The sequence below is a fragment of the Pinus tabuliformis genome, chromosome J (assembly GCF_031772625.1).
Source record: "Pinus tabuliformis cultivar Carrire ecotype Pingquan chromosome J, CPIR1, whole genome shotgun sequence".
Lineage (NCBI taxonomy): Eukaryota > Viridiplantae > Streptophyta > Pinopsida > Pinales > Pinaceae > Pinus > Pinus tabuliformis.
In genome coordinates this window covers 1,087,980,316-1,088,049,104 of record NC_142295.1, presented here as the reverse complement: position 1 = coordinate 1,088,049,104, position 68,789 = coordinate 1,087,980,316, and the positions used below count along the sequence as shown (strand labels likewise).

The following is a 68,789-nucleotide window of genomic DNA, read 5'->3' as shown; positions in this document are numbered from 1 at the left end:
TCTTGTCCTACAAGGCCAGTCTAAGTTGCGGTGGAACATGTTCCATCATCAACCCAACTCAATCGTACTAGCACTCATCCTCCTGGATCAAACACCACTTGTGCACACCCTCCACTCTCAGGTATGCAACATCGCGATCTAATGAAGAAACTAGTCTACCAATCTCCATTCCATCACATGAAGCAATCTCAATCAAACCAATATCATCCATGTCAAATAAATCCTTGAGCTTTCCCAAAAATCCATGGAAAGTCAGAGGAAGTTCATGATCAACCACCTACCCTACAAAAAATTGTTTTTCACCAGGTTCTCCACTAATCCACCAAAACTCCCAGTCAATCTCACTTCCATGCTATTCAAGACCACATCTCCATGACTTCATTTGAACCCTTTACTCCATGCTTTAGATAATCTAGCTCCCTTTGAGCTGCTTCACAATGCACACTCTAATTCATTGGCCCTTCAAAGTCGCTCTGATACTATGTTGTTTTTACGTGATACTCGAGTCTAGGATAGAATCTTAAATCATTGATGTTACCAATCCAAGTATCACAACAAGGCTACTTTGCATAGTATAATAATATACAATAGTAAATCAACACATGGACAAATATACACAACTTTTTACAAATTTTTACAATCCAACTTTGTTATATTAACAAACTAATAATTCAATAGTCTATGGTTCATGTGCTAGTGATAATTGCCCTCATACATCCACTGATATAAGAAAACAACAACTAGGGCTTGGTGTTAGTCCTTTGACAACCAATCTACCCTTACAAAGTACTCTGACTGTCTAGCTGATGTACAACTCCTCACAACTCCCTTAGCCATACCTTGTACACATCTACTTAGTCCTTTCAATCTCGATCTACAACAACTCTAATCTGCCTCTATCAATGAACCGACTCCATTAGGTCAATGAACTCAACTCCAAATGCTCTCTACTTGATTTTTAATCCTTCAATGCATCAACACATTGATACTCCTCTCGAGTTGTTCACAACTCCATTTTTGAACAACTCTCAACCTCTCACTACTGCTCCTAAGTTATTTTGGGAATTTCTTCCCACTAGTGCCTTTTTGTGTTGCCCAATGAAGACACACATAGGGTTGGGGGACTTCCCTCTATCACTATCGAATGTCCTTCCCTAGAAATGTACTTAGGGCATGGAGATCTGACTAACTTTTGTTGTATATGTCCTTCTCCACAAGACAAATCTAGGGCTACAAACTGCGCCTAGATGATCAAATTTGTGATCTCTTCTTCTGCCACTTCTAATAATATCTTAGTCCTTCAAGAGACTTGTTCTTTAGGGATTGAAGCAACCCTCTACAACCCTCCATAAGTTGATTTTTATGCTACTCCAGTTCTGCTTCTTCTAGTAGCCACCTTAGTCGATCAAGGTGCTACTCTAGGCCACACTTGGTCCACTCTCACACTGCCTTCCAATAATCTATGAGCATCCAATACAAATGTCCAATCTAGACTCTGTCCTCTAGTAACAAATCATCCTTAAACACATCATCGATACATACCTTAGGATTGGTGTCTCTCTGCTATAGCCTCTGCTCCTATTTAGGGCTTCCAACAACCTATTATCCCTCTCCAAAATGCTCTAACAACCTCATAAATACTGTGAACTTTCTCCCTTGTGCTATTGTTGCCATATTTTTCTATCTAAGGTCTTTTCATCCATTGTTTAGGCCTTTCGACCACCTTCTAACTGACGTACAAGGCTATGACCCTCCTATCTAACTATTGTACAAGATTGCGACTCCTTTTAGAGATATGCCCACACACAAATATCATACCAATCTGCCAATAATTACCTTGGATTGCACATAGAGTATCTCAACCCCTCAAAATAGGAAATGCCACCAAATCTATACACAAATAGATCCAAACTTGTCCCTCAAGTCTGTGCCTCCTCCACAGATCAAACACAACCCTCAACAGTCACCAGAGATCACCCACAGATCCTTTAATATTCACTAAAGTCTGCTTCTTAGATTTGTGGCCTAAAACAAATTTTCTTCTTATGATAAGGTGTATATGGAGTAGTCTTATGTGTTGTTATATCACACTTCTTTTTTAACTCCTCAAATTCATTCCCAAATAATTCTCCATTGTTATCCATCCTCATTGCCTTTAGTTTCCTCTTTGTCTAATTATCCACAAGAGCCTTAAAGTTTTAAATTTGTCAAACACTTCAGATTTATTCTTGACAAATAAATTTACGTATTTCTTGAGAATTCATCTATAAATGAGACATAATGCATATAGTTTCCTAGTGATTGAACCAACACATTTCCGAACACATCATTATGCATCCACTACAGTGTTTATTTTTTCACCATACTACTAGAGGATAATATTACCTAATTATGATTCTTGTATAGGAAATGCTCATATAAATCAAAATATTGAGAGTAATTATACATACATTCTACCATACCTTTACCATGTAGTGCTTGAAGGCCCTTCTTTCTGGTATGTCCTAGTTTTTTATTCCATAGCATAGTCTTATTTCTAAATACTATAGGGTGTTTTTCCTTCTTCAGTTCCATTATGAGGAACAAAGGGATTGTTGCACCCATCACTAATAGTCCTTCTCAATATCTTATATAGAGTTCAAAGCTTAATTCCTCTTGGTAATACCATTGCTCCTTTAACTATTCTATACATTTTATTTTCAAACATTGTTTTTACACCTGCATCACTCATCTTGATTATTGAAATCAAATATATGGTCAATACTGTGATGTGTAGAACACCAAAGAGTGTTTTAATCCTTCCATCCATGAGATTCAATGTGAATTTTCCTCGTCTTATGGTTTTGGTTGTCGATAAATCTCCTAGGAAAATGTCATTTCCATTGTACCTTTCATACGCACAAACCACTCCTTGTGACGAGTCATATGAGAAAATTCAATTGAGTTAACCAACCATGCCTCAAGATCTACATGTGTGCATGAAAAGGGCAAGTACACATCCCCTACTTCATCTAAAGTTTTTTTCTTCTATAGAAGCAGTATCATAAGATCCTTTTCTTTATGTCTTCTTCTTTGCATCTCCAACATACCTTTACAAATTTCCCTGGAGATTATATCCTCCTCTAGATTTAGATCTCTTACTTGAGGAAATATTTTTGTTTCTATACTAATAAATCCCTACCAAATACTTAAGAAAAATTGATTAGAAAATATACCAAAAAAATAAAAAATAAAATAATGATTATTATTATTATTATTATTTGTTGGCTTAATCCACAGGGACTTTGAGCCTTTAATCTAGTAATTTATATAATACTTTTGAATAGAATGATCACTAATTAAGCTACACTGTGTGAGCTACACTATAAAATAGTTAAATTACGTCAATATTTTATATTTAAATATAATTAGATATATTATTCATAAATATTAAATGATCACATCTATATGATAATTAGGTTGTTTAATATATACCCTTCATTATAATAAATTGATTTTTTTTAAATAATATTTTAACATAGTTTTAATAAAGTTAAGAACATTTTTAACTAAAAATTATTAATAATTAGATTTTGTATTATTTATATTGTATGATAATTTAAGAAACATTTGATAAAATTTTATTAAAAATTAAAAATTAATTTAAAAATAAACAAAAAAAATGTCGACGGGTTTTGGATAGATGGTGATGACTGTGTTGTTAAGGTACTCCTAGATGTTTAAGACAATGATTCAATTCCCCACTCTATTCAAATGTTATTCTTGGATATGACCACGATATAGACTCACCACTACCAAACTTTCAACAAAAAAAAAATTAAACAATATAATACATTTTTTTTTAATAATACAAGCCTTCAAGAAGAAATTTCCCATGTTGAATGTGACATTTCACATGAGAAAAAATGCATTACTAACTCTAAGGTGCTTGCCAAAGTAGCAAGACAAGTTCCAAACATAGGCCACTCTTGGGGTCACCTCAATCATTATAGTTATTCTTTACTAACACCTCAAGTTGTTGTTCGGCTATGTGTTGGTGGATAGGAACACTTCCAAGAAAGAGATGCTTCTTTAATTGAATGAATTATAGGTGTTAGTGCACACGATGGTCCAAAGACTAGAGAAAATTGAAGGTTGCCTTGACTTGCCCCGTGCTCTAGATTGTTCTCCAAGAGATTATGGGGATCCTATCCATGTGGAAGCCTCAAGCTCTAGAAAATATTGAATGTTAACTACGTTCTCTGGTTATTTACTATCAAGTCCTAGTTACTTTGTTTTTTTGCTTCAGTATAACCCTAGAGGCCACTTATTTCAAACAAAGTTTTTGGTTTTTTGGTACACTATTACTAAAAATTTTGTGTGGCTCTTAAAGAAAATGAAATTTTATGCCTCGCCTAGTTTCCCTACTAGAAGACCAAGACATATTTCAATTTATTATAGTTATTAGAAATAATGAAAAAACTTGTACTTAGCAAAAAAAATAATTACAAATAAGAAATAACTTACAATTAATTTTATTATGAGCTACATGTGTAATTCTTTGGGTGTTCAACCTTTAGTTGACATGTATCCATTTTATTGCACTGAGACACACATTCAATAGGCTAGTATGAGGAAAATGTATAATTTCTTTTGTGCTCAACCTTGAGATACTTCAGTACCTCAACCATAAATATTTCTAGATTCTGAACTCCTCTCCACATTTTTTTCTCCTTTAGAGTAATTCTAGTTTATCTCACTAGCATTGGATTTTAGTTAAACTCGAGTTTGTATGTATATAGGGTTCAAATTTGAATTCATCATTACCCTCTAAGAACCCTTTAGCCTCTGATAGAGGGGTATACAGCGGTATACAATTTTTCCCATATAAATCAAATTAAAATAAAAAGTTGCTTATCAAATTTGCAAAGAAAACCATTTCTAATTTTTCCACTTGAAGGATTAAATTTAGTTTATAATATGTTTTACCAGTTATTATTTTTGTACATATATATAAACAATTAGAAAAATGAATTCTAACAATTTCTCTCCATATCTTGATAATTTATTACAGTTGTGTCTTAGTATTGGGAAATGAAGATCAAAACTTTGGTTGTGGTGAAATTTTTTGTTATTAGATAAAAACAATTTCAATTCGAATCAACACCTTAGCCTCTTAGTGTTTGGATTTAAAAATGCAAATTGTCTTACATCCTACTCTTTGATTGCATTTACTACTTTCTTAGCTTTCTTGCATTTATGAATATCACCAGCATGTTTTGTTTATGCCTATTTATTTTGAAGATATGACAACAAACACTTGAGATTAAAATTGATTAAATCGAGCTATGATTCCTTATTATCCCATTTTCAGTGTTCATTCATTTTTTGTTGATTAAAAATAATGTCAGTTCTATGTTCTTTTACAAATGGTGTCATGCATAGGAATGCACATGTGCACTAATCATTGACTCCATAATTCTTATGAAAAAATATTCTTGTAAGTTATATTTATTTTATGGAAAATTTTGTTGTTGTTGGTTTGGTTTTAAATAGTTGGTTTTTTTCTTTATTGGAAATTACAATGATATCTATAAAATAATACTCTATCTTTATTTTTATTTTTTTAAACTCATTGCAATTATGTGAATAATTGAGTCTTGTAAGAAAGAAAAACAATTTCATTGTATTGAGGAATGATATCCATATTAGATGAAAAGGTAAATGATTCTACTGAATTTCCTCCATATGGTTCCTATATATATTATAAGTAAATGATCTAATGAAATTCTCCCCATTTGATTCATGTGTAGAGCTTAAGTAAATATATATGATTTCTATATGAATTGTAATACATGTGAACCAATGTCATCTATATACACTCCTTAAAATGTACTTAAATTTTATGTTTTAAAGATCCTTGAAATGTACTTAAGGTTCATATTTCAAGGAAGATTTGTAGATCTTCACAACTTAATACAATAAAAATTGTGATGTGTGAGATATACATAAAATTTTAAAATATTTTCTCTTTTATATAAAAATAATAATTTATTTTAATTTGTGAATATTAAAAATCCAAAATATAATTAATCTTTTAAATTGAAATGTGAACTTTCTCTTCAAATTTCATGCTATACAATTCCTTCACTTTAAAAACCCAATCTAACCAGTGTTAAGGGATTAAGGCAATGGTGTCCTTTGCATTGGGCAAATTGAAGTAACCTTATCCTCCAAAAATATCTTTATAATATTCAACAACATAAAGTATGTATGGTGTTGAAATATTTATCTACGTCCCTATTTTGTGCATAGAAAAGCAATGAGGAATCTCATGTGAAATTGTTTTAAATAAAAATAAAAATAAATATTATCAAAAGAAAATATAGTAAGTATTGCATGATTGTGCAGAGGCACATAACATTGATATGCAGAAATTACAAGCCTCCATCAATCGTCAATGGATTTGATAGTTAAACTTTATAAATTCAGAATTAAGCTAGTATACCGAGAGATTTAGTCCACATCGTATTAAAATATATGAGACAGATTGTACAGTGATATACAGAGATTATAAGCGTGCATCCATCATCAATGGATTTCATCGTTCAATCCTTTTATAAATTCAGAATTAAGATATTCTCTCGTCGTTATGCAGATATTGTATGTCGATGGATTTCATCGTTCAATCCTTTTATAAATTCAAAATTAAGATATTCTCCTGTCGTTATGCAGAGATTGTATGTCATCCATTTGGAATTTTTGCATAATATTAAAAAATACGAGCCCTATCATGAATCTCTCGGTATTCCTATAACTTCCATAATAGGCAATGTTTTGCAAAGACAAAACCATTGTGGCCGGCTGATTTAGATCAATACCAATAGCAGGTGTTCACAAAACATATGGATGATGTATATACGTGTTTGTATACCAGCGTTACACATGCAATAATTTGGTCACAAACTCCATAGCAAATGTGATTAGAGGCATTGATACTCGAAGGACTAGAAAGAGGAGAAGCAACAAAAATACAGGGAGGCTCAATATCAAAGCCAAAGCAACGATGGCAAAGACGGGTCTGGTGTTAATCAACATGTTCTCCAACCATAACAGAAATTTACAAACGTCTGAAGCATAAGTAATGGACCACTCCTCCCACTTCATCTAGTGTTGTGGAGGCAAATAATTTGTTTCTTACAGTGTCAACTCCTGAATCTGTTTTCTCCGCATCCACTCTACTTCGACCACCTGCAATGGAAGTGTTTTTGAAAATAAACATTAAACTATAATCTGGATTTCATACCCACAGACGGCTAGACATAGAAGTAATGCTTAGTTAGATATTTATTTATGAAAAGTTGAAAGTTCCAGATGATCTGATCAAAGTACCTGAGCCAAATTGGTTGTCACTAGATCTTGCAGCTTTAACAACAGTTCTTTTCAAGATGACCCTGTACTGAATTTGTGAATTAGCTTGTGACATCTCACGATCTGATCTTCCGAAGTTTGTTTGCAGAGGCAATAACCCACATAGACCTTCTGCTCCGTGGACAGCCCCGCTAACTTTGGCCGTGGCAGTAGCAGTCCTGACATCCATTGCGTTTATGAAGAATCAATCTTGCTTGATCTCTCTAACAAGGAACTCAACAGAGTAATTTCAACTCAAATTCAATTGTTATCCGACCTCAGGACTTTGAATTTGAGCACCAATCTTTTTTCCGGCCAGTTTCAGCCCGCCATTTTCAATCTCAGCAAACTTCAATCGCTGGACATCAGCCGGAACGAATTCCTCGAACATTTTCCCATCGGCGTCTCGCGGCTCGACCTGATGTGGAAAGGAAACAAATAACTAGCAGCTGCAAGAAAATATTGGTTGAGCGGTAAATATAATTTCAAATTTCTGATGCGGAACGGCAACAAATAACTAGCAGCTGCAAGAAAACATTGGTTGAGTGGTAAATATAAATTCAAATTCGTCTGTCGTTCGTATTACAGGTTCTGCCTACTCCGAACCATCGGAAAACATGGAGTGACATGCATGCTCAGCTCGTCGCATCTCGGATGCGTCTCCTAATGCATAGCATGGTTTTATGTATGGGAAATGGTCAGCATGGCATCCAGTACTGTCAGATACTATCTTAAAGACATTAAATACCCAATAGCATAGGATTTATTGGTTGTCATCAGGTCTGCCCATGCCATGTACGAGGCAGCAGCTGGGGCTGGTCAGGTCTACCCACGCCATGTACGAGGCGGCAGCTGGGGCTGGTCAGGTCTGCCCACGCCACGTACAGTGGAAGGTGCAGGCAATTAATGTAACATCAGAGTTATCCAAAATCAAATGCAGCTAACCGAACGACTAAAGGACAATGAAATCCACAAGCCTCAATGCCCATATGATTACCATATAATCCAACGGTTTAGGTTGAATTGCTTCAAACAGTGGAGTCATGTCATATATGCGCAGCGGTACAACCTCATAAACCAGTGGAGTCAAGTCATAAAAACACAGCTGTATAAACTATTAAATGCATTGAATTAATGAATTTGTAATGGTAAATATTCGTAGGTCCATGACCATATAATATGTTCTATTTATGTTTATAATTTTACCAAGAAAATAAAAGAAAAATTAACTAGGTTCATGCCATGACTAATTATTATGGCATATCCAATAAAGGTGAATAGAGTCGATTTTGTCCTAAATTGACTATGTTAACCATGTATCTAATGTACTTGATATGTCTCAAACTTTAACAAAAATAAAATCTATTAATACATGAAATGTAAGAAATGCCACTATTAATACATGAAATGTATAAGTAGAAATGTAAGAAATGGCAATTGATCATTTTATTGGTAAATAGATAAAATGTTATAAAAATGGAAAAAATGTACTGATTGGTAGATTAGTGTATTTATGAAGCTTATAAGTACATGTATTATATTATTTTTAGTGTAGCATTTACTAATCAATCTATAAGAAAGAAGAGTTGCTAATAGAGGTTAATGGAGTTTGATAGTATTGTATTTACATTAGGGCCAAGAATTGTATTCACTTTTTTTCAGCAAGACTTATTAATAAGTCAAGAATGTTGGTAATATGATAAATATTTTGAAAATTAGAATGGATATGGAAGTTCATAAGTCTAAGAAAAATTTCTTTTCATCTTCACCCGTCTTAGTATGGCACAAGCATAGACTCTTTCTTCCCATGTTGTTTTGAGAAAGTGATTTTCATCTTCAACCCTCTTTATATGGCACAAGTTACACTCTTTCTTCCCATGGTGTTTTGTCAGTTGGGAAACAAATGGTTTCACTACGAAGCTCATTAGAATTAACTCTTATATTAGAAATGTTTGTTTTCTTCCTAACATAAGCCAAGGCACATAAATTTTTTATTGTTTTCAATATTTAACTTATGAGCTCCTTATAATAACTTAGTTTCATTTTTCCCTCCATAAAATAAAGTATTAAGTGAAATAATAATAAAAAATAATCATAAAACATAATATTCATTGAATTAAAATATATTAATAATAAATAATATATGGATTCAATTCATATTGTTATATTGTAATCTCATTTTTATTAATAAAATTACAATCATATCACATTAAAAGAAGCAAAAAATAAATAAAAATTCATATTGATAACCATATATTTATATAAAAGGTATAATTAATAAATATTAAAAATTTAATTAATTTAATTAATAAATATACAATTTAAAATCAAAATATTTATAAATATAAAATAATGATGTAGGAGCATTATATAAGTTTCATAGTTGGACTTATAGAAAGTCAATTTCAATTTACAAATGGGACTTGGATTCCCGAATTTAGGATTTATGGAGCGATAAAGAGATAAGGGGAAAAGGGAAACTAAGATATTATATGGAGTTGATCAACTCTAATCTTGAAAACTATAATTATTTATCTATCTTTACTAGTGTTAAGAAGAAAATGAACATTTCTAAGATAAGAAATAATTCTCTTGAGCTTCATAATGAAACTGGGCATTAGCTTATTCCCAAAACAACATGGGAAGATTCAGTTTGTCAAAATAGATGTCAAGCTACCAACCTACTTGACCCATTAAGCTAGAAAAACTATGGTGGTCTGGAAATGCTTCTCTAACTAATTTTCAAAAATAGAAATAATATGTTAAAGAATTTTGATTATTCTTTTTTCCTTCTTAAGGATTCATGATTTCTAAGGCTAAGGAAGCATGTATTGCAGTGAGATTTCATTATAGCATGGTCTTTGCCTTTTCTTGATCTTTTTTTTCTCTTTCAACACTTGTCAAAGAACCATTATTTTGTTTTCATTATGGCATGGTCCTTGCCTTTTCTTGATCTTTGTTTTTTGTCTTTCAATAGGTGACAAAGAAGCATTAAATTAGTGTTATATGACATAAGACTCGTGATTTATAAGGGTAAGCAAGCATGTATTGCAGTAAGATTTCATTATAGCACGGTCTTTGCCCTTTCTTGATCTTTTTTTTCTCTTTCAACACTTGTCAAAGAAGCATTAATTTGTTTTCATTATAGCATGGTCCTTTGCCTTTTCTTGATCTTTTTTTGTCTCTTTCAACACTTGTCAAAGAAGCATTAATTTGTTTTCATTATAGCATGGTCCTTTCCTTTTCTTGATCTTTTTTTTTATCTTTCAACATTTGTCAAAGAAGCATTAATTAGTGTGATATGCTAGAAGCATTAATTAGTGTGATATCACATATGACTCGTGATTTGTAAGGCTAAGTAGCATGACTAGTGGGATGGCTTTAGCAAAATTCTGGCCTTCTCCTAGGACTATTCCTTTGTAAGGAGGGAATGTGGTTGGAGTTTCAACCTTGTCACCATTTAGTGCTGACTAGAAGTGTTTAGATGATGTAATTGCTTCGGAATCAGTCATCATGATTATTTCTGACTATTTCTTCTGCATCCATGAATCGAATGAAATCCAGGTATGGGTGTCTTCCATGAACTGTTTCCATTCTTGTGATAGTCTGATCTTATCTTCAACTAAACGGCTTAGACCAAACTCTTCAGCCTTTGGATGAGTAAAAATATCCCAATTTAGCATAGCCTTCATCCATTGAGCACTAATTTTGTGCTTTGGACATCAATCCATTAAAGTAAAAAAAATTGCATTTCCATGACTGCAGGCTTTTTACAGTCATCAGGTATTTTTCCAAATCTTCTATCTGGGATTAAACCATTTGCCTGCTCTAAGTATCCAAGCCCATATCTAGGCTTTACTGGCCTCATGGTGCTAAATATAGTTGTTAACCTCGGATCTTCATTTTCTAAAGTGGTTATTTCATGCATCATCAGGATATGCTCAAACTCATGGGTAAATGCTATGTTTGAACATTTAGGGTTTGGACAAGGGTTTACAAAAGTAGAAGGTGGAGCTTCTCCTGTCCTAGGATGATGATTCTCATGCATGACTAATTCAGCAAGCTGGCTAAGATTTATAGAGCAATGGCATTCTGGACATTTTACTTCAAGTGAAGAGAAATTTACTATCTGTGCAAATTCAAATAATGAAATGTGTTTACAAGAATTTGAACTGGAGCTAGAGCAAGCTGTATCTTCAAGCTTAGGATTTCTGTACAATGGTGAACTTCTGCACATTTGATCTATTCTTTGTCTATCAATAGTTGATCTTTGAGGAAAGGAAAGAATAGCAAAAGAGGGTTCTTCTCTAATGTCAGCAGAAATAATTTTCTTTATGGCAAGAGGCCTTAGATTAGATACCACCCAGTGTTCTGGGAAATTAAGATCTTCCCACCTTATAGTTTGGTGTTCAATCTTTTGATTTCGAGAATCTGTCAACACCACTACACTTGCTTTTGACTCTTTGCTGGGGGCATGTAAGACTGCAGGATAAAGGGTGTTTGTATGACGGAAGCAGCCTCTGGTTTGTATGGCAATATTGTGTCTCTTTTTGGCCATATCAAATCCAGTTGTCTGAATTTGTAACTGAAGAATATTTTCAATTGTTTCATCGAAAACATATACAGAGAAATTAGGATAACAATCGAAATAGACAGGGCCATTGGACAAAGGAGCTACAATCCCACCTATCAATGAGTCAGTGTATTTGTTATGGGTCAAATCTCGAATAGTGGCTAAGACAAATGTGTTTAGACCCTGATGCGTTAAAGCATGTATACCAATGCAGATGCATCCCAGATGAAGATACTGAGTTTTTAATCTTTTTGCCTCGACCTGAAGTTGTTTGGAATTTAAAAGAGGAATGGATTGTACACAATCTGAATTATCTTAAATTTGACTTATAGATTCCTTAATAGAAATTCTAGTTGCGACTTTCAAATGAAAAGCAAACAGGTCTGAGTAAACTTTAGATGTATTTATTCTAGGTAACTGCCATCTAGCAGAGGGCTGTGTTTCTTCATATTCTAATTCAGCAGAATTTAAAACACGGCTAGATGCTGATGAGAACATATCCCTAAGGGGATTATCATGAACAAATGATTCTTTCTCTTCTATTTCGCGGAAAGAAATAGACTTTCTGTAAGGCTCCATTTAGATTTTGAGTGTTTCTGAGTACTAACCTGAACCAAACGCTTTGGCTCTGATACCAATTTTACGCAGGGGCTTCAACGAAGCTTGCAACAACAACACAACTGCTAGGCCTTGTTGAGTCTCTTCTCTGCTTTTGCCACTTATTCTGATTTACATGAACCCATACATGAACCTACTAGCACATTTCTCACTCTATCGACCTCTTCAATGGCATCCTCACCTTACACGGTCTGGCGTCCCTTCTGTGTGTTGGCGAACCTTTGGCGAACCTCAATACATAATAACTTAAGTAGATACTACCTCGACAGCTCATTTAAAATGCACAAGTACTCAGATGCAGAATAAATAACACTCTCTTATATTAATTCAGCAAATGGATTACAAAAGATTACAATCTGTTCATTCCTGAGATAGATTGTGTTGGCATTCACCAGACTTTTGCTACTCAACTAGGAGATAGCTTACTAGAGGCTACCTGGTGAAATCACAGACTCAGTCTTTGAACACTAAAAACCAACACTCTCATAGACAAACTCCCTAAATATTTGGCCACATTAGGTTCTTACATGTGCCGAACACACAGATGCGCAGGCTTCTCAGATCACCTAAGAATTTTGAGATCTCTTCGTGATGCAAGCAGATCAGACAATAGTCCGTAGTTGCAGAGCAGGAAAATCTCTCAACTCTTAAACACAACAAACTCTCCAAATACCCAACTCCGAATGCCCTGAATGAGCCTTTCCCCTTGCTTATATAGGAAAAGGAGGGGACAAACATCCGACACTCGGGCATACAAATTTAGTACTAATTATTCTGTCAGTCCGTGAGATGTGGCTCAAAGCGCACCAAAAGTCGGAGAAGTGCTCCGAGTCTCGTGACTGAAGAATCTTTGTACTATATTACATAGTGGAGATTACCGAGAATCCCACGGAAAGCTTAAATCTTTACAAAGTGGATACTTTTTTAAACAGTGAAGCCCACGAGAACACTGGTCACATTCAGTCCGTGACTGGACATCATAATTACATTGTGGATGCTTTATGGGAAAAGCCCACAAGAACCAATTATGTAATGGGAATACCAAGAGGGGTAATCCCTGGAAAGCGGATTCTAGGATATATCATCCCATCCCATGCTTTAGTATAGATTCGTCTGGCGATCATGGGTTTATTGAGTACATATTGGTGTTTTATTTTAGTCATAACTAGCCATTCATCATGTCTAGCCATGAATTGTTGTAAAGTTGCATGGTCAGGATATTGAAATAAATCTTTGACCTTTTTACAGGGTATATGGAAAAATTCTACAATATTTCTTTCTCGACATTTGTCACACTGCATTTAGAAGTAACTTTCATAGAAAACTAGATCAATTGCAGTTCTATTTACTCCATAATCTTTCCACCAGTCTCTTAGCCATTCTGCTTGTTGATTTCTTTGCATGCTTCCTGTGGATCCAAATTTAAGCTTTGTGAAATGAATTTCATCTTTTCCATCGACATTTAAAATATCCCACCATAATTTCTTGTAACTGGAAAAATTATAAATGGTATTTGGAAAAATGAGATTTGGATCATTTTTTGGCCAGAGTGCAGCATTATTTCTCATGATTGGCCAATTTGTATTTTTAGTTCTGTTAATCGAGAAAAATCGATGAAAGATTTTTCTTCTGTCTCCTCCTTCTGACCATACCATTGCAATGTCATGGAAGGCATACTGTAATGCTTCTTCAGCCTAGTGGGCTGCGGCCATACTATTGTTGTACACCATATCATGTATCCACTGATTTCCTTTCGGAAATACTCTTCTTTCATCTAAGACATTTGTATTTCTACAAGTCTGCAAGTCTGCATCTAAGACATTTGTATTTCTGAGCTGTCATGTAAGTTTCCAATTATTTTTGTATTCATCCCAACTCTGATCTTCATTGATTGTTCTCAATACTTCTTGTTGTTGAGCTGGGTCCCATTCTGTCACAATGATCATTACATGTTCTCGACACTGGTTCTAGATATGTTCTCTGCTGAGAAACTCTGGCAGACAATTTTCTTCCCCTTTTATATGCTCAACTTCAAAATCGAAGTTAGCAAAGAGAGCTTGCCATCTTGTGAATTTTGCTTCTCCTGGCTTTTTGATGTCTTTGGTTAAGACTTTTTTGAGGGCTGATGCATCTGTTCTGAGGAGAAAAGGCTTATTGACAAGATGTATTTCAAACTTATCTATACAGTTCTATGCTGCCTTAACTTCTTTCTCTATAGTAGAATAATTTCTCTCAGCAAAATTCCACGTACCTGAAACAATTTGGACAATTTGTTCTTCATTATTTTTCTTTTGCTTCAGAATTCCTCCCCATCCAATGTCACTGGCATCGGATTCAACAATCTTATATGCGTCATCATCGGAGATCTGCAAAATAGGAAGGGATTTAACCTTGGCTTTTATATTTTTAACTGCTCTGGTGTGTGCTTCAGTCCAAGGTTCTGGATTCTTTCTAAGACGTTGATTTAACAAACTTCTATCTTTAGCGTAGTCTTTATAGAAGTTGCTAACATAGTTTAAGCATCCAAGGAATCTTTGGAGTTGCGTCTTATCTGTTATAACATTTGGAAATTTACTGGAAAATTCCAGAGCATGTTTTTGGAGAGAGATTTGGCCATTAAAAATTGTATGGCCAAGAAACTTAATTGAAGTTTGAAAGACTTCAATTTTCTTTTTGCTGAGAACAAGACCATTTCTTTTAATGGTTTTTACAAAAATCTGTGTGTGTTGAAAATGGTGCTGGACATTCTTGGAAAAAATAAGAATATCATCAATATATACAATTAACCAATCAAAGAAAGGTTTAAAAATGGAATCCATCACCTTTTGAAATTTGGATGGTGTGTGCTTGAGAACAAAAGGCATCACGTTCCACTCATAGTGTCCTGCTGGCACACTGAAGGCAGTCTTAAATTTATCTTCTTCTGCAATTGCAACTTGCCAAAAACCTGACTTTAAATCAAACTTGGAGAATACCTTAGCACCTGCAATCCTACTGATAAGATCCCCTTTATGAGGAATTGGGTAGGTATTGTCAGCTAAAACAGAGTTCAGAGGTTTATAATTGATTACCAATCTGGGAATTCCTCTGATTTGTTCAGCCCTTTTGTTTACATAGAATCCATAGCAATTCCAGGGGCTATCAGATTCTCTGATTAGCTTTTTGTCCAAAAGCCTTTGTATTTCTTTTTCACAAAGATCTCGGTACTCTTTATTCATTGGTATGGCTTTGCTTTTACAAGGCCCTCCTGTATATTCTGCCTTGTATGGCAGTTCCACTAAAAATTGCTTTCGATGCCAGAAAGCATTTGGCTCTTCAACACAACATTCTTCTTCAATCTGCTTTTTAATTGCAGCAATCTTCTTCTGGTTGTCTGGATGTTTTAGCTGTTGTGAAACTTGAATAGTGGATTTTAGATCTAGCAATTTTGACTCAGCTTTATCCAACTCCTTCATGGTTTGTACCATTGTTGAGACTCTGGGATTTGAGATGTAAGGCATCTCAATCCTTTTAGGAATGCCATTAGAAGTTGGAAGTGTAATGAAATATCCACCTCTGTTTTTCTTCAACCTGATTGACCCATGAGGCTCTACTGCTGCTAGAAAGATATTACCTAAAATGCAGTCTATTGGGATGTCACCGACTGCAAAGTTCAACTTTATACAATGATTTTCAAAACAAATTTAAGCCTTGGGGACTTCATAGTTAAGTGTTTTGCTTCCCAAACCAATCACTTTTCTTTGTGCAGACATCCAATACTTAGCTGGTATTACTTTGGTGCTTAGTATATTGACATCTGCTCCTGAATCAATGAGAGCAGTTAGACAAAATATTTCTCCTTAAATGCATATGTTTACTTGCACATGGTGTTGTTGATACTCTATTGCAAGTATCCTCATTTCTTGAAAACCCGCAGGGGCTTCAATGAAGGTATCAAAGCCAAAGCATTTGGTTCAGGTTAGTACTCAGAAACACTCAAAATCTAAATGGAGCCTTACAGAAAGTCTATTTCTTTTCACGAAATAGAAGAGAAAGAATCATTTGTTCATGATAATCCCCTTAGGGATATGTTCTCATCAGCATCTAGCCGTGTTTTAAATTCTGCTGAATTAGAATATGAAGAAACACAACCCTCTGCTAGATGGCAGCTACCTAGAATAAATGCATCTGAAGTTTACTCAGACCTGTCTGCTTTTCATTTGAAAGCCGCAACTAGAATTTCTATTAAGGAATCTATAAGTCAAATTCAAGAGAATTCTGACTGTGTACAATCCATTCCTCTTTTAAATTCCAAACAACTCCAGGCCGAGGCAAAAAGATTAAAAACTCAGTATCTTCATCTGGGATGCATCCGCATTGGTATACATGCTTTAACGCATCAGGGTCTAAACACATTTGTCTTAGCCACTGTTCGAGATCTGACCCATAAAAAATACACTGACTCATTGATAGGTGGGATTGTAGCTCCTCTATCCAATGGCCCTGTCTATTTCGATTGTTATCCTAATTTATCTGTATATGTTTTCGATGAAACAATTGAAAATATTCTTCAGTTACAAATTCAGACAACTGGATTTGATATGGCCAAAATGAGACACAATATTGCCATACAAACCAGAGGCTGCTTCCCTCATACAAACACTCTTTATGCTGCAGTCTTACATGCCCCCAGCAAAGAGTCAAAAGCAAGTGTAGTGGTGTTGGCAGATTCTCGAAATCAAAAGATTGAACACCAAACTATAAGTTGGGAAGATCTTAATTTCCCAGAACATTGGGTGGTATCTAATCCCAAGCCTCCTGCCATAAAGAAAATTACTTCTACTGACATTAGAGAAGAACCCTCTTCTGATATTCTTTCCTTTCCTCGAAGATCAACTATTGATAGACAAAGAATAGATCAAATGTGCAGAAGTTCACCATTGTACAGAAATCCTGAGCTTGAAGATACAGCTTGCTCGAGCTCCAGTTCAAATTCTTGTAAACATATTTCATTATTTGAATTTGCACAGATAGTAAATTTCTCTTCACTTGAAGTAAAATGTCTAGAATGCCATTGCTCTGTCAATCTTAGCCAACTTGCTGCAATGGTCATGCATGAGAATCATCATCCTAGGACAGGAGAAGCTCCACCTTCTACTTTTGTAAACCCTTGTCGAAACCCTAAATGTTCAGACATACCATTTCCCCATGAGTCTGAGCATATCTTGGTGATGCATGAAATAACCACTTTAGAAAATGAAGATCCGAGGTTAACAGCTATCTTTAGCACCATGAGGCCAGCAAAGCCTAGATATGGGCTTGGATACTTAGAGCAGGCAAATGGTTTAATCCCATATACAAGATTTGGCAAAATACCTGATGACTGTAAAAAGCCTGCAGTCATGGAAATGCAATTTTTTTTTACTTTAATGGATTGATGTCCAAATCACAAAATTAGTGCTCAATGGATGAAGGCTATGCTAAATTGGGATATTTTTACTCATCCAAAGGCTGAAGAGTTTGGTCTAAGCCATTTAGTTGAAGATAAGATCAGACTATCACAAGAAAGGAAACAGTTCATGGAAGACACTAATACCTGGATTTAATTCTATTCATGGATGCAGAAGAAACAGTCAGAAATAATCATGATGACTGATTCTGAAGCAATTACATCATCTAAACACTTTGGTCAGCACTAAATGGTGACAAGATTGAAACACCAACCACATTCCCTCCTTACAAAGGAATAGTCCTAGGAGAAGGCCAGAATTCTGCTAAAGCCATCCCACTAGTATTAAAAGATGACAATGCTCTAGGCATTGATGGCAAAATACAAAAAGCCAGTGAACAACTAAACTGGACTAACACAGCTATCACAGGGCTAGAGATGAATGTAGCCAAATCTGCAGAAGTAAAAGAACAGTTCAATATTGTTCAAGTTTCTATTAATGATATAAATAAATCTTTGAATGATGTACAGTATTCCACAACAGTGGTCAGAGGTTATTTCAGAGAATCTCTGATGAAGCTAGAAAATGTGGAAGAAAAATTTGTAGAACATATTGATTCCACTTCAGGAAAAATAAATGAACTGGTAGGAAAAGTTGATAAAATGTCTTTATCAAAAGAAGATAAACCAGTTCCATCCTCCTTTTTGTACAAAAGAAGTGTAAAAATACAAGATCCTGTCAAACCTGTTGACAGGTTTCCCCATCTTTTTCCCAAAGAAGTTGCACCTACACAGAAAGAGAAAATTGAAGCCTCTACTTCAGAAGAACCTATTTCCTTGGCATCTCTATTCAAAGAAGAAGAAAAGGAAGTAGAAGTACTTCCAATATATGAGCCCTTGGAAAGCCAATACAACAGATACTCTGCTCCAGATCTAAGAGGCAAAGGCAAACTCCCAGATTCCCACACATTCTTTGCAGATTCTCATAAAGAGTGGAACATTGACAACCTTAGTGTTGGTCAAATCAGGCAGATGGTGGACATGATGTTCACTGAGTATAAGCTCATGTTCTTAAGAGGGAAAAATGAAATAGAAGCTTGTAAAACAATAATCCAATGTTTCATAGGAACACTATTAAGGTGGTGGGAAACTGAATCTTCTCCAAACTTAGTAGCCAAGATGGAAGAACAATTGCTTAAAGATGAGCAAGGAAATACTATACACAATACTAATGGGACTGTTCAGAATGACATGATTGGAGCATTGACCTCCATGATCATAGAGCATTGGTGTGGCTCAGAAGCAGAGATGGTTGATAAACATGAAGTCATCTTAATGAACTTAAAATGCAATAAGATGTCCCAGTTTGAAGATTTCCATCGAGATTGGATGCAACGCATATATGAGGTAAAAGATTCAAAGAATCTTCTCTGGAAGCAGGTATATCTAGCAGCCTTACCTTCAAGGTTTGTTGATTACATTCGCCTGCAAGAAGTTTTTCAAATGCCATTTGAATCTTACACATGGGGACAGATTTATTCTAATATAACAAAAGCTTTGGTTGGCTTATGTACTAGCTCAAAAGTTAACAAATCTCTTGAAAAACTGTCTAAGTTGCCAGACAGTAAGTCTATTTGCAATAAATATGGACTATCTATTGATGATCCACTGGTAAGACGAAGAAAGATCATGAGAAGAGCCAAAAAGGAAAGAAAGACATCCAAATTTCATTAAAATAAACGAGGCCAATCTTCTCGGCCTAAGAAGCAACAAAGAAACGGATATTACAGGTATGTCCCTAAGACCCACTACTACAAGCCTTCAGATATTCACTTGCACAGTGCTAAGCAAGAAAAATGGAACAAACTAACATGTTGGCTTTGTGGTAAAACTCGACACACTGCAAATAGATGTCTAGTAGGAGAAGAATACAAGAAAAATAGAGGTACAAAGTCTCAACCTCTATCACAGAAAAAGCCTGTAAAAAAAAAAAAAAACAAAACAAAACAAAACAAAAAACAAAAAACAAAACAAAACAAAACAAAAAAAACAAAAACAAAAACAAAAACAAAACAAAACAAAAAAAAAAAACAAAAAAAAAACAAAAAAAAAAACCAAAACAAAAAACAAAACAAAAACAAAACAAAAAACAAAACAAAAACAAAGACCCCAATGTTTTGTATGAAATGTGGGTCTAGATCACATAAAATAGACCACTGTCAAAATGTAGTCATCAGAGACCATCCTCAAATTCAACAAAAACAATTACTCTATTCTTATGCTGAATATTCCAGTTCTAGTTCTGTTTATACATTAGAAGAAGAATATGAAGAATTGAATCTTCACACCCAGGCTTGTAATTGCTCAGATTCTGAAGAATGTCAATGTAATATTTTAAATACAGATTCTGACTCTTTTGATGATTCTTCTGATGATGAACCAGAAGACAAGCCACAAAAATAAAAAGTATTAATGGTCGCGACAGAAGAGGATGAAATGAAAATCCTGTCACAAATAAGAGCAATGGAAGATGGCGAGATGAAAACTCATCTTACTGAAGCATTCATGGACCAACTTAAATCTTCCAACCACAGTAAAGGAGCTTCAAAGAAGCCCCTCTTCATTGACGCCTCATTTGAACACAATGCAAATCCTTTCAAAGGAAAAAGAAACAAGACAAGGTTCGTGCACTTACCTTGGGGGAGGTAAGTAAAGAAATTCATAACCTTAAATCTAAAATTTCTTCATTCAAAATTCAGGTTGAAAGGTTAGAAAAGGGAAAACAAAATATTGCAATAGATCCATTTGAAGAATATGATCCACCAGAATTCCATGGATCAAATATTCAGATATTTGAAGGCAAAAAGGATCCTTCTGCAGGTTTGCAAGAAATGAGGATACTTGTAATAGAGTATCAACAACACCATGTGCAGGTAAACATATGCATTCAAGGAGCAATGTTTTGTCTAACTGCTCTCATTGATTCAAGAGCAGATGTCCATATCCTAAGCACCAAAGTAATACCAGCTAAGTATTAGATGTCTACACAAAGAAAAGTGATTGGTTTGGGAAGCAAAACACTTAACTATGAAGTCCCCAAGGCTTCAATTTGTTTTGAAAATCATTGTATAAAGTTGAAATTTGCAGTCGGTGACATCCCAATAGACTACAATTTAGGTAATATCTTTCTAGCAGCAGTAGAGCCTCATGGGTCAATCAGGTTGAAGAAAAACAGAGGCAGATATTTCATTACACTTCCAACTTCTAGTGGCATTCCTAATAGGATCGAGATGCCTTACATCTCAAATCCCAGAGTCTCAACGATGGTACAAACCATGAAGGAGTTGGATAAAGCTGATTCAAAATTGCTAGATCTTAAAGATCTAAAATCCACTATTCAAGTTTCACAATAGCTAAAACATCCAAACAACGAGAAGAAGATTGCTGCAATTAAAAAGCAGATTGAAGAAGAATGTTGTGTTGAAGAGCCAAATGCTTTTTGGCATCGAAAGCAATTTTCAGTGGAACTACCATACAAGGCAGAATGTACAGGAAGGCCTTGCAAAAGCAAAGCCATACCAATGAATAAAGAGTACCGAGATATTTGTGAAAAAGAAATATAGAGGCTTTTGGAGAAAAAGCTAATCAGAGAATCTGATAGCCTCTGGAATTGCTATGGATTCTATGTAAACAAAAGGGCTAAACAAATTAGAGGAATTCCCAGATTGGTAATCAATTATAAACCTCTGAACTCTGTTTTAGCTGACAAGACCTACCCAATTCCTCATAAAGGGGATCTTATCAGTAGGATTGCAGGTGCTAAGGTATTCTCTAAGTTTGATTTAAAGTCGGGTTTTTGGCAAGTTGCAATTGTAGAAGAAGATAAATTTAAGACTACCTTCAGTGTGCTAGCAGGACACTGTGAGTGGAACGTGATGCCTTTTGGTCTCAAGCACACACCATCCAAATTTCAAAAGTTGATGGATTCCATTTTTAAACCTTTCTTTGATTGGTTAATTGTATATATTGATGATATTCTTATTTTTTCCAAGAATGTCCAGGACCATTTTCGACACATACAGATTTTTGTAAAAACCATTAAAAGAAATGGTCTTGTTCTCAGCAAAAAGAAAATTGAAGTCTTTCAAACTTCAATTAAGTTTCTTGGCCATACAATTTTTAATGGCCAAATCTCTCTCCAAAAACATGCTCTGGAATTTTCCAGTAAATTTCCAGATGTTATAACAGATAAGATGCAGCTCCAAAGATTCCTTGGATGCTTAAACTATGTTAGCAACTTCTATAAAGACTGTGCTAAAGACATAAGTTTGTTAAACCAACGTCTTAGAAAGAATCCAGAACCTTGGACTGAAGCACACACCAGAGCAGTTAAAAATATAAAAGCCAAGGTTAAATCCCTTCCTATTTTGCACATCTCCGATGATGACGCATATAAGATTGTTGAATCCGATGCCAGTGACATTGGATGGGGAGGAATTCTGAAGCAAAAGAAAAATAATGAAGAACAAATTGTCCAATTTGTTTAAGGTATGTGGAATTCTGCTGAGAGAAATTATTCTACTATAGAGAAAGAAGTTAAGGCAGCATGGAACTGTATAGATAAGTTTGAAATACATCTTGTCAATAAGCCTTTTCTCCTCAGAACAGATACATCAGCCCTAAAAAAAGTTTTAACCAAAGACATCAAAAAGCCAGGAGAAGCAAAATCCGCAAGATGGCAAGCTGTCTTTGCTAACTTCGATTTTGAAGTTGAGCATATAAAAGAGGAAGAAAATTGTCTGCCAGACTTTCTCAGTAGAGAACGTATCCAGAACCAACATCAAGAACATGTAATGATCATTGTGACAGAGTGGGACCCATCTCAACATCAAGAAGTATTGAGAACAATCAATAAAGATTAGAGTTGGGATGAATACAAAAATAATTGGAAACCTACATGGCATCTCAGAAATATAAAGGTCTTAGATGCAGACTTGCAGCCATATAGTGTTAGACAAGATTCATAATTGTAATTATTATTTCATCTGTTTATTATGAGTTTAGTAGAGACTTGTCAACAATGGTTAATTTGAAACCCTCATTCCATAATAATGATAAGAAGCCTTGGTTATGTTATATTGGGTAATTATGGAAGCTAGATAACTATGGGGCACTATCTTTCTAACTATATAATATATAAACAAAAAAATAGAGAAAATACATTAGAAAATAATGCTCCAGAGAAATTTTGACAAATGTGTTTATCTAGCAAAGGGTGACTAATATAGATCTCCTCTCCACTTTACTGTAGGAAAATGTGTTTATCTAGCAAAAGGTGACTAATATAGATCTCCTCTCCACTTTATTGTAGTAATTTGGAAGAATTAACCGTAAACCATAAGGGACTCGAGAAGTTTATTTTCATCATTGAAATTTTCAAACTAAATAACAATCTGAATTCCAATCATACCGTAAACAAGTGCAAATTTACTACTACAATCGCGTTTAAGGATATTTAACCTTAGTTTAAAAGTTGAATCATATATAGAAGAACTAAAACTAGACTCCAATACCAATGTTAGTTGGTACTTGTTCTAGGTTAATAATGTGAAGTTAAATTGCAATAATGATATAGTAATTCTATCTTAGTATGTTTCGACCATGTTTCGACAAAGCAAATTAATAAAGGTTGATATACACATAAATCAGTTGAGTATCCAAACAAAGGTATGAAATAAAAGGGTTATTCAATCCATATATGTGTTTAACAACCATTGTTGTGGAATATTGTGTTTGGAAGATTCTATTCAATGAATTATTTTTTATTGGAATCTGTAACTACAAACCCAAAATAAGTAAATTAGCAATTACACCAGATGTTACAAAGGAAACATCGTAAGGAAATAGCATATAGAAATAATTAATGTTTATTTGACAACTGTTGAAAGAAAAAAAATATCAAGAAAAGGCAAGGACCATGCTACAATGAAATCTTACTACAATATTGTTTCCTTGAGACTTACAAATCATGAGGCCTATGTTGAATTTAAAGACCTTGTCTAATTATGCCAACATGAATGCCTCGTAAATAAAGAAATGGATTGTGATTTGATACCTTCAAAATTAGAGGTCATTTTGGTACAATTCCTCCATATTTCTTCTTGATCACTTTCTCCTGCTATAGACAACCTTAATCAGTACAAAGAATTTTTTTTATAGTTTGAAACATGTGTCTACAAAGGACTATAACAATTTTGTAAATAAAATTTGAATTTCTATGTGAATTAAGATCTACCCTTGAATAAAAATGGACATATCTCCAATCTAGAAATTAAACCCAAGAATAACATCAACTACACCTCTTCTTGAGAAAATTGCATGTGTTTCTCTTTTGAATGTTGACACACCTTTGTATTGTTTCCTTTATGATCCTTGAAACTATTCAAAAGATCACATTTCTCTTTACCACTAACCTCCTTAGAGTTTGTCATGTTCTTGTTTCATCCAAAAGATTTTGCTTAAGTAAATCTAACTCATGTCATGTAGTTGAAAATAATGTAGAGATCATTCAACAAAATTTAAACCATTTTATCTTGAAAATCAAGCAAGTGTGGTCCATAAGCACCACAATGAAAATAATTCTTTTTTACATCAAAATACCACACCTCACCTTGGTTTTAAAATACTCACCGCAAAATTTATATAACCTACTCATCTATCTGACTAGTAAAAACATGAAAGAGATTGTGAATTTTGCATTTTAGACAAGAAACATAGGGATAAATTTGACAAAAAAAATTGGATGAAGAAAAAACATGCATGTGGAAATTGTACATAGTGACCTTTGTGGTCCCATGAGAATTTAGTCATTGGCAAGTCCAAATGATTTTATGACATCCACCGACCATGCTACAATGAAATCTCACTGCAATACTGCTTCTTTGAGCCTTACAAATCATGAGGACTATGTTGAAGTTAAATACCTTGTCTGATTATGCCAACATGAATGCCTCGTGAATAAATAAATAGATCATGATTTTCTACCTTCGAAATCAGAGGTTGTTTTGGTACAATTCCTCCATATTTCTTCTTGATCACTTCCTCTTGCTATAGACAACCTTAATCAGTAAAAATAATTTTGTGTATACTTTGAAACATGTGTCTACAAAGGATTATAACAATTTTGTAAATAAATTTTGAATTTTATGTGAATTAAGATCTACCCTTGAATAAAATTGCACATATCTTCAATATGGAAATTGAACCCAAGAATAGCATCAACTACACCTCTTCTTGAGAAAATTGCATGTCTTTCTCTTCTGACTGTTGAGTCACCTCTGTATTATTTCCTTCATGATCCTTGAAACTATTCAAAAGATCACATTGTTCTTTACCACTAATATCGTTGTTGTCTACCATGTTGTTGTTTTTTCAGTAGCTGATATGAAGTTGGCTTCTTTTGTTCTTTGTGCAGACAGTAAAAAATATATGGACCAGTGGCTTTCATCACTTCAAGAATAGTAAAAACAAGGATATTGTGAAAATAACTCCAGCACCGAGAGAGATTTGGTAGCAGCTGTGGAATTGGCAAACATGTCTTTCTTTGTGGTGTTGGCTATTGGGTATAGCTTTCTTCAAGAGCAGTAAAAACAAGGCTATTGAGAAAATAACTCCAACACCGAGAGAGATTTGGTAGCAGTTGTTGAATTGGCGAACATGTCTTGCTCTGTGGTGTTGGCTACTAGGCATAGCTTTCTTGATCTATTAATGAAAAAAGTAAATTTGCAGTTTAGTTGTGATCTCTTCCTTGTCCCTCTTACAACTTTGGGTATTCTTTTTTATTTCTTGATATCATAAAACAAAGCTACTAGCCTCTAGGTTTTAATGAGAAGGAGTTGATATATCATCACATGTCAGGCCTACCTATGCAGAACAATTAGTTGGTCTTTAGATGGCTCACCACACATCATTATCATTGTCCTCCTCTTGTTGCAGTGGATCAAAGGATGAGTTGGGAACACTCGAAACCTAATATTATAATTCACTTATACTTACTATATTTGAATGCAACTCTTGATATTAAGCATTATGAAATTATGTATTGAGTATTGAATAATTTGGCTCCCAATTATAGTGACAATCCTTGTATTTAAGTGCATTGAAAATGTTTATATGCACGGGACTAATCATGTCCACTGGAAAAGTTATAATGAATGTAAATAAATTTCAAGCATAATCACGATGAAGACACCTAATTTCTCAATATAGACTTGATTAAGATATAAATTTAGCAAGAAGTCATGTTCATAATTGAATATTGACTAAAAATAATTGTCGCTACCGACACGAAATGTTCATAGATTGTGCGGAGTGCGGAGGTGTGGAGGAAGAAAGCTTCCTTCGCACCTCCGCACACTTCATAATGCATCAACGTTGTGGAGATTTGTTTAGCCCCCACCCACCACCTCGTTTCTTCCTCCGCACTTCGCACAATGTATCAATATTATGGATATTTGTTTAGCCACCTCCCCCTAGCCTCCCCAACCCCCACCCTCTCTCTTACATAAGGGACCTGGACCCCATCAGTTCTGGAATCATTGGGAAAAGTAGTCGCAATGCCAAGCATAATGTGTTAGTGTTAGAGCACTCACCAACGGAATGACAACTTTTAAAATTAGTTTTTTTTTTCTTTAAATTAATCTTTGTTAGGAATTGACAAATACCAAAAATAAGTCACCCTCCACGAAGGGAATTATGTCACATCAAGACTCACTCAACCAATGGAAAATAAGAAATAAGATTTCTAAAACTTAGAAAAAATATTTTTTAATTTAAGAAAAATAGTAAATCTTTGGTTAAAGTTACAAAAACTTGGCAAAATAGTTTTATCCATTAACTACCAAATACCCAAAAACCAAATATCATGTAACCACTACACAGGTTATATTCACATGTTCAACGCACTATCAACCATCATATGCTATAATAATAATAATAATAATAATAATAATAATTTATTTAATTATAAATTGGATATTTTAGCTTATTACAATGTGACCACTCAATTTTAATTCTAATAGCTTATAACATTGATTTTTATATTTCTTTTGGATATGTTGTCAAAATTTTCAAGTTGTATTCGATAGTTTGACATTTATAATTTTCATTGATGTGGTGTAAAAAATAGTATGTAAATGTTATATTCGGTAAAGAAAATTTATAATAAATTTTATTTTATATTTTAATGTTTAGTAAGTTATATTATATATAATTCTTTAAATTGTTTAATATATATTTTAATTTCGAAATATTTTTGAAATTATTAATTTTTAATTTAATTATTATCATTATTATCCAATTTTAAGGTCATGGATAAGTCTACGAAGGCATACATACTCTACCCCCTCTTGTTTTGAACCTGTGACCTCTTAGGAGGAAACACGTGATCTTAACCATTAGGCCCACTCAAGTTGCTTTTAACAAAATTTTCAACATTAAATATAAGATTATAATGACTTTCAAATAATCATCTTTTTATACATTGAAATAAATCAACATCATGTTGCAAAGGAAACGCCATAAGGCATAAATTGAAGAACAATTGCGACATGGGAATGGGCAAATCTAAATAAGATGCAGAAATGTAGCAGAAATGAAATTCTAAAGCTGTATAAAGTTGATTTAGGGTGCCTAAGACTATATTTTTTTATTAATTATTGAATTAATATTGCATATAAATCTCATAAAATTCTGTGTTATTATAACTTGTAGCAATGTTCCAACCAATAAAACTATCTGCACATTTTGGAAGATCAAATGGCAACAAGTTTTATTTGGATTCCATTTGGTGAACTAATGTTGATGCTTCTACATGGTTCCTATTCATATTCATATAAGTGGGATTCTGGTCATGCTTTTACCTTCCCTTACAGTGGAACGATGTTCAAGGTAGACATGATATTATTCTTAGATTTTTTTATTTTTTTTAAATTGCTTTTTGGGGCAGGGCTTTGGTTCTAAATCAATCATTTTTATATTTTATATTGTCTAAACCATAAACCCAAATACACCCATGAGAAATTCTTCCATTTATAATAAGAAGATTATAATTCTAAATCAATCATTTTTATATTTTATATTGTCTAAACCATAAATAGAAAATTGTCCAAGGCCTACTGGAAAATCTCTTATATGGTAGAACTGAACTATGAGATGGCTATTCTATCAATAGCATTGCAGAAATAAAGACAATGATGAGGCTTGGGAATTCATACAGTAAAACTTTATCGAATGCCTACTGAAAAAATCTCTTATATGGTATGTACTTAATAATGAGATAAGTATCCTGTCAGTAGTATTGCAACAAAATTAGCGAAGTTAATCATGTCTCCCAATTCCCAATTTCTCTCATTGCACTGCATGACTCTTTGTTTTAAAATAAAACCTCAATAGTGATCAATGTCACATCTATTAACATAGTGATTTATCCAAGAGATAAGACCCTAGTCATTTCTATGTCAATTAATTTAAGATTCAGAATTTCATGTTAAAGTAGGTAGTTCAGTAAGTTACACTCCTATTTACCCATGCAGAACGATGTTTCCTTTCATGGGCTTTTCTATTATTGTTCCATACTCATTTCATGGGATCTATGTTGTTTTTTTCATTCTGCTTACACTCACTAAGTAGAGCATATCTTGATTGTAGTAGTACGAATTTTAAGATCTATTCGGTGAGATAACCATTGCAATATCCATGGTTGTTAACAGATAATCCAACTCAACAAATTCTTATTCTGACATGTTCAGGTATCATAGCATTTACATTGCAACAATTATTTGTTTTTTAACATTAGATTTGAAGACTTTATTGAATAATATTAATATTTCTCTCACTTAAATTGTAACATATCGCATGTTTCCTTTCATGGGCTTTTCTATTATTGTTCCATACTCATTTCATGGGCTCTATGTTGTTTTTTTTCATTCTGCTTACACTCACTAAGTAGAGCATATCTTGATTGTAGTAGTACGAATTTTAAGATCTATTCAGTGAGATAACCATTGCAATATCCATGGTTGTTAATAGATAATCCAACTCAGCAAATTCTTATTCTGACATGTTCATGTATCATAGCATTTACATTGCAACAAGTATTTGTTTTTTAACATTAGATTTGAAGACCTTATTGAATAATATTAATATTTCTCTCACTCAAATTGTAACATATCACATATGTCTTCACTTACGTTCTTTCTCCATATGCTATTGACTTACTGACATGTTCAGGTATCATAGCATTTACATTACAACAATTATTTGTTTTTTAACATTAGATTTGAAGACCTTATTGAATAATATTAATATTTCTCTCACTCAAATTGTAACATATCACATATGTATTCATTTACACTCTTTCTCCATATGCTATTGACTTACTGACATGTTCAAGTATCATAGCATTTACATTGCAACAATTATTTGTTTTTTAACATTAGATTTGAAGACCTTATTGAATAATATTAATATTTCTCTCACTCAAATTGTAACATATCACATATGTCTTCATTTACACTCTTTCTCCATATGCTATTGACTTACGGCGTTTTCTTTGCAACATCTGGAGCAATTGTTAGTTATAAACCCTTGTATTCAATCTTTTTAATCTCTAAAAGGCCTCCAAAGAGTAAATAGTGGTACTAAAATTTAAAAGCCAGACTCAGCAACTATAGCCTAATTAATACCTTAGAAGAACAATATCGGCATTGCAAGGGCTCTCCATACCTTTTTATATGGAAATGCAATTCAGGTTTACAGTCCTCTAAGGAGATTTTATTATCCAATATGAATGAATATTGTGAGAGTTTTCACTCACTCTTCACAAATATTAAAACGTTGGCGATATGATAATGGTGATAACCTGCATGCCTGCATATATCGAAATAAAGAATTCTCATCCAATTGTTGGAGATGGTTTTCTCAGAATGATGACTAGGGACCATGCTATTGATTATTAATAGTTGTGGTGTCATCCATAGTAATTGGAATGGTCGTCCATGGTAGTATAGTCAGTAGATGCACTGCCTTGGGAATAAACAACAGAGGAAGATGGCATCATTGAATCTTGATGAGAGGATTGGCCGGGTGGCTGGTGGTGCATGGCTGTTGCCTTTGAGCGAAATTTGTATCTCATGATCTCTGCTCTCACTGAGTTGAGCTCTGACTGTAGGGACAGTGCTTGCTGTTGCAGTGAGGATATGGCTCCCATACATCCATACACTGGATCTCTCAAGCGAACGTTGGCTTCATAAACCAGGTTGTTCGCTGCATCTGCTCGCTGGCTCTCAGGGACTTCCTGTTCAAGCCCAACCCCACAAGAAGGAATCAAACACCAAATAAAAATGAAAATTGCACATATTCATTATAACAATATTTTTTATCATCATGTCACTCTTCCAATAATACTCTAGCAACCTCCCACTAGCAAGGAACTGAACCTATGAAAATTGCACATATTCATTATAACAATATTTTTTATCATCATATCACTCTTCCACTAATACTCTAGTGGCCTCCCACTAACAAAAAACTGAACCTAAACCTGGGTAACCAAATAACAATCATTCTGCCCAACCAACCTAAATAACCCAATTCCCCAATTCACTAAGATATGAACCTTTAACAATCTCTTAACCCATTTAAAATAAAATAAAAAAAGAAAATTCTCATAACTAACTCAATGACTAAACCATCATCTTGATAATAAATTATTAATTATTAGCATAAAAAAATTCATTAAAAAATGCCACTACATTATTACGAAGTGAAGAGAAGTTACAGTTATATGCCAACATCCTTGATAGGAGCTTAACGAAGAAGCAGAATGCCCCTCCTCCACCTCTACACTAAAAGCCAAGAACAAGTTTTAATATGTAAAGCTAATCTGCCCAAATTTAAATTTAGACAAGTTTTAATAAAAGCCAAGAACAAGTTTTAATGTGTAAAGCTAATCTGCCCAAATTTAAATTTAGACAAGTTTTGATGTGTAAAGCTAATCTGCCAAAATTTAAATTTAGATCATTGTTACACCAACTACTAACACTTACCAATCAAAAATTAAACTTCAATCATCATTACAATGACTACAACTAAAACACAACACCAAAAACCATTCTCCTAATAGTTACCCATCATCTTATTAGCTCTATGGCCTAATATATCCTTAAGCTTTAGAAAATTTAGGAGGTAGAGTCATAGTAGGTTAGGTTTAGATTGGAGTTCTCAGGAGATCAGATGTATATGTGGGCATTTTTATGTAGATTACAAATTTTTAAGATATTCTGTAAATTGTAAATTTTAGAGATATTCTAGAATTTGATTATTAGAAAATGGTTCAAACAACAACTAACATTCTGGAAATAGAAATTCACCATATTAGAGTTACATTTAGATTGATATCTTGGTGCAATAAGACTGAAACCAAACCTTTACCAGGAGCGTCTTGGACGTGTGTCTTTAAGCTTTGGAGCCCAATTGTTAGAGATGGTTTTCTTAGAATGATGACTAGGGACCTTGCTATTGATTATTAATAGTTGTGGTGTCAGCCATAGTAATTGGAATGGTTGTTCATGGCAGTATAGTCGGTAGATGCATTGCCTTAGGAATAAACAGTAGAGGAAGATGGCATCATTGAATCTTGATGAGAGGATTCGCTAGGTGGTTGGTGGTGCATGGCTGATGCCTCTGACCGAAATTTGTATCTCATGATCTCTGCTCTCACTGAGTTGAGCTTTGACTGTAGGGACTGTGCTTGCTGTTGTAGTGAGGATATGGCTCCCATACACCCATACACTGGATCTCTCAGGCGAACGTTGGCTTCATAAACCAGGCTATTCGCTGCATCTACTCGCTGACTCTCGGGGACTTCCTGTTCAAGCCCAACCCCACAAGAAAGAATCAAACACCAAATAAAAATGAAAATTGCACATATTCGTTATAGCAATATTTTTTTATCATCATTTCACTCTTCCACTAATACTCTAGCAGCCTCTCACTAGCAAGGAACTAACTGAACCTATGAAAATTGCACATATTCATTATAACAATATTTTTTATCATCGTGTCACTCTTCCACTAACAAAGAACTGAATCTAAAAATGGGTAACCAAATAACAATCATTCTGCCCAACCAACCTAAATAACCCAATTCCCCAATTCACTAAGATATGAACCTTTAACAATCTCTTAACCCATTTAAAATAAAATAAAATTCTCATAACTAACTCAGTGACTAAACCATCATCTTGATAATAAATTATTAATTATCAGCATAAAAAAATTCATTAAAAAAAGCCACTACGTTATTACGAAGTAAAGAGAAGTTACAGTTATATGCCAACATCCTTGATAGGAGCTTAGTGAAGAAGCAGAATGCCCCTCCTCCACCTCTACACTAAAAGCCAAGAACAAGTTTTAATGTGTAAAGCTAATCTGCCAAAATTTAAATTTAGATCATTGTTACACCAACTACTAACACTTACCAATCAAAAATTAAACTTCAATCATCATTACAATGACTGCAACTAAAACACAACACCAAAGCTAATCTACCAAAATTTAAATTTAGATCATTGTTACACCAACTACTAACACTTACCAATCAAAAATTAAACTTCAATCATCATTACAATGACTGCAACTAAAACACAACACCAAAAACCATTCTATTAATAGTTACCCATCCTCTTACTAGTTGTATGGCCTAATATATCCTTAAGATTTAGAACATTTAGGAGGTAGAGGCATATTAGGCTAGGTTTAGATTGGAGTTCTCAGGAGATCAGATGTATATGTGGGTATTTTTATGTAGATTACAAATTTTGGAGATATTTTGTAAATTGTAAATTTTAGAGATATTCTGGAATCTGATTATTAGAAAATGGTTCAAACAACAACTAACATTCTAGAAATATAAATTCACCATATTAGAGTTAGGTCTAGATTGATATCGAGTTAGTTTTAGATTGATATCTTGGTGCAATAAAACTGAAACCAAACCCTTACCAAGAGCGTCTTGGACGTGTGTCCTTAAGCTTTGGAGCCTTAAGACATTAGAGGTATACTTGAACTAGGTTTAGATGGGTCTCTTGGTGCAATAGAACTAAACCAAACCCTTACCAGGAGCATCTTGGACACGTTGCTTGCACTGAAAACCTTGTGAACAGACGTGAATTTTTTAGGCTCGTGAGGGGAAAAATATGGCGAGAATAGCCAAGAAAAAGTTTTAATGTGTAAAGCTAATATGCCAAAATTTAAATTTAGATCATTGTTACACCAACTACTAACACTTACCAATCAAAAATTGAACTTCAATCATCATTACAATGACTGCAACTAAAACACAACACCAAAGCTAATCTGCCAAAATTTAAATTTAGATCATTGTTACACCAACTACTAACACTTACCAATCAAAAATTAAACTTCAATCATCATTACAATGACTGCAACTAAAACACAACACCAAAAACCATTCTATTAATAGTTACCCATCCTCTTACTAGTTGTATGGCCTAATATATCCTTAAGATTTAGAACATTTAGGAGGTAGAGGCATATTAGGCTAAGTTTAGATTGGATTTCTCAAGAGATCAGATGTATATGTGGGTATTTTTATGTAGATTACAATTTTTTGAGATATTTTGTAAATCGTAAATTTTAGAGATATTCTGGAATCTGATTATTAGAAAATGGTTCAAACAATAACTAACATTCTGGAAATATAAATTCACCATATTAGAGTTAGGTTTAGATTGATATCGAGTTAGGTTTAGATTGATATCTTGGTGCAATAAAACTGAAACCAAACCCTTACCAGGAGCGTCTTGGATGTGTGTCCTTAAGCTTTGGAGCCTTAAGATATTAGAGGTATATTAAAACTAGGTTTAGATGGGTCTCTTGGTGCAATAAAATTTAACCAAACCCTTAGTAGGAGCATCTTTGACACGTTGCTTGCACCGAAAACCTTGTGAACAGAAGCGAATTTTTGAGGCTCGTGAGGGGAAAAATATGGCGAGAATGGGCACTCCTGAGCACAGCGCCTCCTTAGGAGCTTGCAGGCCGCAAATGGAGTGATGGTGTTTAAAGTCCCTGGGGGGCCAAGGATTTTCCTGCACCCCATGCGATCTGCATCTGCTAATTGCTTAAAACTCGCTATCCTGGAAAAGCTCTCAAAGTTTTCCCTGAACCAACAAATTCAGACAATAAGTAAGGAAATTTAAATTGTTTCTATTCAAATCACATGATCTTCAAAACCCAAAGCACTGAGACCATTGTTGGAATCTCAAATTAAATGATAAATTAAAAATCCAAAAGCATTGAGACCATTGTTGAAATCTCAGATTAAATGATAAATTCGATCAGTAAATACTATCACCTGGACTGAGCCAAATCACCTTCACATGAGTCGTATGTTATCCCTTCCTTGTCTGAAAAGGTTGAGTTATCTCTTACACTCAGGGAAACATCTATTTTTCCATAGTCTACTAGAAAATTACTTTGGCACTGATTTCTTGATTAGGGCAGCATATTTACTTTGCCAGTTTGTTTGGGTTGTGTCTTAATCTTTGCAGTGTTCTTCTTGAGGCCTGTTCCTCCCCCTACATGTTGATTGACCTGACTCGTAGCTGCTTTTTTCATTTGCAATCCTCTTCTCTCTTTCTCGAGCTTATGGCTTTTGTGAGAATGTTTGAGGTTTGATAGACCTCTTTCATGTTGATTTTTTTCCATTAGCTCGACTATGTCCATAGGTATCTCATCTTCCATTACAGAAAGCTTCTGCCTACTTTGCTCATACTCAGGGTTGAGGAAATCGTGTTGAGGTGCCTTGTCTCTTGATGCTGACATAAACGGTAAAGTGCCTTGAGACATTTGAAAAGCATTGGGGACAACTTCAGATAAACTTGAAGTTGAAGAATTCCGAACCAAAAAATGAGTAAAACCTTGTTACAGAGTTGTCTAATTGTTGAAGAGGAGGAAAATGTAACTTCAATCTGTACATTCTTAATGAATCAGAAGCATATGAAAGTAAATAGATCAAGGTTTACTTTAGTTTATTTAAAATAACCATCCTCAATAGAATCCTGTTGTAACTTTCACAACGACAAGCCTTTAACAATCTCTTAACCCATTTAAAATAAAATAAAATAATAATAAAAAAAGAAAATTCTCATAACTAACTCAATGACTAAACCATCATCTTGATAATAAATTATTAATTATCAGCATAAAAAAATTCATTAAAAAATGCCACTACGTTATTATGAAGTGAAGAGAAGTTATAGTTATATGCCAACATCCTTGATAGGAGCTTAGCGAAGAAGCAGAATGCCCCTCCTCCACCTCTACACTAAAAGCCAAGAACAAGTTTTAATGTGTAAAGCTAATCTACCCAAATTTAAATTTAGACAAGTTTTAATAAAAGCCAAGAACAAGTTGTTGAAAAGTGTGCAACAAGAAATGCTAAATTTAGAAAGTGCTAAAAATAGAACTACTAAAAAATAGCACTTCTAAAAATAGCAGTTTGGCCAATGAGCATTTTGGCCACCTTGGGTGAGAGGTGAAACTGCTAAAAATAGAATCTTCTAAAAATAGCATTTCTGGGTCCCTTCCTATTTTTAGCAGTCCCTGGTCTAACTATAGGAAGTAAAAACGAATTTGGTCTTAACAACAGTTTAAAATATTAATTAATTAATCTCCATGAGTTAATTAGTTAAGGAAAAACAAACTTGAAGTCTATGTGAGGACATGCAACAATTTATCTATTAATTGATGAATTTATCCATCAGTTAAAGAGATAAGGATGAGTTGTAATTATGAGTTGTAATTAGTTGGCTCAGTTAACTGAGTCAAGTCCAGTTAGATTAATTTAACAAGTTGTTAAATTAATGAGATTCAGTTTGTTAATGCTTGCATGCATGTAACAACTGGTATTTTCAGATAACTGAATATTATAGCTTAAATAACTCATGCATGTCAGTTCAAACAAAGACCTAGTTGAGATCAGAGAAGGGACAATGTACTATCAGTTGGATGAATATTTTTCCTATAAAGGAAGCTCATCCATGATGAGGATTTATCTTCTTCAAGTTTGTGCAGTTGGATCAGAGGTTAGTGAGTATGTGAAAGGCCAATTCACACAGGTGGCAACACTGGACCCCAAGGAAACTGCACAAGGAAATATGAGGCTTGGAGGGTAGAGGAGAAGGTTTGTGAGAAGCCTTTGACTATCTATGAGCAGCATAGGGATTGTACTAAGAGCTGGATAGCTTCCGAGCTAAGGCTTTGTGCAATCCAGACTATATTTCCACTTGTATGATAATACAGAGATGGTGTTTTAGGCAGGTGCTTTCCCTGGGTAAATTCTTCTGTGTTATGTGTGATTGATTCCTTCTTATCAGTTATATGTGTTCTTATTGATGTTGCTCATGGTTGATTAAGATTCCGCTAAATTGTTTGTAGAAGTAGATCAAGTGTTTTGCTTTAGTACATTTCATTACCAGGTTGATCTACGGGTGGGAAATTTCTACATGGTATTAGAGCTAGATGATTTGTAGAAAAAGTTCTACATGGTATCAAAGCTAGCTGATTTGTAGAAAAATTCTACAAAATTCTACACAAGTTTTAATGTGTAAAGCTAATCTGCCCAAATTTAAATTTAGACAAGTTTTAATGTGTAAAGCTAATCTGCCCAAATTTAAATTTAGACAAGTTTTAATGTGTAAAGCTAATCTGCCAAAATTTAAATTTAGATCATTGTTACACCAACTACTAACACTTACCAATCAAAAATTAAACTTCAATCATCATTACAATGACTGCAACTAAAACACAACACCAAAAACCATTCTACTAATAGTTACCCATCCTCTTACTAGCTCTATGGCCTAATATATCCTTAAGCTTTAGAACATTTAGGAGGTAGAGGAATATTAGGTTAGGTTTAGATTGGAGTTCTCAGGAGATCAGATGTATATGTGGGTATTTTTATGTAGATTACAAATTTTGGAGATATTCTGTAAATTGTAAATTTTAGAGATATTCTGCAATTTGATTATTAGAAAATGGTTCAAACAACAACTAACATTCTGGAAATATAAATTCACCATATTAGAGTTACGTTTAGATTGATATCTTGGTGCAATAAAACTGAAACCAAACCCTTACCAGGAGCGTCTTGGAAATGTGTCTTTAAGCTTTGGAGCCCAATTGTTAGAGATGGTTTTCTCATAATGATGACTAGGGACCTTGCTATTGATTATTAATAGTTGTGGTGTCAGCCATAGTAATTGGAATGGTCGTTCATGGCAGTATAGTTAGTAGATGCATTGCCTTGGGAATAAACAGCAAAGGAAGATGACATCATTGAAGCTTGATGAGAGGATTGGCCGGGTGGCTAGTGGTGCATGGCTGCTGCCTCTAAGCGAAATTTGTATCTCCTGATCTCTGCTCTCACTGAGTTGAGCTCTGACTGTAGGGACTGTGCTTGTTGTTGCAGTGAGGATATGTCTCCCATACACCCATACACTAGATCTCTCAGGCGAACGTTGGCTTCATAAACCAGGTTGTTCGCTGCATCTGCTCGCTGACTCTCGGGGACTTCCTATTCAAGCCCAACCCCACAAGAAGGAATCAAACACCAAATAAAAATTAAAATTGCACATATTCATTATAACAATATTTTTTATCATCATGTCACTCTTCCACTAATACTCTAGCAGCCTCCCACTAGCAAGGAACTAACTGAACCTATGAAAATTGCACATATTCATTATAACAATATTTTTTATCATCATGTCACTCTTCCACTAATACTCTAGTGGCCTCCCACTAACAAAGAACTGAATCTAAACCTGGGTAACCAAATAACAATCATTCTACCCAACCAACCTAAATAACCCAATTCCCCAATTCACTAAGATATGAACCTTTAACAATCTCTTAACCCATTTAAAATAAAATAAAATTCTGATAACTAACTCAGTGACTAAACCATCATTTTGATAATAAATTATTAATTATCAGCATAAAATAAATTCATTAAAAAATGCCACTACGTTATTACGAAGTAAAGAGAAGTTACAGTTATATGCCAACATCCTTGATAGGAGCTTAGTGAAGAAGCAGAATGCCCCTCCTCCACCTCTACACTAAAAGCCAAGAACAAGTTTTAATGTGTAAAGATAATCTACCAAAATTTAAATTTAGATCATTGTTACACCAACTACTAACACTTACTAATCAAAAATTAAACTTCAATCATCATGACAATGACTGCAACTAAAACACAACACTAAAAACCATTCTACTAATAGTTACCCATCCTCTTACTAGTTGTATAGCCTAATATATCCTTAAGATTTAGAACATTTAGGAGGTAGAGGCATATTAGGCTAGGTTTAGATTGGAGTTCTCGGGAGATCAGATGTATATGTGGGTATTTTTATGTAGATTACAAATTTTGGAGATATTCTATAAATTGTAAATCTTAGAGATATTTTGGAATGTGATTATTAGAAAACGGTTCAAACAACAACTAACAATTTGGAAGTGTAAATCCACCATATTAGAGTTAGGTTTAGATTGATATCTTGGTGCAATAAAATTGAAACCAAACCCTTACCAGGAGCGTCTTGGATGTGTGTCCTTAAGCTTTGGAGCCTTAAGATATTAGAGGTATATTAGAACTAGGTTTAGATGGGTCTCTTGGTGCAATAAAATTAAACCAAACCCTTACCAGGAGCATCTTGGACACATTTCTTGCACCGAAAACCTTGTGAACAGACGCGAATTTTTGAGGCTCATGAGGGGAAAAATATGGAGAGAATAGCCAAGAACAAGTTTTAATGTGTAAAGCTAATCTGCCAAAATTTAAATTTAGATCATTGTTACACCAACTACTAACACTTACCAATCAAAAATTAAACTTCAATCATCATTACAATGACTGCAACTAAAACACAACACCAAAGCTAATCTGCCAAAATTTAAATCTAGATCATTGTTACACCAACTACTAACACTTACCAATCAAAAATTAAACTTCAATCATCATTACAATGACTGCAACTAAAACACAACACCAAAAACCATTCTACTAATAGTTACCCATCCTCTTATTAGTTGTATGGCCTAATATATCCTTAAGATTTAGAACATTTAGTAGGTAGAGGCATATTAGGCTAGGTTTAGATTGGAGTTCTCAAGAGATCAGATGTATATGTGGGTATTTTTATGTAGATTACAAATTTTGGAGATATTCTGTAAATTGTAAATTTTAGAGATATTCTAGAATCTGATTATTAGAAAATGGTTCAAACAACAACTAACATTCTGGAAATATAAATTCACCATATTAGAGTTAGGTTTAGATTGATATCGAGTTAGGTTTAGATTGATATCTTGGTGCAATAAAATTGAAACCAAACCCTTACCAAGAGCATCTTGGACGTGTGTCCTTAAGCTTTGGAGCCTTAAGATATTAGAGGTATATTAGAACTAGGTTTAGATGGGTCTCTTGGTGCAATAAAATTAAACCAAACCCTTACCAGGAGCATCTTGGACACGTTGCTTGCACCGAAAACCTTGTGAACAGACGTGAATTTTTGAGGCTCATGAGGGGAAAAATATGGCAAGAATGGGCACTCCTGAGCACAACGCCTCCTCAAGAGCTTGCAGGCCGCGCATGGAGTGATGGTGTTTAAAGTCCCCGGGGGGCCAAGGATTTTCCTGTGCCCCATGCGATTTGCATCTGCTAATTGCTTAAAACTTGTTCTCCTGGAAATGCTCTCAAAGTTTTCCCTTAACCAACATATTCAGATAATAAGTAAGGAAATTTAAATTGTTTCTATTCAAATCACATGATCTTCAAAACCCAAAGCACTGAGACCATTGTTGGAATCTCAGATTAAATGATAAATTAAAAACCCAAAAGCATTGAGACCATTGTTGAAATCTCAGATTAAATGATAAATTCGATCAATAAGTACTATCACCTGGACTGAGCCAGATCACCTTCACATGAGCCGTATGTTATCCCTTCCTTGTCTGAAAAGGTTGAGTTATCTCCTACACTCTAGGAAACGTCTATTTTTCCATAGTCTACTAGAAAATTACTTTGGCATTGATTTCTTGATTAGGGCAACATATTTACTTTGCGAGTTTGTTTGGATTGTGTCTTAATCTTTGCAGTGTTTTGCTTGAGGCCTGTTCCTCCCCCTACATTTTGATTGACCTAACTCGTAGCTACTTTTGCCATTTGCAATCCTCTTCTCTCTTTCTCGAGCTTATGGCTTTCGTGAGAATGTTTGAGGTTTGATAGACCTCGTTCATGTTGATTTTTTTCCATTAGCTCGACTATGTCCATAGGTATCTCATCTTCCATTACAGAAAGCTTCTGCCTACTTTGCTCATACTCAGGGTTGAGGAAATCGTGTTGAGGTGCCTTGTCTCTCGATGCTAACATAAACGGTAAAGTGCCCTGAGACATTTGAAGAGCATTGGCGACAGCTTCAGATAAACTTGAAGTTGAAGAATTCTGAACCAGAAAATGAGTAAAACCTTGTTACAGAGTTGTCTAATTGTTTAAGAGGAGGAAAATGTAACTTCAATATGTGGATTCTTAATGAATCAAAAGCATATGAAAGTAAACAGATCAAGGTTTACTTTAGTTTATTTAAATTAACCATCCTCAATAGAATCTTGTTGTAACTTTCACAATGACAAGGTAGCATTCTATATGCTTAGTGAATTGAATGCAAGGACTTTGAGAAAATAAAAGACAGTGAAACAATCAAGCATCATATCACCTATCTATATTTGATCGATCACTCTAAACCCAAGAGAATCAAAATAGTTATCTTCAACCAGTGGAGCAGGACAACTTAGAAGCATAACCATTCATCCATGACAGAATAAAACAATAACTGGTAACTGTTGTTAACCAAGATGAGCCTCTCCTAAATGGCTCTCATTCCAGCATTTTAAAATTCAAATTCAAAGCCAGTAAAATGTTTTGACCAAAACGTAGATTCTATGATGTCTATTGGATAACCTTTTATAGATGTTAAATTTTTTATTTTTAACATTATTTATATAAAATAAGGTAGAAAAATGTTTTGTCCAAAACGTAGATTCTATAATGTCTATTGGATAACCTTTTATAGATATTAATTTTTTTATTATTTTTAACAGTATTTATATAAAATAAGGTATCAAGTGTGGTAAATCATCATAAAAAACTCGTAGGGTGGTTAAATTCTAATTTAGCTTTAAAAAACTACAAGCACATAGTGAATGTCACAGAACAATAAGATCGTGTTTGAATTGGAGGGATCACAAAGTGTATTTACAAAGAAAATAATGTTCAATATCATAAGTAAAACATATTTTTTTAACAAAAATAATAATGGAGGGCTCAACTAATTTTAAATAATATTATTTAAGGCTCTTTGGTGACCAAATTTGGAAGGAGTCGATAGTCACAAGGAAAATCTTGTGCATACTCCTTTGTTCATGCATTGGTCATGGTTTGAGGGTTGGTTTCCACTTAACAACAATTTTTTAATCATAAGGTTCTTTCTTTGGAAGATAAACTTGATTATGGAAGGCTTGGCCAACACATACTCTCTTTTGATTTGACTAAATGTTGACAAATATCACTTCTTCCTCTTTCCCTTCATTGAAATTTACTACCACAAGAGAGCATAAATAGAAAAGGACCAATCCTTCTGGAAATATAAATTCACCATATTAGAGTTAGGTTTAGATTGATATCTTGGTGCAATAAAACGGAAACCACACCCTTACTAGGAGCGTCTTGGACGTGTGTCCTTAAGCTTTAGAGCCTTAAGAGATTAGAGGTATATTAGAACTAGGTTTAGATGGGTCTCTTGGTGCAATAAAATTAAACCAAACCCTTACCAGGAGCATCTTGGACACGTTGCTTGCACCGAAAACCTTGTAAACAGATGCAAATTTTTGAGGCTCGTGAGGGGAAAAATATGGCGAGAATGGGCACTCCTGAGCACAGTGCCTCCTCAGGAGCTTGCAGGCCGTGCATGGAGTGATGGTGTTTAAAGTCCCCGAGGGCCCAAGGATTTTCCTGCGCCCCATGCGATCTGCATCTGCTAATTGCTTAAAACTCTCTCTCCTAGAAAATCTCTCAAAATTTTCCCTGAACCAACAAATTCAGACAATAAGTAAGGATATTTAAATCGTTTCTATTCAAATCACAATATATTCAAAACCCAAAGCACTGAGACCATTGTTGAAATCTCAGATTAAATGATAAATTAAAAACCCAAAAGCATTGAGACCATTGTTGAAATCTTAGATTAAATGATAAATTCGATCAGTAAATACTATCACCTGGACTGAGCGAAGCTAGATCAACTTAAACGATGTAACTTGGATACTCTTTAAAATAGTTTAATTTCCCCAAAATAACTCCCATCCTCAACCCCTTAGATAAAATCTATAACATGTTAAACATATATTGATGATTTTTATTTCCATATACCTTTCTCTGGACAATCAAACATGCTCACGCTTGAATTATAGGCTGGATCAGGTCTCCTGCCACTGCAACGAGGGTGATATAGTTCAGTCCATTAAACATGAAACAAATTTAATTTCAAATTTTCTAGGAACATTTTAGCAACACAACTCATAGGGATTGACCTAAGGCGCGCCTTGAAATTGACCGCACCCCAATCTGGGTAGTTAGCAGCACATCTCCTAGATTTTCATGAATGAATCCCAGAGGACCCACCAGAGATTTTCACGGGCCCATTAGATGTTTTCATACTAAAATTAGGATCACGGTTCTCTCCAGCAATGGCAGCAGAAAGAGAATTGAGCCCATTGTTAATATCCTCTTCCTGAGACTTTTTCTTCCTATTGCGAGGACTCTTGAAATGAGGCTTGGGACTCCGCTGATTTGGGTTTCCGAGGAGGGGCATTGAGAAAGAATGTTTCCTTCAGCATGGAAAGATTTCTCAGCAAACCCATACCTTCCATCTACATTGCATTCAAATTCATGACATTTATCATCGTTTGCAATCTCAAGATTCACATTAGAGCCTTGGGTTTTGTAGTCCTTACCTCTTCTCGTATGTTCTTCTTCTTCCGCACAATCCGAAGGTGTTAATTGTAGATTCTCCTTGCGAAACTCCTCTTGAGAAGCCCTCAATTCCTTGGAAGCAACATAAGCACATTTTCTAGATATATCTCCATCTTCTTTCCTTTCACTGCATTTTCATTCAGCGAGTTCCTTCTCGGGCTGATCATGCCTCTTTGAAACAAGGAATTTGCGGGGTTGAGCCTTGAAATTGACCGAACCCCAATCTGGGTAGTTAGCAGCACATCTCCTAGATTTACATGAATGAATCCCAGAGGCATTTCATAGGCCCATTAGATGTTTTCACACTAAAATTAGGATCACGGTTCTCTCCAGCAATCGCAGCAAAAGGAGAATTGAGCCCATTGTTAATATCCTCTTCCTGACTTTTTCTTCCTATTGTGAGGACTCTTGAAACGAGGGTTGGGACTCTGTTGATTTGGGTTTCCAGGAGGGGCATTGAGCAAGAAGGTTTCCTTCAGCAGGGAAAGATTTCTCAGCAAACCCATATCTTCCATCTACATTGAATTCAAATTCATGACGTTTATCATCATTTGCAATCTCAAGATTCACATTAGAGCCATGGGTTTTGCAGTCCTTACCTCTTCTCGTATGTTCTTCTTCTTCCACATAATCTGAAGGTGTTAACTGCAGATTCTCCTTGCAAAACTCCTCCTGAGAAACCCTCAATTCCTTGGAAGCAACACAAACACATTTTCTAGATATATCTCCATCTGCTTTCCTTTCACTACATTTGCATTCAATGGGTTCCTTCTCGGGCTGATCATGCCTCTTTGCAACAAGGAATTTGCGAGGTTGAGCCTTGAAATTGACTGAACCCCAATCTGGGTAGTTAGTAGCACATCTCCTAGATTTACATGAATGAATCCCAGAGGCATTAGCCAACAAAGGTGTTTCTGAAATATTGGATTTCAGAGACCCACCAGAGCTTTTCACAGGCCCATTAGATGTTTTCGCACTAAAATTACGATCACAGTTCTCTCCAGCAATGGCAACAAAAGGAGAATTGAGCCCATTGTTAATATCCTCTTCCTGAGACTTTTTCTTCCTGTTGTGAGGACTCTTGAAATGAGGGTTGGGACTCTGCTGATTTGGGTTTCCAAGGAGGGGCATTGAGCAAGAATGTTTCCTTTAGCAGGGAAAGAGTTGAGTTCCGAGGAGGGGAGGAGGGGCATCAAGCATCGTTTGCGCTGGGTGTCCGAGGAGGGGCATCGAGCATTGGCTGCGCTGGGTCTCTAAGGAGGGGCATCATTCGCTGATTTGGGTTTCCCAGGAGTGGCATTCACTTTCTATTCATATGGTTTCAACCAGGATGATCAGTATGGTTTCAGTTATAACTATATGTTTAATCCAACGATGGAAATTATTTGAATCATCTAACATCTCAATTAGACGGATTATAGAAAGATAGGTGTGATAAGAGGGGAGATAATTTCAGAGGGAACGCCTTACGGTGTAATTATTTAGATTTTTTTTTTTTTTAGATTTTATTTTTTACTATAAAATTATCATAGTTTTAATGATTTAGAAGGCTGAAAAAACATTATAAAAGTAATATCTAATTTGGATATAATTAAGTATTTATGGAAAAAAGTTTTCTTCATGTGCAACCTTCTTAGTATGGTAAAGATGAAAAATTATTGCCTTAGATGTGTTGAAGTGCCAGGAATTGTTAAATGTTCAATTTATCCATGTAACTTGAGGGAAGGATATAATGATATTTTAATAATATCAATATCATGTGAAATGACATATTTATTACACAAAGTACATTTTACAACTCAATATGAAATACGTGTAATTCCTTTCATGCTAAAACTTGCACTAGCATGTTCCCTTTATAGTGTAGGCTATAATAAAAAGACATAATGATTGTATATATTTGGTTAGTTTTAAATAAAAGCATTATAAAATTCCAATAATCCTTAGAAGAATATATGTAAGCAACAAAAAAAAGGGGTTTTGTAGGTGAATTCCTTACAAAAGTGCCTCAACAAAACATAGTGTACAACACATAATACTGCTAAGGAATTTTTTTAATAGACTTCATCCACCATTAGGTAATTATAGTAGGCTTGATTTGGCCATTAACATTTAATTCAACTATCTTTCATTTACACCCCTCATTAACATACTTGTTTGTTTCTCTATTGAAAACTCTTAGGACAAGGAAATATGCTTTGGATGGGACATCTTCTACAATTTCCTCACTCTTTTCATGATGTTTTACATAATTTCTCATTTGGGAGGGAGCCTCTAACTAGATGATGTAGGATTAAGAAAGAATCTCACACAATACTGTAAGTGTGTCCACCTGATGTTCTTTGGATAACAAAAGCCCCTAGTAGAGTCCATATACTTGTGCTTGATTATTTTTCATATGACCAAGACCTCATAGGTACCTAAACACTTTGTCTTGCTTGAGACCATAGAGTACCCCAGATGTGATAAAAATATTTCACTCCCACACTCAACCATAAATAAAATATTTTGATGTAAATATGAATAAAAATAATTGTATATTAACCTTAAGACAAAAGTAAGTAAAATATATATAAATATATATATATATATATATATATATATATATATATATATATATATATATATATATATATATATAATCACTTGTATTTTTTTATATGACCAAGACCTCATGAGTACCTAAACACTTTGTCTTCCTTGGGACCATAGAGTACCCCTAGATGTGATAAAAATATTTCACTCCCACACTCAACCATAAATAAAATATTTTGATGTACATATGAATACAAATAATTGTATATTAACCTTAAGCCAAAAGTAAGTAAAAATAAAATAAAATATTATATTTTCACTTTTGTATGCAACAAAAATGTATAATTCCTATATTTTTAAAAATATTCCAATAAATTATTTTAATATTCATGTTAACTAATTAATATATATATATAATGTTTACCATAATAAAATATTTTATTGTGGAAAGAGAATAAATTATTGTAAGTAAAAAAAATCAAATACTTCCTAACAATAAACAAGGAGCCATTGTTGTGGCGCTAGTCCCTGCCGGTTAATAGAAGAGTTTGGTGAGTTATTATTATGAGATTTAATATGTGTTTAATTTGCATTATCATCAGAGCTGCTTTGCATTACTAGTGTGTTGTAGGCATGCTTATTTGTATTAAGATTTAGTGAATTGGATAGCGAATTGTTGTATGGACTTTTTGACTTTATGCAAAGAGTGAAATATAATGAACTTTGCGTTTGTTAAGTAAGAATTGTGATAAATGTAAGATTAGTTTTAGATGTAATTTTCCAATGTGTCATGATTTAGAAAATGTTTAGATTAATAATTAAAATGTAATAAAATTTAAGAGTGAATCATGGAAACCTTGACGGGGAAAAACTATAAAAGGTAATAATAATGCATTATAATGTATGAAGAATTAGAGAGTGTTAAAGTAAGTTATGTATTTTAATAAGCATGGGGTATAAAATATATTTAAATGCATAAAAATGAATTCATGGTGCATAAAAAATAGAATTTTGTTATTTTTTTACATTTGAATATTATGGAAATATTCATAAAATGATAATGAGCAAATAAACATTATTATGAATATAAATTTGTTAATTAAATCCGTGGTGGAGAGTGTTCAATATTTAGATAAATGATTGTCGAAAGTCAAAGAAGAACTTAAGCATTTAAAAATTATGGAGTCTTGAACCCATAATTGAAAGATTAGATATCTAGTAACATGTTTGGACATAAGTGATACCATTCGGGTTAATGTCAATGATTGGGGAATTATTCCATGGTCAAAAGAACAAAAGATATATTTATTTAAAAATATTGTTTATCATAACTTTAGTGTGAACTTTAAATTTCTCCAATTACTAATTAGCAAAGAAAATAAACCCTGCATCTAATTTCTAATTAGTAATTTGTTGCATTTAATTAGTAATTTGTTGTGATGCAAAAGGACATGACTTTTGGTCTTTTTTATAGTTTTGGGTTAGTAAATATAGGATCTAAGTACAATAGCAAAGTAATTTTGATAAGTTTATTTTATAAATTAAAAACTAAAATAAACAGATTAAAATTAAAAAAACATTTAAACTCTACGAGTTGAAATGTAAATTGATCATGATCTGCAAGAAAAAATTCATTATCTTTTGGTGTTGTATACTCTTGCTTTCTGCAATATCTGTGTTCCATTTAAGCAAGTTAGTTTTTTTATTGAAATTTTTTCAAAGTATAATGAAAGCACTTACATCACAGATAAACAGATGGCATTAAACATAGTTGTTTTTCTATTTTGTGATTATCTTAATTAGGGAGTATAGTTTAATATAATTCATTTATTTGGCATAACATAAGCATAGGAGGTATGATGACATATAGAATGATGAAATTTGGGATAATTGAAAATAATAAAAGAATGGAGATTGACTATACCACTTCAAATTACTCTATTTATTAGTTAGAAATAATGTTTTGAGAGCTTGATTTTTTAAAAGTTATTATGTTATTAAACTTTATACCTGGTGACAAGAAAGGCTTGCCTTGGCATAAGCTAATTATTGCAGGTTAATACAACTGGGAGAAATGATATTACATGTTATAAATTATGAAAGTCATATTCAATTAATACTGTTTTAAATAAAAAATAGATAACAGTTCATTTCAATGTGGGAATCTTTTTATTCAAGGAATTTTATTTCTTTGTGATTGGAAGTGTAATCTTTCCATTATGAATACTGAATAATAAAAATATTATAGGAAATTTATACTTAGTTAAAACTATAAATAATTTAATAGTTATAATTAAATATGAATGGATAAGCAGTATTTAATATTATATGGGTAATTTAAATCATAAAATGCATTATTTATTTAAACATGAAAGATAGAGTGTGATATTACAATTAAATAAAAATAAATAATAATAATATTTTTATATTGGATCAGAGATATTGAAATTTAATTAAACATTAGCATAATGAATCAAGAGCCATAGAGACAAAATAAAAACTGCCAATGCAATTTTTATTAACTAATAATTAATGCATTAAACATTAGCATAATGAATCAAGAGCCATAGAGACAAAATAAAAACTGCCAATGCCAATTTTTATTAACTAATAATTAATGGAACATTCGACTAGATGAATGTTCAGATACAAGATGATCATTTAAGAACATAGGATTTGTGCTGTAACATTTTGCCATTCTGTCAATACAATGTCATTTTGTCAGCAATGACAACACTTCATTCCAAGTCTGCATGTTTCAAAAATTTCAGTTGAAGGGGATCCCATGGAATTTGCAGAAATTTATGCTTCTTTATACTAGCTTAACTGCTGAATTTTAACAAGATCATTTCCAGACTTTCCTAGAATGGCTGCAACTGTGCGTTCAGATGTTAGAACTTCAACTGTAGTTTTTGTGATAAGCTGACCAGCTGCTGTCACACTGCCAAAGGTGATATACAATGCCAAGGACATTAGTACAGAAATACTGATCAGCAAAACCACTATGATAGTAGCAATTGACAAAATTTTGCAAATGTTGTGTACCTTTCAAATCTGGCAGAAGTCCGTTGACGAAGAATTGGGTCCTCAAACTCAGAGAAATTGCCAATACTGTTTATATTGCGATTTGACTGAATTTTGAAACAAAGCATATAGTTAGTACTGCAGGGGTTCGTGTTTGCAGACAGATTTATGGTTAATTATCTTAAATAGAAATTTAATTGAATCAAGGAATCTGCTTTTGTTCTAAGAAATCAAAATCAAAAAGTAGCAACAGAGGGACAGTAGACGAATTGTTGGCAAATGTTGGAAAATGTCGGAGGGAGATCAAGAACTGCATACAAAATTGGTGCACTTGTTTGCTGTGGATTGCCTGAAATTTCAATCAGTGATTCAGATTTTCCTGGTCTAACTTCAAGAAGATTAACTTTGGCATGAGAAATCTGACCATACAAAGAAAACATGATCAGTAAATAAAGTGTGTTCATAGCAAGGCATCAACAATTGAGCTTGTTATTTGAGCATGCAAGAGTCCATGGTTATTTGAGCATTATAAGTTAATGGCATTGTGGTTGAATACTGAGGGTTTGTCTTAGCTGTGGTCGGCATGCGCTGTGGTGGTCTGATCGGCGGCCAGCTGTTCCTCCTCGAGATGCTGGAAAGTTCGGCTTGGGTTTTACTGTCTTCGTGGCCTTTGGGTTTTACTGTCTTCGCGGCCTTTGGGTTGGTATTGTTACTTGCTTGTTTAGCTCTGCAGTCTGTCTGATTTTTCGTCTGTGGTGGAGTTCCTGGTTGCTCGGGTATTGTTACTTGCTTGTTTAGCTCTGCAGTCTGTGCGATTTTTCGTCTGTGGTGGTCTTGTGGGCGGACAACTGTCCCTCGTCGAGATCCTGGAAAGTTACTCGACTTGGGTTTTACCGTGTTCGCGCCCTTTGGGTTATTATTGTTACTTGGTTGTTTAACTCTGCAGTCTTGCCTGCTTCGTAGGTCCAGCAGTATTGTCTCTTCGTTTCCTTCAAGAGTCCATGGTTATTTGAGCATTATAAGTTAATGGCATTCTGGTTAAATACTGAGGGTTTCTCTTACCTGCATGGCTTTTATGAGCGATATAAGCTAAGTCGAACCAAGGTTTTGGGGGTTGGAAAGGTTGGTTTTGGGGGTGGAAAGGTTTTGGGGTGTTATTGGGGGCCTTGCATCGTTCGAGGTGAAGGGCACGTGGTCCGGTGACTCCCAAGCCGTTGTGTAACGTTGGTATGAATCGGACCGTGTTCGCGCCCTTTGGGTTATTATTGTTACTTGGTTGTTTAGCTCTGCAATCTCTGCGATTTTTCGTTTGTATTTGTTGTATTGTCTGCGGTGAAAACACAATGCGGTTTCTGCCTGCCGTGATGCTGTGGGCTTGTCTTAGCTACATGGGTTTTATGGAAATTTCTGTAAATGTCGGTTTCGACCGGCATTTGGAACGAGACGACCTGAGTGAAGCTATGGCGTGTATTCAAGGTTTTTCGGTTGTATAATTTATGTGTATGTTTACTTTGGTGCATAATGTTTTTTTAAGTTTGTAATTCTGTTATGGATCTATGAATATTCGACTTTGATATTACTCCTAGAACGGAAGGTTGCTTTGTTGACTAAAGCTGTATAAGACTAAAACACATGCCTAAGATGGCTTGTTGCAGCTTTGCAATGTTGACGAGATCTGTTTTGATTTGCAAAAACAATTTATTAGAAAGTGAGTATTGTACATACCTGAACCAACTGATCAGTTTCGAAAGCACACCGAGGAAGCTGTTCTCTTTGTAATATTCTAATATTGGCAGCTGTTGTGTGCCTCATATCAGAAGTCAGTACAGCACCCCTGCCAATTAGACAACACAATTTCAAAATAAGATCAAGTTGCTGAAACGTACTTTATCATATGCAATCCTATTACTGCTTACAGAACTGTATCTGCGATCAAACTTCAGATTCACGCTAACTAGCTAAACATGAGAATGCAGAAGGAGAGATCAAAAGTGTGAGGCTACAAAGCCATAAACTTTTGGAACAAGGCTTGTAGCACGTGCTTTTCAATGAGGTCTAATAGAAACATTGGCTGAAAATATTGCACAATGCTGAGGATGTAGGCAATTAAATGCAAAGAACCGACTAGAAATTTTAGGCACGGGTTTCATAAAAAGGTTTAAGTCCCCTTGCCGAAGTACTCCAAAGGTAGCTTCTGCATACACAACACTGTGTGTGAAGTGCACTTCAAATGATATAAAAAATGAAATGGGTTGAGGTAAACTTACTGCTTGGACATTCTTTATCATGCTTATTTTAAAAGCTTGCATCATTTTATTTATTATTTCTAAATAACTATGTGTCATGATCTTTCTTTTTTTATTCTCGAGTCAAATGAATGCAATTAAACTAAAACAGAATGCACACAGAATCCAGACTAACACGTAGGAAAGTTTTAGAGACATATATGTAAAACCAAGTGAAGCAGAAAATAAACGTACTTTCACGTTGAACTCTGAGCGGTTCTGTTTTAGAAGATAAAGAATTGCAAAAAAGTCATTTCTATCTATATCCGAATCCAACAGAATTTGATGCGGTGCTCCATGCGATGGAAAAATTTGACAACTTAGGTAAGCTAACAGAAATATTTGGGAAAGAATAAACACATGTAACATCATCATGATGCTGTGTCACGAGTTGCACTTTATATCATCAACTGCACTTGCTCATGCAAATAAACTAGTTGAGTCAAAACAGTAGTCAAATTATGCAAGACTGAAATAACATGGAAGTGTAACCTAAAACATCTCAACTCAATTTTGCATCTAATAATATCTTGATCCATAAATAAAACAAAGATGTCTGGATAAGGTATTTGCAAAAAAACCTGAAATACTTGCAAACAGAAAGAAGCATCAAATAGTTGCAGATTGTACTTGCCTTATGTGAGCAGGGAACAACACAATTTCAAAATAAGATCAAGCTGCTGAAAGGTGTTTTATCGTATGCAATGCTATTACTGGTTACAGAACTGTATCTGCGATCAAACTTCAGATTCACGCTAACTTGAGCCTCCTTTTACCCTGATTGAAGCTGTTTTTCTTCTGATGCACCACCAAGTAAAACAGAACGTCAACAATGCAGCAGAAGATTCAAACTGAAGTGACAGATAGGAGAAGAAAAAAAATAAAGTAACAGATAGAGGATAATCATAATGCCACAGTACGAAATCCTCGAAAGGATACGCCACTTTGATTTCTACTCAGCTTGCAAATTTAGGGGATAATCGTATTAATTTGTAATGAAATCCTTAACAAGTATAAGGATATGCCACTTTGATTTTACTGAAAGCTTGAGAATTTAGGAGATAATCATATTAGCTTGGAATGAAATACTTTGATTGGCAAAAACAATTTATTAGAAAGTCAGTATTGTATATACCTGAACCAAGTGATCAGTTTCGAAAGCACACCGAGGAAGCTCTCCTCTTTGTAATACCCTAATATTGGTAGCTGTTGCGTGCCTCATATCAGAAGTCAGTGCAGCACCCCTGCCAATTAGACAACACAATTTCAAAATAAGATCAAGCTGCTGAAAGGTATTTTATCATATGCAATGCTATTACTGGTTAGAGAACTGTATCTGCCATCAAACTTCAGATTCATGTTAACTAGCTAAACATGAAAATGCAGAACCATATTCATATTACTTTTGCATTTGTTCTGGACGTGAAGGCCAGCATGTTCCTGCATTTTGCAATCTGTAGAAGAAACAGTTGGTTAGAATAAAATGATAACATTGTAAATTGAACAGAGGACATATTTGAGAGAAAACATGTTAAGGAGTTATCTGAACTAAGGCTTCTTCTGCAATACTTATGGCTGTATAAGAGTAAAACAGATCTCTAACATGGCTTGTTCCAGTTTTCCAATCTTGACGAGATCTGTTTTAATTTGCAAAAACAATTTATTACAAAGTCAGTATTGTATATACCTGAACCAACTGATTAGTTTCGAAAGCACACTGAGCAAGGCGTTCTGTTGGTAATATTCTAATATTGGCAGCTGTTCTGTGCTTCGTTTCAGAAGTCATTGCAACAGTGCTGCTAATTAGACAACAAAATTTCAAAATAAGATCAAGCTAAACAAGCAGAACAGGAACGCCACCAACAACAAATACAAACTTCATATTCATGCTAACTAGTTAAACATGGCAATGCACAAGGAGAGATCAAAACCATGAACCTACAAAGTCATAAACTTCTGAAATAAGGTTTGGACTTCAAATGATATAAAAAATGAAATGGGTTCAGATAAACTTACTGGTTTGAAATTCAGCATTGAGTCCGAGCAAGAATACCAATGGAATGAGTGGAAGCTACCAGAAATGTATATTAGCCATTGTGTCCTTTGTGCTTTGTAGATTGGAAACCATGTGAGCATTGTTCAGATTGTAAACTGCAAATCATGTCAGCAGTCTCCAGATATATGGCATATTCAGATGGTCTGTGGGATAAATTCTTTCTTGGTAATGTTACCAGATTTTATGCAAAGCAGTTACCCTGTAGCATTTGTTTCCAAAATATAACTCTACGTTTGACTTTGAATCAGATGTGTTTAGGAACATGGAAAAAATTTAAGCAAATTGTACAGCTAACAGTAAACAGAAACATAGGTAATATAAAACAAAACCTTTCGAGCCCAAAACTTTCATTTGGCTTAAGGTTATAATGCTATTATAATGAAAAATCATGCGGATCAAGCAACGGTCAGCAATTGATCGATTGCATATAGTCCCAGGGAAGGACTAATAATACGAAATGCATTATGTCATAATTGCATTTTCAAACAACATATATTCATTTTAAAGTCCATATAGTTTGATGCTATTTATAAAGTCTAGCTTCAAGCATGTTGTAGAATGCGTTCGATCTCAAATACAAGACAGAAACACAAACAATACAAATAGACATGTATAAAGACTTTCTAGGCCTGTTTCCTGAATCGTTGGCTACAGTATGCAACAAACAAAAACTAACATAGCATTCAGCCATAACATAGGAGGAGACAGAAATGACTAGCCGATTCAATATACAATTTGTCATTTAATCAATCTATGGAATCTTTGCTGTTTGCATTCAGCAGCTGTAGATACAAAATTATTGCTGACCTGATGTTGCATTTGCTGTATTCAATGATATAATTTAAACCAAACATGGTACTTTTTAAGATGCGACAAAAATATACATACAAAAGCTGACAAGACAATCTCTCGTTGTCAAGCTTGAAGCATGATGCAGAATGCGTTCCATTTGAGATAGAGAACAGAGACAAAAACAGTACAAACACATATGCATAAAGACTTTCTAGCCTTTTTTCATCAACTGTTGTGTTACATATTCTTTGTAAATGACTCAAAATTGCAAGTCAAATACTTGTATTATCGTGAGAGCATAATATGAAGAAACATGTTCATATTACTTTTGCATTTGTTATGGATGTGAAGGCTGCCATGCTCCTGGATTTTGTAATCTGTATAACAAACAGTTAGTTAGAACAAAATGATAACAGTGTAAATTGAAGAGAGGACATATTTGAGAGAAAACATGTTAAGGCATATGTTGATGTACCTTCCATTTGTTAGTTGACATGTAATAGCTCACTATCTTCATTGAGTGTGAACTTGCTCTGAATTTTGAAGTCACGTAAGATGTAAACAGTGGTAGCTTTCTGTTGCAAATATGTCTCATATGACATTGATTTTAAATCAGGAAGTAACTCATGTAATAAGGGCTCCCTGATAATGCACTGGACAAAGTTATTTGTAATGGATTCTATTACAGCATTTATACAATGCTTGTAGAGGAAAGGGCAATTATCATTGCATTGTGAACAGAAAATTGTTGCATTGGCTATTGCTATGGATGAATTCACTGGGCAGTTACAAATTGCACAAACAGGTTCGAAAGGAGTTGAATATGGATTTGTTGCGGTCAGAATACCTTCGACCTGTTTATAAAACATTCAAACGTTAATTTACATTATTACATGCCAAATGCAAATGCAGCAAAAACATTGTTATTGCTATACTTACAGCATAGGTAGATGTAGTTAGTTTTGTGAGATTGTTGAGTGCATCTGTGTTAAGTTCAGTCATGAACGTTGACTTCGATGCTCTGAATATTGTCTCTGTTGTGTTTACCTTTTTTGTTAAATTTTTGAAAAGAATGAGCGGAAAGTGTCCTTTTTGCAATTGTTTTTCCATTGAAAGGAAAAATTGTTCATATGTGTCAAAGAGTTGCAACTGCAGAACAGAAATGGCTATGTATTGAAAAATACAAAAAGTAATATGCAACTACATTGTTCGTATGCATTGAAAAATTGCAATTGCAGAAGACAAATTACAAAAACTATGGACAAATTACAACAACTATGTATTGAAGTGATGCATGTTATTTACTGACAATTAGGAATAAGTAACATCTGAATACATACAGTTGCATTGTCGTTTTCAGAATCTCCATCTTTGATATGGAGTATGTAATGCAATCCAACTCGTTTGGCAAGTGTAACGGCAGCAGCGATTGTGCCAATTGGGTACATTTCTTTTTTGTTTGCAAATTGCCTAATGGTCGTATTGGGAATGAAGCGATATTCTTTGCAAACTTCAGGTACAGTTTCTATGATACTTGATTCATTAAGCAATATTATTTTGTCACAGTCACCGCGATCATAAACACTTTTAGGCAATATCCTGAAGTTTGTAATTGAGATGCTGTTGCCTTGCAAAATTTTGTGTTCATGTCGCTCCACCAAATGTGCAGGTACACTCAACGTTATAGTCATCATTCCTTGAGCATCTGTCAAATCAGCTCGCAATACTTGACGTGATTTGTTTGCTTTGTCAAGGAATGCACTATAGACAACCATTATGTCTCCAACAAATAGCTGCCCAATTTTACGACTATTGAGATCTTCAATTGATACTTTAATTGGCAGTATCTGTTTTTGCCTATTAAAATTGCCTAGTTAGAAATTGCTATAAACATTTGTAGAATACTATGTTTCTCCTAAAGACTGAATAACTAGAAATAGATTAGAGTGTTGTGTTTCATATGCATACCTTTTTGATGTATCATTTTGCACGTTTGTTGAATGAAGTTTGGTTGCGATTGTTTCAGTTGGACTAACACAAGCAAACGCATGGTTCAATATGATGTGGATATTATCACATGTATTTTGTGATAAGCAATCAATAAAGAAATTGTCATATGTAACCTGTACATGTCTTCTTGCTGCATTGTTTGGGGGGACTTACTACTAGTGCTTTCTTCACTCGTCCAAGATTTTCTAATTTATATACATTTAAATATAGATATGTAAAAAGAGAAGATATATATAGTAAACACTAATCTGACATATATACATTTAAATATAGATATGTAAAAAGAGGAGATATATATAGTAAACATTAATATTTTAAATAGCAAATAGCATATTTGTATAGTTGCCATACATACCTTTTCAAAGCAAGTGGTTGGTTTGCCTTTCCTAATTGAGTTATGTGGTCTATTTCTTCAGTTGTTTGTTTTCCTTTTTCAGGATTTATGCTATGTTATAGAATAGGAACATATATTTAGTTCAATTTCAAAGAGCATATAGAAGTAAACAGTTAACAAGGAACATTAAAACCATAGAACCATACATATGTAAAGATAGAATGGATATATACTAAACATTAACATTCTAAATACAAATTGGCATATTTGTATAGTTGTCATAGACATACCTTGCTGAACATTATTATTCTAAATACAAATTAGCATATTTGTATAGTTGTCATAGACATACCTTTGCAAAACAAGTGGTTGGCTTGCCCTTTCTAATTGCGTTATGGATTCTATTTCTTCAATTGTTTCGTTTCGTCTCTGAAGATTTAGGCTATGTTATAGAATAGTAACATATATTTAGTGCAAACTAGAAGTAAAAACTGAACAAGAACATTAAAACCATAGAACCATACATATGTAAAAATAAAAATAGAATGCATATATAGTAGACATTAATATTCTAAATACAAATTACCATTTTTCTGTAGTTCTCATAGACATACCTTTGCAAAACAAGTGGTTCGTTTGCGCTTTCTAATTGGCTTATGCATTCTATTTCTTCAATTGTTTCATTTCCTTTTTCAAGATTTATGCTATGTTATAGAATAGTAAGACATATTTAGTACAAGTCAAAAGAACATATAAAAGTAAAACTTGAACAAGAAGACAAGATCCATAGAAAAGGAAAGGCAAAAAGAATATACTCTGTTTGTTTATGTTGCATGTTGTTGTTCTTTTTTCTTGGTCGTTCTGTTCAATTGAAAAGGGTTTTACTAGCAGAATCTGCATGCATAAATAGATGAGGTCATATCTGCAAATTTATGATAGGATAGTTGTGTTGGTTAATTGAAAAGGCTGTCTCTGGCATAAGTTGCATTGATCAATACAGAACGCCATATATGTAAATGTAGAATAGAATGCATAGTATGTATGCTGTTATCACTTCGTTTACCACAAAAAGATATTGTAGTATGCTTTAGTAAAATAGATATGGTAAAAGCAATGAGCTATTGCAAAAATGTCAAAATTTGGAATTTTGTAAACTGTTTCATGTGTATATCATAGGTCAAGGACAAGAGATATTATATCATGGTCAGACCAATATGCATCCAATACGAAAATTCTATACTTTATATTGCCTAGATTTGCCCAAACATGGTCAATCAATGATTTGTGCATGCTATTAGTTTTGTCAACTAGGAAATGAAGATTGTAGTTTTGCATGTAGGTTTCTAGCTGCTTTGTTTTTTGATTGCAATGCACCATATCAATATTGAAGTCCCCTAGTATAACTATGATATTGTTTAGATCTAACTGGTATAAGGCTTTTGCAATGACGTTGAGGATATTGTTTAGGTTTGCATGTGGCGATGCATATATATTGAGTATTGCAATTTGTAATGTGTGAACTTTTATTTTTGCAAACAATGCTTCTACAAAGCAGTCTTCAAAATGGGTATGTTCAAGGATAATGATATTTTCCTTTATCAATATCATTACTCCATGCTTAATGCAACTTGAGATGCAATTGAAATTTTTGAAGTATTCATTTTGCATAGACAGCAACATATGTGTTTCTTGTAAGCACAAGATATCAGATTGCATTGTGTCATAGTCATTGCATATGTCAGTAAGATGCGCATGAAGATTGCGAGTGTTCAATGAAAGAATAAAGATGGATCGCAATGATTGTATTGATGAACAGTCATATTCTAGTTGCCATTTTGCAGTGGTTTGCAAACGTTGCATTTCAGAATTTACTTTTTGCTTGACCTTGAAGTTACTATGTTTAAGAGGATTAAGCAAATACAATGATTCTATGTTTCTGACACGTGATAGTGCTGTGTATACTAGGCCATGCACTTGTACTCCAGTAGGGTCGAATGCAAGCCTATCCAAGGTTAAGCCTTGTGATCTATGTATTGTGCGTGCACATGCAAGTTGAATTGGAAATTGTTTTCGTATTTTCAATGGCGCCATCTTTGATGTCATAGGCATTGGTTTTGATATTCGCAATATTGGTGTCCAATCATGTGCTATCTCTGAAGTGTACAAATGACCTAGTTTTCTAGATTGTCGATGACCAATATTAGGGTCATGGAACTTAATCCATAGAACATCGACCTTATTTGTATGGGTATATGCTTTAACTATTCCATCTGCACCATTCACTAGCCCATCTGGTGCATCATAATTGCAAGCATACATTTCAACTAACATGTTCAACTTTATCAAAAGCTGTGGAGGCAAAATAGCCGTATGTTGATGAGCTGCGAAATTGTCACTATTCTCCTCATTTTCGTCAATTGCATTAATCAAAATTTCTTTGCCAGGCATTAGCATCAACATTTTCTTGTTATGCATTGCAACATCTTTGTTTTTGTAAAATAAGTAGGGAAATGTTGGATCATTTGGTACAGGGCGCATGCAACTTGTATTCATGTATGTTATATCGTCAGATGTTTGACAATTTGTTCGCATTCTATTTAACACTGATATGAATCTCTTATTTGTTTGTCGCATTGTCATATGCAATTGGAAGCACTTGACATTATCCTTCCAGAAATCATGTGTTATTGTTTGATTGTTGATTGTTGGTTGTTCAAAAATAAGAGAGTCTTGAATAGGTTGTGCTTGATAGAAATCACCACAAAATATGATGTCAATGTTCCCAAAGTATTTTGTTTGGACATGTTTTATGTTTCTGAGTCTATTGTCAATAGAATATAAGAACCGACTTCCAATCATCGAGATCTCATCTATGAAAGCTACTTGCAATTCTTGATATAGCTTTGATAAGTTGTCCAATACTTCTTTGCTCAGTGAGAACAGTTGAGACTTGTTAAAAGGCATTAGCAATGCAGAATGGATTGTTGTTCCACCTGCATTATATGCAGCTTTTCCTGTGTATGCTAATATTAGACCTTTTGGTTTCATAGGATCAGTTGTGTTTTGTGAATCATAAATTCGTATAAGCATTTGGAAAATCGCTTTTGCTGTGAGCGTTTTACCTACACCTGCTCCACCTGTAATAAAAAGGTAAATTGGTTCCTTGGGGTTTTTCTTTTTTTTAACTGCAATGTCTTTTACAATTGCTTGTTGTTCTTTGTTCAAGATTCTTCTAAGTTTGTAATATTCATTGTTCTCCATTAAAAATGGATGGGCAGTAATTTGAAATCCAAGATTGATTTTTTTCTTCATTTCAAATTGTTTTGGAAATTGCAAGTCCGATTGCAAATCATATTCCTCATAATGGGAATTGTTCTCTTGGTCTTGCATATTCATTTCGTTAGTATTCAAAGAACTAATTTGCTCATTTGTTGCAGTCTCTAAATCACCCCATGTTGGATTGATGTTATATGTAAATTTGGCTTCATTAACTTGAATTGTTTTTTCATGTAATGTATATGCAGAGAGCCATGTAGGCAATTCTTGTTTCAATGTATCTTCACAATTTTCAAATGGCATATATAACAATAATTTCTCTCGACAAAAGTTTTCAATATCATTGTGTTTGTTATATTTGACAAATCGTATAACATTTGGTTTTTTCCTTTTAGATATGGGTTTGCCATTTTTCTTGTAATTTGATACAAATTCTGCAAGGCAGATTTTGCTAATGGAACTTGGTCGTCCAATGTAGTAGTCAACAATGGAATGGCACATAACATCTTCTGAATCATCAGGTTCTTGTTTCAAAAGAATAGGCGGTTTAAGCATAAACGTCCGTTCATCAACTGGAGACGTGTTCACAAATATACATTCCCTTGAACTAGAATTCAATGGCAATGAAAGTGCTATATGCACTGCTTGTTGAGCTGACATTTGCTGTAGATTGAGTAATGTATTTCCAAGTTTACGAATCATTTGCATAGCGTCAATTTCATCTTTCTGATGCTCTTTCCGTATTCTTCTAAATGCATTTGTCATAGACTTGTCAATTTTGGTCATATATGAACTACAATACGATGCTGCAGCATATGCATTTAGCACAAATTGTGCATCTGTATTTGCATTCCATAAAGCAGGGATACCGTTTGCAAAACTGTTATTCCAAATGTGAGAAGGTTTTCGTTTCAGGAAAATTGTTGGTTGCTTTACTGTATGTTGCAATAGTTCTATGTACTCATTTTGTAGCAGCCCTATTTCTAGGAGGAAATCGTCATGTGTTGTTGAATCATTGTAGTTTGTTTGCTCCAAGAATGCAAAAAACGATATTGATTTCTCTACAATTTTTGTATTTTCTGCATTGGTTGGTTCAATGATCATTGTTGATTTCATTGGTGGCATGGGGAAGTTGTATCTGCAATTTGAATTTTTTCGCTTCTTACAACTTTTTGTATGGTGATGTTTATGCAATTTAGCAACATCTGGCTCCAAATGATCTGTATTACAAGTGATGTAATTGTCAAGAAACTTCTCAATTTCTGAGTTGCTTTCTTTTCCATATATTGGAGCATTCTCTATCCATAACAGTCCATGTTCATGTTCAGTTCCTCTATTTTGGAATTCTGTTACAAAATAGTAATCAGATATTTTTCCAAAGAATGTAGTATCTTGACATATCAATCGCTTTATAGCATTAATTCTATGTCTATAGTATTGGCTACATGTGACTGGATATTTTCTTATAAGGTAGTCAATGTCATCATCTTCTAATATATCAATAGCATTTTTATTTGCTTTATTTCTAAACAATGTGACAAGTGTATCTACTAATGGTTTCCATCGATGTTCTGCACTTGTGAATGTCACAAAGAAAGTTGGAGGGCCCAGTTGTCGTATCATTGCAAATATGTTTTTCCTAATTTGTTCCAAATGGTCAGAAGATATGCGAATGTTTTTGAAATCTATGTATCCAATGTCAGACTTCAATAACTTTTCCAAATTTGCTCGATACTTGACATCTTTTGCTAATATTTTCCTGCCTTTTAGTTGTCCCTTTCTTATTCGCACCCATATGCAAGAAAGCACTTTATCAATTATTATTCGCATTGTCTTGAAAAACAAATTTGTTGTATGATATTGGAAGTCACCACTTGCTTGTAACAATTCCCATTGTACAATTTTTTGGTAACTAAACCTATTTGTGATGTCATGATCACGTGCATCGCCATAAAATAATGTTGGAAAGTTCATTTCTTCTGCATATTTGTCCTTGAAGATGCCTAATGGTCGTTGTCCTTCAGCAGGGGCCACTTCAATAATCTTGTCTTGCAGATCGTAGATGCGTTGTGATTCTATTAATCCATGCACCAATGTTTCAGTAGGTGTTTCATTATTTGCATCACTATCTGTATCACTTTCATTGTCACTGTTTGAATTTTGTACAATGTATTCATTATCCTCTTGTAAAACATGGGCCCAATTCTCATTTATACAAATGTTGCTAGCTTTATAAAGACTTCTAGAACATAGTTCGTTCAATGCCTTCATGACAATAATCGGACGTACTTTACCTGTTTGGTATGCATTTTTGTATTGCAATCTTCTTTTCAATGCAACTGCAATTGTCATTGTATCATTTAGATATTGTGGCAATGCTTTTTGCACAATGTCCATATGAACTGGTACATTGATAATTGATCCTGTTAAGCCAATTTGTGACCGTCTATGTCCCCATTGTCTGATTTGTGCAAATGCAATTCTCAATGACACAAGTCTTTCTTCTAGGTCTGAAAGTATATTTACAGTTGGCAATGAAATGTTACGTCTTATTTGTTCGGGTGCTGCAAATTGTGGTAGCTTTCCATTCTCGAGTGCTTTCTTGCAAGAAACACATATGTTTTCATTGGTAAAGGTCCTATTGTTCAACGTCAAATCCATATGCTTTTCTTGCAAATTTGTAGTGAAGAACCTAATATTTTTTGCAAAATGCAATTTGTTGCAAACTGCACATGTATTCCTAGGCGTGTCTTCGACTTTTTCCATATAAATTTGTATTGCATTTTTCTTTCTTGACTTCTTATTAGAAAATGGTTTTTTGCATTTGTCATTGCATTTGCGTTTTGCACGTATGAATTGCTTTAGCTTGTGATAATTCAGCCTACAATCCTTAGTTGGTTGCATTTGCTCTAAATGACATGCTATCTCAAATGCAATATTATTGCTAAAATGTACTTGAGATATACATTGCTCTTTTTCTAGTACATGCTCATGACGCAATTGATTACAAACATCATTTGCTTCCATGGACAACTGTTCAGAATTGTGAACATATTCTTGTATCATTGCATGATAGTGAATATGTGATGTATTTGTCATGAATGACAAGATGTTAACAATATCATTGCATCTCGAATAAGCGCAACTGTAGTTGACAAAGCTATTAGTAACAGAGGACCATACTTGGATATTGACTTTGAATATGACAGATATCCATTGTAGGCAAAATGGTCCACCTTCCACTTGTCCTTTTTCATATGGCATTGCCATATTTATCAGATATTGTTGCCAATTGCTATTCATTGTATACTGTATCGCATCAACTACTAGGTATTGCTCTAAACAATGCAATGCCTCTTGATTCTTATGCATAACTGCATTGCAAAAAGATTGCACAATGTAAAGTCGCAAAGACTCTGCATTGAATTCTGTCGCTACTAAATAGCAAATTGCATTAAAGAGACTGTCACCACAATTAGATGTCACTTGCTTTGCAATTGTTAGTCCATTTAAGAGCATATTATTTGCAATGTGCATCCAATTGCTTTCAATATCTTTGCAAATAGGTGATAGGTAGATATTAGACTGGTTGCAAATGCAAATTGGAAACTTTTGGTAAACCAATGGTTCATAATGACCACTAACAGGATTTGCATCGTGAAAGAGAATGCAATATGGAATTGCATTTTCATGTTGATTAAAGAGCAAATATCTCGTTTTTCTTGTCAATGACCAAACTGCAATTGATATATCTAGCCATTTAGCTAACCAACGTATGCAAAAGGTATCACCCCATAAACCTCGTTCAGACTCCTTTATATTTGTAGATGCAGAATAACGCATTTTATGAAGATATGTACCAATATCATTAACACCATGTAACTCGTATAGGAACTCAGGTGCTAGTTCATATTGATATGACTGTATTGCTTCAACGTCATTGTTCTTTAAGCAAAAAAGAAAGTGGTCTATTAACCCATTTCGCAATTCATTTGAAGTATAACGAAAATGTAGAAGCATTTCGAACGAGTCAAATAGACAATCTCCTACAGTATATGAAAATGCATTTAGTCTAAAAAGACCATTTCTTTTTAATACAATATCAATGTTCTCAGGCAAAATGCATTGCAATCTGAATTTGTAATTGTCAACATCTATTATTTCTTCCATCATTTGCAATTGCTTACCAGAGTTGGCTTTTGCAATTGTCTTGTACAGCTTTGCAAAAAATATTAATGAAGTTAGCAAAAACTGAACATGACTGTTTTGAACAAAATGTATGTATATTAAAAAAATAGGCTATTGCATTATCTTGGTAAACAAATATCAAATTTCTAGCAACAAGCCATATTTGTAAATAACAAAGAAATTGGAAATGGAAACAATGCAAAGACATAATGAAAAAATGGAGCATAATTCTAAGAATATTTGTGCAAGTTAACAAAACGGAACAATCGAAACACAAAATGAAGTTAACAAAAGGAAGCAATGGAAAGACAAAATGAACAAATGCAACAGAAATTTAAGAATATTTCTGAAAGTTAACATCATTGTCAATTGCATTTGTCAAATAAATTGACCATGAGGCTATTTATGAGTTTTACATAAGTGGTGCACCAATTCAACTGACAAAATATAAAAAGTATTGTCTCTGATTTGTGCTAGGTTGCAACTCCAACATATTCCAAGGTAAAAAGTTTCCTGCTATTCGTTATCAGCCTATGGTTATACTATATGGATCTAAACAGAATTCAAGGATCAAGGAACCCAAACAAGGCATTGAGAACCAGATACGAGTAGTGCATAAGCATACTTCCATAACGCTTCTCAAGAAGATCCATCATTATGGGACACTGCAGGTATGATCCATATAAATGATGAACATGTAATATATTCAAAGGGCAGCTTTGGCAAACACAGCAACAATCTGCCTAAGCAAATTGTCCCAAGACTGTTGGCAATTGTGGCATGTGAAAGAAGATGCCCAAAAATTACAGATCTTTGATGATTCACAAATTGTGGTGAATTGGATGAATGGAACAAATTGATTGGATAATTATAAACTTCAACCTATATTTCAGGAGATTCGACTTGCTTAAACAGAGTATTTAACACATTATGTTTGAACATGTTTACAAAGACACGAACATGGAAACTGATGGACTGTCAAAAGCAAGATTACACTTGGTAGCATGAGCTTGGCTCATTCAACAGAGAGTGGAAGGAGAGCTGATGGAATGTCTTTTAAATGTCAATATCTATATGTATAATTTTTTATGGCACTGTTTATGAACATATCTAGGACCTAATTCTTTATGAGACAAAACTGGTTTCAAACCTGTGATGTATGTCAGAATGACCATGACAGGGCTGTCATATTGACATTTTTGAAAACTGGTTATGAAGCAACATATCTTCTCAGCCATACTTTTATCACTTCCTATGCTTAAGCATATCTCTATATCTATATTTTTTTATGGGACTGTTTATGGACATATCTAGCAGCTAATTTCTTATGAGATAAAACTCGCTTCAAAGCTCTGATATATGTTAGAATGACTATGATAGGGCTGTCATATTGACATTTTTGCAAACTGTTTATGAAACAAGATATGTTCCCAGCAATACTTTTATCACTTCCTATGCTTAAGGATATCTGTGAAATGCAGAAACATATATAATAAATGTAATTTTGTTTTCATAATAAAATAATTTTTTCTCTCTGAGCAGAATAAGGTAGTTGAACATCATATCAGAACCAATCTGGTTATAACTAGCTAACATGACATTTTAATCTAAGGTTTAAATAGACAAAATGTCTTGATACATCATTATATGGAGCTAGTTGCATGCATTACTCAACTTCTACTTGTTGGGATCATCTCAAATAATATTATTGTTATGATTATAACAATTGATAATATTAATATTAATATTAATGTAAACACAGAATAAACAATGACAATTTCAGATTTGAATTCCAATATAATTGAATGACAGAAAAAATATAAATGACTGAATACAGCTTAAATATCTATGTTTTTTAAAACAATCACAGAGTAACTCGACTATAAATCTAGAGTAACTGAAGCATAAACCTACACAATGCAAAAATTAAAAGCCTAACAAATTCACAAAAAGCAATTAATACAAAAATTGACAAAAAGCAATTAGTCGAATAACACCGTACCTGGAACAAAGCCGACTATTCAAATTCCTTCTCGTCTAGACCATATTCATGCACAACAGAGCCTGTACCAAGAACCACAGCTTCACCTAGGTCATCTCGGCCCAAATGACAAGGAAGTCACATGGTGCTCGAAACTGACATTTACGGGAATTTCCATAAAACCCATGTAGGTAAGAGAAACCCTCAGTATCACAGAAAAGCTTATAATTTTCGCAAACGAAACATTTCATCCAATATATAAGCAACAACAAACGAACAACATCTAGTACCAATATAGCAAACCTTCAATTCAGCACTTCTTAACAGAGCAAATGAACTTAACACTAACTAAATGAACTTAACAAAGTTGTTAACAAAGCAACCTTCCGTTCTAGGAGTAATATCAGAGTCGAATATTCATACATCCATAACAGAATTACAAACTTAAACAAACATTATGGACCAAAGTAAACATACACATAAATTATACGAGCGAAAAACCTTGAATACACGCCTAAGATAGGAAACCGTGCAGTTACAAAACAGACTGCAATCTTCAATATTTTAACATTTCAAACAGTTCAAAATCCCCAATTTATTTAGATCTTCATGTGCAAAAACAGTTCAAACTACAAAAGACTGCGACTCAATCTGTACCAAGAACCATAGCTTCGCCCAGGTCGACTCGGCTCAAATGATAAGGAAGTCACATCGTGGCTGAAACCGACATTTACAGAAATTTCCATAAAACCTATGCAGGTAAGAGAAACCCACAGTATCACGGCAGGCAGCAACCGCAAATATACTCCCCAATCAGGGATCACGGAGTCCCCAGCAGGGATCACGGATCAATCGCATATAGTCCCCAGCAGGGATCACGGAGTAACTGGACTATAAACCTAGAGTAACTGGACCATAAACCTACACAATGCAAAAAATAAAACCCTAACAAATTGACAAAAAGCAAGTAATACAAAAATTGACAAAAAGCAATTAGTAGAATAACACCGTACCTGCAACGAAGCCGAGCGTTCGAATTCCTTCTCGTCTAGACCATATGCATGCACAACCCAGCCTATGCCAGTACCATGAGAAAATGTGCAAATGACGAAATTGGTTAACGAAGTCTGCACACAAAACCCTCAGTATTCAACCAGAATGCCATTAACTTATAATGCTCAAATAACCATGGACTGTTGCATGCAGGTAACAGAAACCCTCAGTATTTAACCAGAATGCCATTAACTTATAATGCAGTAGCCGAACTTAACCTCTAAACAATACAACCAAGAATCACAGCTTCACGCAGACATTTACCCAAATTTCCATAAAACCCATGCAACTAAGACAAACCCTCAGTATTCAACCAGAATGCCATTAACTTATAATGCTCAAATAACCATGGACTCTTGCATGCAAGTAACAAAAACCCTCAGTATTTAACCAGAATGCCATTAACTTATAATGCAGTAGCCGAACTTACCAAAGCGACAGCACACAGTTGAGGGATACAAGCCGCACCTGGAACAACAGAACCGCAACCAAACGTTTGCGATAGAGTTAACCGAGCAGCCAGGAACCGCATTGTGTTTTCACCGCAGACAATACAACAAATACAAAGGAAAAATCGCAGAGACCGGAGAGCTAAACAACCAAGTAACAATAATAATCCAAATGCCATTAACTTATAATGCAGTAGCCGAACTTAACCTCCAAACAATACAACTAAGAATCACAGTTTCACGCAGACATTTACCGAAATTTCCATAAAACCCATGCAGCTAAGACAAGCCCTCAGTATTCAACCCGAATGCCATTAACTTATAATGCTCAAATAACCATGGACTCTTGCATGCAGGTAATAGCAACCCTCAGAGCACGCAGGAACCGCATTGTGTTTTCACCGCAGACAATACAACAAATAGAAAAGAAAAATTGCACAGACCGCAGAGCTAAAGAACCAAGTAACAATAACAACCCAAAGGCCACGAACAGCGTAAAACCCAAATAACCATGAACTCTTGCATGCAGGTAACAGAAATCCTCACTATTTAACCAGAATGCCATACAGTAGCCGAACTTACCAAAGCCACACCCAGTAGGCAGGAACCCCACAGCAGACGAAAAATCGCACAGACTGCAGAGCTAAACAAGCAAGGAACAATACCCGAGGAGGCAGGAACTGCACCGCAGACGAAAAATCGCACAGACTGCAGAGCTAAACAAGCAACTAACAATACCAATCCAAAGGCCGCGAAGACACTAAAACCCAAGCCGAACTTTCCAGCACCTCGAGGAGCAACAGCTGGCTGTCGATGAGACCACCACAGCGCATGCCGACCACAGCTAAGACAAACCCTCAGTATTCAACCAGAATGCCATTAACTTATAATGCTCAAATAACCATGGACAATTGCATGCACGTAAGAGAAAACCTCAGTATTCAACCAGAAGACAAACCCTCAGTATTCACAATAATAATCCAAATGCCATTAACTTATAATGCAGTAGCCGAACTTAACCTCTAAACAATACAACTAAGAATCATAGCTTCACGCAGACATTTACCGCAGGAACTCTACCGCAGACCAAACATCGCACAGACTGCAGAGCTAAACAAGCAAGTAACAATACCAACCCAAATGCCGCGAAGACAGTAAAACACAAGCCGAACATTCCAGCATCTCGAGGACGGACACGTGGCCGCCGATCAGACCACCAGACCGCATGCAACCACGTGCCCCTCACGCGCGCCACGTGCCATTCGCCTCGAACCATGCGAAGCGCGTAATAAGACCCCCAACCCTTTCCGCCCCGTAAACCTTAGTTCGACTTAGGAAATATGCCAAATATTTGCAAAAATCGCGTCCGTCAACCCATGGACAAACCCTCAGTATTCAACCAGAATGCCATTAACTTATAATGCTCAAATAACCATGGACACTTGCATGCACGTAAGAGAAAACCTCAGTATTCAGCCAGAAGACAAACCCTCAGTATTCACAATAATAATCCAAATGCCATTAACTTATAATGCAGTGGCCGAACTTAATCTCTAAACAATACAACTAAGAATCATAGCTTCACGTAGACATTTACCCAAATTTGCATAAAACCCAT

General features: G+C 34.4%; 3 pseudogenes; all 3 read right to left on the bottom strand.

Moving 5' to 3' along the window:
- Nucleotides 1-30,036: 30,036 nt before the first annotated feature.
- Nucleotides 30,037-31,441, bottom strand: LOC149230800 (LOB domain-containing protein 15 pseudogene; annotated as a pseudogene).
- A 167-nt stretch (nt 31,442-31,608) lies between these two features.
- On the bottom strand, nt 31,609-34,242 carry LOC149230799 (LOB domain-containing protein 15-like; annotated as a pseudogene).
- Nucleotides 34,243-37,341: 3,099 nt separating this feature from the next.
- Nucleotides 37,342-39,859, bottom strand: LOC149230798 (LOB domain-containing protein 15-like; annotated as a pseudogene).
- Between the last annotated feature and the right edge of the window lie 28,930 nt (nt 39,860-68,789).